Raw genomic sequence first — 72,089 nt, 5'->3', positions numbered from 1 at the left:
TTGACTTATGGCTCGTTGAACCCACCATCAATCGACTGCACAATATAATAGCCGGAGTTATCAGCTCACATTGGCGATTACGGACCAAAACAAATATAATGTAATTCAGTTCACTTTGTGGCGTTCAATGTTGTCAGTACAATCCACATGAAAAACAAAATATTATAATAAAACGATGAAGTTATAAATAGTATATGAAAAAGATAATGTATCAAATCCATAATCAAGTACTACAACTCAGGAACACGTTTAATTCCCATGGAATTAACATGCCCTACATGCTTATCATAATTCAACGGTTTAGTGAGAGGATCCGCGATGTTATCATCCGTCGCAATCTTGTCTATCACTATCTCCTCTTGCTCCACGTAATCACGGATCAGGTGAGCTTTCCGATGTACATGTCTAGATTTGTTGCTAGACTTTGGCTCCTTAGCCTGGAAGATGCCACCTCTGTTGTCACAATAGATGGTGATCGGGTCATTCGAACTCGGAACTATCGTAAGTCCTTGTAAGAATTGACGCATCCATATCGCTTCCTTTGCTGCCTCCGAAGCGGCATAGTACTCGGATTCAGTAGTAGAATCTGTTACAACACTCTATTTGGAACTCTTCCAGCTGACCGCAGCACCATTAAGAGTGAAGACGAACCCGGACTGAGATTTTGAATCATTTCGATCCGTTTGGAAGCTAGCATCTGCGTATCCGATTGCGCATAGCTTAGTATCGCCTCCATAAGTCAATACCCAATCCTTAGTCCTCCGTAGGTACTTGGGGATGTTTTAACAGCTATCCAGTGTGTTTCACCTGGAGTCTTTTGGTACCGACTCGTCATACTCAATGCATATGCCACGTCTGGACGTGTGCATATCATGGCATACATGATCGATCCTATTGCGGATGCATAAGGAACACGACTCATGCGCTCAATCCCTTCAGGCGTCGTGGGTGATCGAGACTTGCTCAATCGCATCCCGATCGTCATTGGAAGGTTCCCTTCTTGGAGTTGGTCATGCTGAACTTCTCAAGAATATTATCCAAATAAGACTCCTGACTAAGTGATAACGTCCGTCGTGATCTATCTCGGTAGATACGGATTCCCAAAATGCGTTGTGCCTCACCCAAATCTTTCATCTGGAAATGGTTCTTCAACCATTCTTTAACCGAAGATAGGAGAGGAATGTCATTCCCAATCAAGAGTATGTCATCGACATACAATATCAAGAATAAAATCTTGCTCCCACTCGACTTGATATATAAGCATGGTTCCTCAACCGATCGAGTGAAACCATACTCTTTTATCACCTGGTCGAAACGATGATTCCAACTCCGAGAAGCTTGCTTAAGTCCATAAATGGAACGCTTAAGCTTGCATACTTTCTTAGGATGTTCAGGTTCTATGAAACCTTCGGGTTGCACCATGTACAAATCTTCCTCCAAATAACCGTTTAAGAAGGCGGTTTTTACATCCAATTGCCAAATCTCATAATCATGAAATGCGGCAATCGCTAAGATTATCTGAATGGAACGTAGCATGACTACAGGTGCAAAACTTTCATCATAATGCAATCCGTGCACTTGAGTGAAACCTTTTGCCACAAGTCGTGCCTTATAGGTATCTGGTTGCGCGTCTACAGAACGCTTTATTTTGTAAAGCCATTTGCACTGTAGAGGTTTTACCTTATTAGGTAAATCAACTAGATCTCATACGTCATTCTCATACATAGAGTCCATCTCGGATTGCATGGCTTCGAGCCATAGCTTTGAGTCGGAACAGGTCATAGCACCTTTATAGGTAACGGGTTCATTACTCTCTAGGAGTAAAACGTCATTCTCCTCGACCATACCAATGTATCTGTCCGGAGGATGAGAGACTCTACCCGACCTCCTAGGTTCCTCAGGAATATTAACCGTATCATCAGTTGGAGGAACAACTTCCTCCATCTGTTCTTCGGTTGTTGGTTCTGGAATCTCCGACAGCTCGAAGGTTCTATTACTCGTCTTGTTCTCGAGAAATTATTTCTCTAAGAACATCGCACTAGCCGCAACAAAAACTCGATGTTCGGTAGGCGAATAGAAGTAATGACCAAATGTTCCTTTTGGATAACCTATAAAGTATGTCTTGACCGATCGCGGGCCGAGCTTATCCTCGTGTCTCCACTTGACATAAGCCTCGTAGCCCCAAACCCGAATAAAGGACAAGTTAGGGACCGTTCCCTTCCACATTTCATATGGAGTCTTGTCGACAGCTTTAGACGGACTTCGGTTAAGTATAAGAGCAGCTGACAAAAGAGCAAAACCCCATAATGAATCAGGCACTACCGTGTGACTCATCATGGATCGAACCATATCAAGTAAGGTTCGATTTCTCCATTCGGACACACCATTTAATTGAGGTGTTCCAGGTGGAGTTAACTGTAGAACGATTCCAAAGTCTTTAAGGTGTTGATCAAACTCATTTGAAAGATATTCGCCACCCCGATCTGAACGGAGTGCTTTAACCTTTCTACCCAGTTGGTTCTGTACCCTGTTCTGGTATTCCTTGAATTTCTCAAAGGACTCACTTTTATGCTTCATTAAGTAGACATATCCGTATCTACTTAAATCGTCCGTGAAAGTGATAAAATATCTATAGCCATCTCTAGCGGTAATTGACATAGATCCACATACGTCCATATGTATGAGTCCTAATAGGTCACTAGCGCGCATTCCAACACCTTTGAAGGAAATTCGAGTCATTTTGCCAATGAGACATGATTCACACGTGCCATACGGGAATGGTCCCATTATCGACTAGTTTCTTCACGTGTTTCTCATTTATGTGTCCCATTCGACAATGCCATAGATAGGTTTGATCTTTGTCACCAACCTTTATTTTCTTATTATTCACGTGTAATACTTTTGTGGTTTGGTCTAAGATATAAATTCCATTCATGAAAACTGCTTTGCCATAAATCATTTCATTGAAAGAGAAAATACAGCTATTATCCTTTATTGAAAATGCAAAACCGTCTTTAGTAAGTACGGAAACAGAAATAATGTTCTTAGACAAACTGGGTACATAGTAACAGTTATTTAAAAATAACTCAAAACCACTAGGGAGTTGGATTACATATTTTCCCATCGAGACAGCAGCAACTCGTGCTCCATTCCCGACACGCAGGTCCACATCACCTTTTTCGAGAGGTATGATGTTATTTAGGCCCTGCAAATGATTACACAGATGAGAACCACAACCAGTATCTAGTACCCAAGTTCCGAAACTTGCATGGTTAATCTCAATCATATGAATATAAGATGACATACCAACAGGAACGACGCGGCCTTCTTTGATGTCCTTACGGTAGACGGGACAGTTCCTCCTCCAATGTCCGGTCTTGTGACAATGGTGGCACTCTATGTCACCGCCCTTGCTCTTTGACTTGCCCTGTGAGCCACTAGTCTCACCAGGCGCACTCTTACCGTTTCCTGGCTTCTTAAACTTTGGCTTACCTATAGCTAGGTCGCCATGAGCCTTGCCCTTACCTTTACCCTTGTTGGAAATCGTGAGAACATCCTGCTTCATGCTCCCACTCAATTTCATATCCTTCTCGGTCTGTACGAGAAGAGAGTGTAGCTCATGAGGACTCTTTTTCAAGTCATTCATGTAGTAGTTCGCCCTGAAAAGGGCAAAACCATCGTGAAGAGAATGAAGCATTCGGTTAATGACAATGCTCTCGCTGATTTTACAATTCAGTGCCTCCAGCTTCTCGACATTCTCAATCATGTGAAGAATGTGTGGGCTAACCGGTTGGCCCTTCTGGAGTTTCGCATAAAAGAAGCGACAGGTATGCTCATATGTAACGATTCTCGGTGCTTTTGAGAACTCGTTAGTGAGCGTAGTGAAAATCTTGTTTGCACTTTGGGCAATGAAGCGTCTCTGCAAATTGGTTTCCATTGCAAAGATAAGTACGTTCTTTATCGCACCCGCTTCCATAACGAAGTCACTATAAGCGAGTGACTCGTTGACTCTTACATTGGGGCCTGGGTTGACCGGTATTGGCTCAGTTAAGTACTTGAGCTTACCGTCAGCAATGGCGAAGATTCCGTAGTGCCGCCTCCCGATCCATAAAAGTTGAACCCGTCGTTTTTCAGACGTGTGAACTGATTCATCTGGTCCATGAAAATTTTAAGCCAGGACGCGCGATCAAGTGTGGCACTAGGCATTGGGATTGCGTTATTTCCAGCCATTTCGTTGTAACAGTATTATGAAAATAAACGTGTTCTACACTGCGAGAAGAAGAATAAAATAATAAGCATGTGCATCGTTTATATTTGAAGTCTAATGAACTACTGTCACAACGCGAAGACTCAAAACATTTATACAATTGACCTCCCTCAAGAATTATATAAATTATCCCAAGACTCAATTCTCTGTAAATTGATAAGCTAACCTTTTAGCTAATTCTACCGTTAGAATTCTTGGTCGATAAATTTCTGTAAATTCTATCTTTAGTCCATCATAATCACGAGAAACTCTTCGGACTATGATGTTGAGGTAAACTAAGTCAACACAACTACTTACCCAACATAGAAGGGGTCATATTATGCCTACCGACGAAGAAGGGATTCATAGTTGTTTGCCCTTATAAAGACTAATCTCAATTTCCGTTTTAGAGGAAGATCCCATCAATTTTATTTTAATTCATTTTAAGTGAACTAATATCTAGCATGCGAGAATGAATAAACTAAGGTGATGGCTTAAAGACTGTGACATCTGCATGTCCATGAAAACTAACATACAACCTATATGAGTCAATTTTCATGCATTTTATTAGTAGGTGGTTTGGTTTTAGGCGGAATATGATGCATAAACTAACATGTGAATGAAAAGTAATAAGAATGAAAACGTAAAAACAGTACAAGTCCTAGTGTGGCCTATCCTATCAAAATGAACAATAAATACAAGTTTGGAATCCTCCTTGGACCCGAGAAGCTTGTCTTGATGTTCCATCTTGATCCATGTAGCGGGAGTGAGCTCCAATCTCCATCTTTAGTCTTCTTTTAAAAATTACAATAAATAAAATTACATAATAAACCTATTTATTACAATCTAATTTCAAAACCCAAAACTAAAAATAAAGGAGATTCGAGATCTCATAATTACATAAAAAATCATGTTTCCTTCATTACGAAAACATAATTTGACTAAGGCCACACTAAGTATTATAATTTACAACCGATTGCAAAAATAAATACGTAAATAAAATTCATTCATTCGATTCATTCAACAAAATTAGAAAACATCAACTAAAAATAAATTAAACATACATGACACAATTCCTTAATTATGTTGATTAATTTTTCCAAACCACCTATTTAAATCAAATTAAGTGACAATTCCTCAATTAATCACATTAATTTCAATCTTAATTCATATTAAACTTGTAATATGAATTCAATCCGTCAAAATTTTAAACTGCTTTAAAATGATTCGGTATCTTTTAATTGTGAACCATTTCACAATAACTAATTGGCCAAAATAAAAAATAAAAAACCCTTTTTTTTGTTTGGTCTCGGCTGAACCAAATTAAACAAAATTTTTTTTTTTTTTTTAAATTCCCAGCTCATGGCTGGAATAATAAAAAAACAGCCCAAATTTTTTTTATTCGGCATTTAGGCAAAAACAAAAAACTTCCCCTTTTTTTTCTGATTCGGCATTTCAAAAAAAACAAAAAAACAGTTTTTTTTTTATTTTCTCACGGCAAACCCTAAAAAAAATGAGCCGTCAATTTTTTTTTCTTTTGCGGCAAAAAGCCCTAACACAAAAAATTCGATGAAGAAAAATGTTTACAGTTGCTAATAGAACATGATTTAGCAAATGAATTAATAAACATGATTAATCGTATATGCTAAAAACTATATAGCAAAAACAAGTTCTTATATCATCGACATGACGATTATATTTGCATTTTAACTTAATCTGCATTAAATCAAAATCTACCAATTCTTCATATGATAATTTTAACTGATTAAAACAATGATATGAAAAAAAAACGAAATTGGAAATAAATCATCAAACAAGAAAAAAAACAGGCCGAAAAAAAAATCTCTCGGCATAAAAAAATTTCAGCCGAAAACCCTAATTTTTTTTTTCAAAATTCCCATTGTTTACATACAATTTTTTTTTTTTGCAAGAAAGATATTTCTCATATATATCAAAAAGTATACATGAGTGAGAGATTTTCTTACAAAGCATATCCTCTAAAGGGACTAAGTAACAAAAAGACTACCTATTGAAAGCCTCTATAATTGCATCCTGTACAAAAGATCTTTGAGATTTGTTAAGAAGTATAAAACAAGTGAGAACTTGAATCTCTCTAGTAATGCTGCAAGCCTCTTGCTCACGGTTATCAAAAACTCTTCTATTTCGTTCCTTCCACAACCTGTTTACATACAATTTTATGATAATCATCAAAATTAAAATTCGTAACCTGGTTCTGATACCACTTGTGGGAAATAATCTGTATACTTCCCTTAAAATTGAAGGATTATAACGAATTTAATTAAGACGATCACTAGTCATAAATAAAATACATAAACAAAATAAAGGATTCAGAAATAACCTTCGGTCCTAGCAAATATGCCCTAAGAACAATATCAAAATTGATATTCGCCTATTAGTTGCACCCAAGACGATATGAGATATGCCCTTTGATAATGCTAGAATTGATCCAAATTTTCTGTAAAAATTTTGGTTGTTTTGTGTTTTTTTTACTGATGAGAGGAGGCAAAAATTGCTTAGGAAAAATTAGGTCAGAATGATAATCTCCCTCACTCCCTATATACCGTGTATAAGGAGTTAATTAGGGTAGATTATCTCCTTTTAATTTTCGGCCCATTTGACCGAAATAAGGAGTATATTTCCTTATTTTCGGTTAATCCAAAAATGTATAAAATGTGTTAAATTGTCATCTAGTGAGGATCGAACCCATGACCTCTTGGTTTGTGTACCCTCACTATTACCACTATGACACATTCATCTTGTTGATATTAAATATAACCGATTACATTTAATTACGAATTAACAGATTAATTCGTCCAAGCTAACATTACATACATTTAATTAAATATAACTTGTTATATTCAATTTACGAATTGACAGTTAATTCGTCTCAACTAATATTATTTAATCTTCATTAAATAATTGTCTCATCAACACATTGACTAATTGTTTAGTCATATTAGGCATCAATGTGATCATATTTCTATAACCACATCTCTCAAACACATCCTATAGGTGTGACCTTTAGGGACCAGTTGATCACCGCCATCTGTATGATAATAACGTCAAACTTTCTAGCAAGCCAATCGTTATTAGCTAAACGTTAATCAACTGATTAAATATACGAAATATACCCTTGTGAACCTGTAAGAGATTTACAAATGTTATCACACTAATTTGTGGAGGACACAAACTCCAACACAAAGATCAACACATTTTTCATTGCGGTGGACTCCTTGTGGTAAGCCTCATATGCTTCCCTAGTAGCGGCGGTCAACCTAGCATTAGGTTCGGGTGGAGAGGCCTCGGTGAGGTAACGAAGCTTGTCGTCACCTTGGGCAGCTAATTTGAGTTGGGCATCCCAATCGGAGAAATTTGATCCATTCTTTTCAAGTTTACAACGATCTATGAAGGATCGGAGCCATGAAGTATTAGTGAGAGGTGTGGCGTTGGTGTTTGGATTGGCCATTTAATATGAGAAATAAAAGTGGTCTACAAAACAAAATATAGAAGGAATAAAACATATGTCGTTTCAAAATAATAATAATACTCGTAAAAATATTAATTTAAACAAGTTTTATTGCATTTATCTAGTGACCTCTACCCAACTTAGATAAATGATTCCGAGATCCAAATTCATATTAACTTGGGCACGGGATAGCCGATGAAACCCTTATCAATATAACTCGGTGGACTAACTCTTTAATCGATTCTACTTTTAGAATTCTCGGTCGATAAAATTACTCTAATATTTATCTATAGCCCGGAACACATGCGACTACGGTAACGAATACTTCCGTTGAGGTCAATCCAAATTTCAAATGAATGTGTCCATGATCCAAATTCACATCAACTTGGGCACGGGATAGCCGATGAAACCCTCATCAACACGAATTCGGTGGATAGACATTTATCACCCACTTCCCCTACGTAACAAGGTTTGTACCCCGGGATGGCCGAGTGCACTCCCTCGCGAAATAGGTTTTCATGGTTTCTACTTTTTGGTAAGGCTATGTCTCAATTGATTATTTTAGCGAGAGGTCATGTCAATTTATTATCTATCACTTTTAAGTGAACTAAAGCGGTGAACTACGATAATTCTAATTGACACGGTCGATAAACTCGATTAAAATGACAATGCATGTTTTACTTATGGTGATTTAGCGATGCATGCAACATATAAATAAAATGCAAAACATAAATTAAATCCTAGTATGACCTTCCTAAAAAAGAAAATCTAATTAACTATTACATATTCGGAAACCAACTCCATTGGTCCCTTGAACTTCGGTTATAGCACGCATCTCGAGGTAACACCGTCTTTATGTATCGCCTTCTTGAGTGACACCGTCTTCAAGGAACTCCGGAATAAATAAATTACATAACAAATTACATAATTTCCTATTATACATTTGTAATTAAAATAAAATAAATCTATTAAATTACAAAACGGTGATACGAGATCACAATAAATTACAACCGAATCGATATTCTCATACATTTCGGGTAATACCAATTAAAAACTAAGGCCATACTAAGTAAAAATTACATAAAATAAAATTATGACAATCATAAATAAAATGCAGCATTATAATATGTATGAACATGCCCAATTTTATGCTAAATCGTCTTTAAGGAGCCAATATCGTATATTAAATGGTTTTTACGGATTTGCGTGATTCAACCTTTTAAAATCACAATAAATTACATAAAATCATATTTATGCACAAGTTAATTACCCTAACCTTCTTAGGACTCAAAATTAGTCTCCACTAACCATTTGACTATAATTAACTTATATTTCTTAAAATTGTTCATTAATGGACTCAAAATTTCAATAAAATGCTATAAACTCCAAATAAATCATAAAAATTTCAAATAAATTCAAAATTTGAAATTTAAACTCATGAACATTCTGGAAAAATACCATGACACTCATAATGTTCAAAAAACTTAGGTTAAAAATTTCGAAATTTATCGGGAAAAACAATGTTGCGGTTTATCGGATTTATCAATTATAATCATAAAAACATGAGAAAAATTATATTCATCAACTTTTCAATTTTAGATCTGAAAAAGATAATAAAATGCAACATGTGACGTTTTTATTTAGTCATGAAGTATATTTTAGCAATTATTCACTAATTAAGTCACTATTTATGCTATTTTTCATCAAAAATTCATAAATCATGCATAAAGACTTCAATATAGCCTATTATTTTACATACATCTTTTAAAATTGCATGTGACAACATACTAAATTTCTATGACCAGATTCGAAATTTATCTCATATTAACCTATTTTTCATTTAAATTCGATTTTTATCATGAAAAATCCATATTTCGAGCATAAAAACTCCAAAAATTCTGAAAATTTACAGGTCATCTAAAAATAATATATGTGAAAACATATCCAAAAACCACTAGAAAATTCGAAGTTTAGCTAATTTTAGTCCGAAAATGACATTTTAATCATAAAATCACATTTTTAATGCCATTATTATATATGATGAACAATAAAAATCCATAAATTAACCAAAATATCCTAAATACATTTTAGGATCAGAAACTTTAACATGCATAATTTATTTTGTGATATATCATAATAACACAAATTTACAAGTTTTATATGTTAATCGTATAACTCGGAAAAACTATAACCGATTTGCATGCAAACAACCAAGGCTCTTGATACCGCTTGTTAGAAATCTATATCTCATTACTAGACATATTCATATTGTTAGGCTCTTGATACCGCTTACACCCACATCAGACGCAGAAGGACATCAGAGGAGCAGGGCTGCAGCTGCGGTCCCAATAACCAGGATGCCAGTTACGAATCAAGTTGAATATACCTGGGGCGGCACCCCGGCGGCAGCGGCGTCGCAGATGCGCCAGACAGCAGCCTTAGAACAGCAAAACTTCGTACGAGGAGCAGAACATCAGTCACAGGAGCATCTGCGACCCACCGGGAGAGAGACATACATAGAACAGCAGTACCAGGAACTACGGAGCCTCTTCCCGAGGGTCCCAGGAATGCCTCTGCCTATGGAGATGACTGCACCATAAAGCTACGCTGACTCACCGTTTACTGACGATATAGCTACGGTGGCCTTACCAAAAGGATTTAGCGTCCCAACGATGACCCTCTTCGATGGAACCACAGACCCCTGCGATCACATTAGTCAATTCAAACAGAAAATGATGGTTACCACTGCCACGGGAACCTCAAAAGAGGCATGTATGTGTAAAGTATTCGGTTCAACCCTAACCGGAGCAGCATTACAGTGGTTCGTCGGCCTGCCTAATGGGACCATATCTTCATTCGCCGATTTGGTCAACGCGTTCAATCAGCAGTTCTCCAGCAGCCGGAGAACACCCAAACAGCTAAGTGATCTATACAGGATCGTTCAGGAAATAGGTGAATCAATCAAAGATTACGTCACCAGGTTCAATGCAGAAAAAGTCTCCATACGAGGCTGCGATACGTCCACTGCCATCAACGCCTTCAGGTAAGGCTTGGATAAGGAATCAAACCTCTACAAAGAATTAACGATGTACCCTTGTGAGAGATTCGAAGAAGTCCAGCAGAGAGCTACAGCGGCATTAAGGTTAGAAGAAGACATACAGGCTCGAAAGGGAATAGTAAACCTCGACAAATCAAGCAGGAAATTCACAACAGAAAAGAAAGACGAAAGAACTAAGCCATACAGTTGCGGACCCATATCGCGAGAATAGCGAGAAAAACTCAAAGAAATTGACGACTCTCAGCATCCTCCCAAGCTATCAGAATACGGATTCAACACGGGAATGGAGGGGCTGTTGAAGGCACTTAGAAGCCTAGGTGATCAAGTGAGGTGGCCAAAGCCTCCTACTCAGGATCGACCCAACGACGACAGAGATAGCAGCAAAAGGTGTGAGTGGCACCAGGACATAGGTCACAGGATAGAAGATTGCTACAGGTTGCGAAAGGAGGTGAAGTTCCAGGTACGCAAGGGAAACTTGGACCACCTGTTATCACGTGGGGGCAAGCAGGATAGAAAAGAAGCAGCAAATCAGGTGCTCCCTTCTGCTCCACCCATATGCACGAAAATTATTAACGTGATAACAGGCGGATCTGAGCTATCAGGTTTGACATATTCCGCTGCCAAGAGGAAAGCCACTGGAAGTAAAGGGGATCATCCAGAAAATTCATACAGAGTAAGCCAGAGCAATTTACCCCCGGTAACTTTCGACGAGACTAACATGGAAAGCGGTGCAGAGCAACACGATGATGCCCTAACTATAACGTTATCCATTGGCAATTGCACCGTACGAAAAGCATTAGTGGATACAGGGAGTTATGTGAACCTTATCATGCTCGAAACCCTCAAAACCATGGGTTTTGATAAAGAGAACCTGATAAAGAAATATGTGCCCCTGGTGGGATTCAGTGGTGAGACCGCGCATTCAGTAGGTGAGATAACCATCCCAACATATATTGAAGGAGTGAATAAACTAGTGAGATACCTAATCATTGAGGGTCCAACCACCTACAACGTGATACTAGGAAGGTCGTGGCTACATCAGATGAAGGCAGTGCCCTCAACGTATCATCAGTGCCTCAAGTTCCCAACGCCATGGGGTACGGTTACAGTAAAAGGAGATCGAGAGGAATCCAGGAACTGCTACGCTCAAGCCCTCAAGACAACAACCAAGCTCCCCTCATAGCAGTTACAGAACCGGGGCACCTCAACAGAATATAAGGAGCCTTCCTCAGAGGAACTGGACCAGATACACCTGGACGAGGAACACCCGGATAGGACAGTATTGATTGGGGCAACTTGCAGTGAAGAGCTGCGCAACCAGCTGATTCAATTTCTCAAAAACAACATGGATTGCTTCGCTTAGTCCCACAATGATATGGTGGGTATAGACCCATCCGTTATTTCGCATAAATTAAGCGTGAACCCAAGCTGCACTCCGGTACAGCAGAAGAGAAAAAAATTTGCGGCATAACGAAATGAGGTCATTAACAAAGAAGTAGACAGTCTCTTGGCAGCAGATAAAATTAGGGAAGTTAGCTACCCTGAGTGGCTCTCTAATGTAGTAGTGGTGCCCAAGAAGAACGGCAAATGGAGGGTGTGTGTAGACTTCACAGATCTAAACAAAGCTTGTCCCAAGGACCCCTTTCCACTGCCACATATCGATGCAATGGTGGACGCTACTGCAGGACACGAGGTACTCACTTTCCTCGATGTCTGGAACGGTTATAATCAGATCAAGATGCATCCATAAGATCAAGAGAAAACAACATTCATGTCAGAAAGAGGCATATATTGTTACAAGGTCATGCCCTTTGGCCTAAAGAACGCCGGGTCCACTTACCAACGGTTGGTAAATAAAATGTTCAAGCAGCAAATAGGAAAGACTATGGAAGTATACATAGACGATATGGTGGTGAAGTCCAAAAAAGCAGAAATGCACATGGAGCACTTGGCACACACCTTCCAGACGTTAAAGGGAGTTTAAAATGAAACTTAATCCGTCTAAGTGCTCGTTTGGGGTATCCTCGGGAAAATTCTTAGGATATATGGTGACCTAGAGGGGAATTGAAGCAAGCAAAGAACAGATAAAAGCAATACTCCAGCTGGAATCACCCCAGAAGCCAAAGGATGTGCAAAGACTGGCAGGGAAGGTGGCGGCCCTAAACAGGTTCATATCAAGGGCCTCGGATAGGTGCAAACTGTTCTATGATATATTGAGGAAGAGTCAGAAATTCGAATGGACTGAGGAACATGAAAAGGCATTCGCAGAACTCAAAAGCTACCTAAGCACGCCACCGTTACTCGCAAAACCGGAGCAAGGGGAGCCATTATTCCTGTACCTGTCAGTCACAGAAGCAGCTGTAAGCGCGGTCTTGGTCAAAGAACAGGAAGAAGTGCAGCATCCCGTATATTACATTAGCAAGTCTCTGCTTCCTGCAGAGACCGGGTACACTTCCTTTGAAAAACTAGCATTGGCTTTGGTTACTGCTTCCTATAAACTGCGGCCGTACTTTGAATCTCACACCATCCATGTAATAACCAACTACCCGCTAAATACTATTATGAGGAAGCCTGAACTTTCGGGCAAAATGACTAAATGGTCAGTACATCTTAGTGGGTATGACTTGCAATTCAAACCCAGAACGGCGATAAAATCCCAAGCCCTAGCAGATTTCGTCTCTGACTTCTGCCCTGCTACCCGTGGGGAGGCAGAAGAAGGAATGCTGACAATGATGGGGAGTCAGGATAGCGAGATATGGACTCTGTACATTGACAGAGCCTCAAATGCAAGGGGAGCCGGTGTGGGTTTGGTCCTTCAATCACCCAAGGATGACCTGATAGTACAAGTTATTAGTTGCGAGTTCAAGGCAACCAACAACGAAGCCGAGTATGAAGCCCTTATACTTGGAATGCAGATGGCATTGGGGCTTAAGGTAAGGAACCTGAGGGTGTATAGTGACTCCTTACTTGTGGTAAATCATGTAAACAACGAATATGTGGCACGAGATTCAAAGATGATAGCCTACTTCAAGATAGCCACAGAGCAAAAATCAAAGTTTAGAACATTCAAGATAACTCAGGTGCCGCGAGATCAGAACGTGGAGGCAGACGCCCTGGCAACATTGGGAGCAACCTTCCAGCCCGCAAAACTATCAAACATACCTATCACCCATGTGTTGACCCCAGCAATCCAGAAGGAGCCGGATCACAATTCGGTGGAAGAGGATGTACACATACAGCATACACAGGGAGCCAGGACGCTGGTTTCCACAGTAGGACAGCAGGATGCAGATTGGAGAGTACCATACATAAATTGGCTAAGGGATGGGACACTCCCTAAAGACAGGAAGGAAGCACAAAGTTTCAGGATAAAAGCCTCCAGATATATCATAATTGATAACATTCTCTTCAGAAAGTCGTTGGCAGGACCATGCCTCAGGTGCTTGAGCAAAGAGGAAGTAGAAACAGTACTGCAGGATGTGCACGGCGGAGAATATGGGAACCATGCTGGAGGACGAAGTCTGTCAAACAAAATTTTGAGACAGGGGTATTTCTGGCCCACCATGCGCGCAGATGCCGTGAATCATGCCAAACGCTGTGAGTCATGTCAAAAGGCGGCTCCAGCAATCCACCAGCCAGCAGAACCAATGCATCCGATTATCTCTCCATGGCCATTCATGATGTGGGGCATGGACATAGTGGGTAAGCTGCCTAGGGCTCCAGGAAACAGAGTGTATATGCTAGTCATGACTGATTACTTCTCAAAGTGGATTAAAGCAGAGACAATGACGGAGGTAAAAGAACGGCAGGTGATCTCCTTTATCAAGCGCAACATCATAAGCAGATTTGGGATACCATCCGAAATCATATGCGACAATGGATCCCAGTTCATATCAGATAACACCGAAGGCTTCTGTGCACGATGGAACATAACACTGAGAAAGTCAGCCCCCAGATATCCGCAAACCAACGGCCAAGCCGAGTCCAGCAACAAAATCATTGTGGAGAACCTCAGAAAACGGCTGGAGGAGTTGGGGGGAAAATGGGTAGATGAACTACCATTGGTACTCTGGTCAGACAGAACAACACCGAGAATGGCAACAGGCCAAACTCCATTTAGCCTCGTATACGGAGCAGAGGCAGTGATACCCTCAGAAGTTCTGGTGCCCACGCACAGGTACGGCTGTCAGACGGCAGAACAGAACAAAGCCGAAATGGCTAGGAGCCTGGATACAGTTGATGAGCTGCGAGAAAGTGCTTACATACATATGGCATCGTATAAACAATCTGTAGCAAGAACGTATAACAAGAATGTCAAGATCAGGACCCTCGAAGTAGGGGACCTCGTACTCAGAAGGGTATTCGAAAATACCAATAATCACAAGGCAGGCAAGTTTGCCTACAAATGGGAAGGGTCATATCAGGTTGAGAGCATTATCAAGAATGGGGCATACAGGTTGATGACCATGCACGGTCAAATCCTGGATAAACCCTGGAACATCCGTCACTTGAAACGGTACTTTGTCTGACAAAGTGCCAAAACTTTAGTGTACAAAGGACCTTTCGAAAGTCCGTGAAGCAAAAAAAAAAAAAAAAAAAAAAAAAAAAAGGGGTGGGGGTTAGTATATGCTTTAGGTATTGGTGTGTTTCCAAAAACTTTTTTCTTTTGTCTTCCTTAGTTTTTCTTTAAGCAAATAGAGTCGTTTTTAAACCAAGTAGTCCAGGCCGTGGCTTCCTGGATCCAGGTGTTGCCCTGGAACACCATGAGATAGCACCAGGTAATTTGCACTACTTTGGACTTTGTAATGCTTCTACGAAGAAAGGCTTTGATACTAATGTTGGTTACTTGTCAGATAAGGAACACTTTGAGGTCCACCCACCCATGTGAGGTCACGAAGACGCTTATCTTAAGTCAAGCCACATGGAGAGCATACGCCGAGGTAGCACGCAGGGTACGGCATACTAAGACCACACGTACCTTAACGTTAACTCAGTAATCCCATAGCTATGTCGTAGATCAAAGGGCGCACGCACGGATTTCAAACGTCTGGAACCACAAGGAACGCAACATTCCTTGTTAGTCAGAAACATTCAATGAAGGTACACTCTAATCAGCTAACCCTAGTGATAAGATATTTTAAGTCATGGGTAAAATATGTTATCAAAAGTCTGTCACCAGGAACAGGAGCTGTACCCTTAGAGCCAGGTCAGCTTTCTGGGTATACCTATGTGGAATCAAAACTCCAGAAATCAATGGCAAAAACGAAAGTATAACAAAAGCAGGGCCTAAAAACTTGGGCCCAGAGTTACTTTAAGTTAAGGCGCCCGCTACCTTTAGTAGGCACCATCAGAAGTTTAAAAGCCTGCATACCAGGAGGCACAAAACGAGCCGAAACAGAAAAAAAATGAAAAAGAGTTTTTTATAAACTTGCGCCACGTAGGGCCAAGTCCCCAGATAATTTGAATTAAAATTTAAGAGAGGTCAATCCTCTCGACAACTGCATCCTGACCAGTGCTCTGCTCCCCGTGCTCCAATTGCTTCTCTGCTGCAGGTGCCTAAACAGCCTCAGGAGTTGCAGTGGCGCCATCACCAGTCTCCCCCGCCAGGATCTCCTCTACAGTCCCAGAGATAGCCCAAGAGATATCCATGGCTGCAAAATCAGGCTCCGGGTTAGCAGCTTCAGCTTCAGGAGAAAACAGGGCACTCAGATCCATGCCATTGGGAAATGCGCAGGTAAACTCGGCCAGCTCCTCCTCCAGGTTCCAGGACGTGTGCCTCCCCTCAGTATAAGCACGGATGCAGTCAATCCGCCCCTCAAAAGCAGTGTAGGCTCCCACATTTTTGGCTAGCTCAGCCATCTCTTCAGCACGGGCCTCCGCCTTTGTCAGCCCAGAAGTCAGAACGCAGTTAGCTTCATGCGTCCTCGCCAGCTGATCTTTAGCTGCCTCCTTCTCTTTTAAAGCCGCATGGAGCTGCTCCCTCAATTTGGCACAGGTAGCTGTGAGCTCCTTATTCTTCCCCACGGAAGCCAGGCACTCAGTTTTGGCCCTCTGCAGCATCTTGCGAAGATAGAGAGATGATTGGAGAGCCTGAAATAAAATAAAATCATTAGTCAAGGAAGCACAGGGGCAGAAAAAGAGGGGGGCCAGTAAAGGAAAACTCACAAGGAAGCAGTGTTCAGCAGCCAAGTCAGTCATCTCCTGGGGGGCAGTCGAATCAAATGCCCTGGGGCAAGCCGGAGTCAGGAGCCTCTCCAATGCAGGCCAGTAGCTGGCGTGGTCAGCATCCCCAAACTTAGCAGGGAGACGCAGTAGCAGCTCGTCAGCGTGGACAGGGGACCCAGGGGCACGAGATATGGGAGTCACTTCGATGGGTTCTGGGGCAGCAGGCCTTGAATTGGACCTCTTCCTTGAGGAGGCAGGAGAGGTAAAGGAGTCAGCAGTTCTTTTTCTGGCATGGCGCATCAGGATCTCAGAAGCGGAGGGTCTAGTATTTCCTGCGGAGGCACCAGAACGCAAGGGATCAGAATGAAGAACCAATGGGTAAAGAGGTTTCTAAAGATTGAAAAAAGGTTGTTTACCAGAAGACATGGTTTCTTCAGTGGCGGGATCGTCTAAACCAGAGAGCAGGAGGGGAAACAGTCTACGGTCTTCAGGGATGGAAAAGAGCTTGGCAACAGAAGTGTCCTCGTCCTCGGATTTCTCAGGATTCTTAAGTTCTGCATCAGATCAAAGAGTAAGAACAGTGAACGACAAGGGCAATCAAGAACAGACATGCAAAATATACTTACTCTTAGCAAAAACCCAGTTCTCGAACAAGTAATCAGCGTGAATGGGAAGAGAATCAAGCTTGACATAGAAGAAATCCTCATACCACCCATCATCCTTCCCTTTAGCAGCCGACTGAAGAAAATTTTAACTCTTCTCCACAGCTCTGAAAGTGTATTGGTCATGCCCCAGTGACCGACACTCAAACCTATGGGCCAGATCTGACAATCCAATTTCGGCGCCCATACTGTTGTTCAGAGCAACAGTAGACAAGATAATACTCCATGCGTAGGGGGCAATTTGGGCCATGGGGAGGGAGTTCAGGCAGATGAACTCTTGAATCATTGAGGGGAAAGGAAATTTAAGACCAAGGACGAAAGGGTAAGTGTATAAGCAGATTCACCCCACACGAAAGGCGTCTGCTTTCTGACCGGGTTTGGGGATGAGGATCACCACATCATCACCCAATCCAAGCAAGGCTCTAATCCTAGAGATATCCTCTTGGGTTAGGTGAGAGTCGCCAGAATGCGGTTTTTTGAGGACTCCCTGTGAAGGTAAGTCGTCGTTTTCAAGGTCGATGGTGGTGGAGGAGGATGATGTGAAACGGGTTTTTGCCATGATAAACGGGGAGGGAGAAGCAGAAGTACCTGAGAAGACGGGAGAAGGCGGCGCTGGCAGTGAAAGGACGTTGAAGAAAAGGGATTTGGGGAGACGGAAATTTGAAGATTTTGAGAAAGTGAAATGATGATGAAAGAGAAAAAGGCGGACGGGTGAGATTAAATAGGAGAGGGTAGTTGGGGTTTTGAAAAATGTGAATTGAAATGGAGTATGCGAGAAGTCACTCAACGATACATTGCAATTTTTCGCTCAAATAATTAGGGTTGCACTTTCGCGGAAAATTGGGGGCAAACTGTTAGGCCCAAAATCTGGATATGGGCTAGTCTGGGGCAGCAGGTCTGGGAGCGTTGAGGGACGCAGGGTATCAGGGAGCCAGGGTGACAGAATCAGCGTAATAGCGTAGGGCGTGGGCTTTGATCTGCGCGGAAGAAGCATGTGAGAGTCCAACCTCTTACCATATCCAAAGAAGGAAAGTCCTACTCGGTGTCAAATTCGGAATAACTTGGAGGAAAAGCAAGAAACCCTAGCTCATCGAGCTCCCCTATATAAAGAGCCTCAATGCAAAGAAGAGAGATCATCAGAAAACACGAGAATTACGCCCTAGCATTCATAGCATACGTACGAACTGTATTTCCTCCCGAATTATAGTGAAAATATTGGTGGGATTCCGCCTCCCCCCGCGATTGTTTCCCACATCGGGTTTTCCGCGTCACCAAAATCGCTTGTGTTCTCTATTTTACGTTGCGCATACAGGTTAACATACAACAATTGATCGAATCATAATACAGACCTAACGCTAAGACCACTTTAACCCTAAATTGGTAGAAATTTACCAAAACACATATATGTGATGATATAATTTAGTCATAAAATTAAATGATGATCTTATGCATGCAAACAATAAAAGAATAAGAAATAAATCATCATCTTACATTGAAGATTTCGGATTATATAGGCACAAGTGAGTTCTCCTACTCACTTGTTCTTGAGCTTCCTTAAATGGATGAACAAGGATTCAAGTAGAGAATCCCTCCCAAGGAATAATATCCAAAGTAACAACTTAATAAAATTAATATTATTATTACTAGAACAATATTAATTTTGTATAAAATTGACCAAAATATTATTTTGTTCTCTCAATATTTCGGTTAAGAGAAAGGGAGAATAAGGAAGAATTTATCTCTCTAAAAACTCTTATTTTTAGATGAATAGAATGAATAATACACTAATGTTTTTGGTAGTGTATATTAGGTAAAATTAAGGAGAAAAACCCATGGTTTTCTCCTCTTAAAACCGGGTGGAAGGGGGAGGTAGTGATGCCCAATGCATGATCAAAGTGCTCTTCACAATAACCACTAGGTATGCATGGCTAGGTATTAGGCAAATGATTATGTTTACCACTTACTTAATCAACATAATATTTTCCTAATATCACCCCTAATTTCGGTCCATATAGTGTAAAACGGAAAATCCATTTTACACATTATTTTGTCAATTTGTCACATGTAACATGTCATGTAAAATTGTTATGTATTTTTAACATATTAAAAATCAACGCATTAATAAAAATACGTTATATACAAAATTGACTTAGTAATTCATAATTACTTGTACCAAAATATTTTACCAATTATAAATCACAACATCTTGTATTTATAATAAATTATTCATTCAAATGCAATTGTTTCTTTAAATAATAATTTCATCTAAGTAATAAAACAATTCGATCACTTAGACCGTATCTTATTTGATCAATTATAATGAGATACGTAAATATTACTTCCAAAATCGTCCGTCAATTTTAAGTAATTTAATCAACCCGTATCGTCATACGATCAATTAAATATTCAATTAAGAGTGTTACCCTTTAGGTATAACCTAAGAGGATCAACTGATCACCACCGTCGCACGACAATAATGTCAAACTCTAGTCAGCCAATCATTACCGATATGTGTGGACCAGTTGACAGTAAAATATTACTTCCCAATTGTATTCTTTAGAATGAGACTTAAACATGTGATCATCATGATCAACAGTTGTGATCGCATTATTGTCGGAGGACACATATTCCAACACCAACCACCGATCGCAGCAATTTCTTCGGGAAATGGGCAAATGTCGCCTCCGGGGAAAGCAAATACGTGATAATTCGGGTCCCAATAATCAAGACAAGCATCTAGGAATGGTTTGACTACCTTGATCATCTTCAAACTCAATAGCGATCCAAAATTATAAGCACCCATGTCGTATTTCTCCACACTAGAAAACTCTCTTTTAGACGAATTTCGAGAGTATTCATGATGTATGCTTATTTTGAGAGCTTTATAAGACGAAGAAAAGAAGGAAGAATTATGTGAATAAAACCTTCCTCGATGTCTCTATTTATACTAAAAGCTGTTTCCTAAAATTCGTCAGGACGGATGCATCAGAACACAGGCAGACTGCTTTGCGCCTCTTCGAAGGGACGCAGCTCTTGCTGCGCCTCTTCCTCAGCCTTCTCTCTGTGATTTTCCGCGTTGGATCTTTCCTAAATTCCTCAACGAATAATTTCCTATTCCTACGGGTTATTATTTTGGTAAATACGTCAAGTTGCCATATTTCGTGTTTCCTAATTCCACGGGCACGCATTTCGAGGCGATATCGACATTTTCGTCATTTTAGCACACTTATACATTTCTTTTTTTATTTTTTCTTTTTTAGAGAATCATTTCACCAATTTAAGTTAATTTATTCGTTTTTTTTTTCAAACTTATACATTTCTTTTTTATTTTTTCTTTTAGGGAATCATTTCACTCCCGTCCCACATTAACTTTCAAACTTATATGTTTCTATTTTTGTTTTTTTTAGGGAGTAGCCCTCCCTACCGTCCGGTCATTTCCGGCAAAATTTTTGCATTTTTTGCATTTCCGAGTCGTTGTTTTGCGTTAATGTAGGCCATATGTACAAATGTATGTTTTATGTGAATTTCTATGTAAATTTCGGCAGCATGACGGCATAAACCGTCACCCACCAAACCTGTTCAAAGCTAACCTGCAGATACAAACAGAACAACCCAGCAGCAAAGGCACTCAGGCCATCATATATACAACCAAAAGGAGATATGTACACCAAACTGGGGGATCGAGCCCCAAACAAAGTCCGAATGTCCAAAATATGGGTCCTAAAAATGTACAAATGTGCAAAATACAGCCGACAACAAACAAAAAACAACAAGAAAACTACTGCTGGTCGCCGCCTAGCTCCGCAACTCTCGCCTCGAGGGCGGCAATCTCGGCGTCACGAACCTCGAGCTCCCTCAGCAGGCGAGCTGTCTCCTCCTGAGACTGGGCTAGCTCTCGCTCCAGGTCACTCTCCCCCTGCAAACACAACAATTGGCTCATGTCAATCATTTCAAGCAGTTAAACGATAAAGAAAGTTAGAAAATTCAAAAATGAAGTAAACGGAAGGTTCATACCTGACGTCCTCCCGGTCGCGTCAGTGTACTCGAGGGTCTCGGGGTACTCTGGGGGCTCGATGCCCACCGCCTCAACCTCCTGCAGATTCAAAGGATTTCTATTTAAACCGATGATCATTCATCGTGTTTTCAAAATAATCAAAAGGAGAGTAAATACTCACCACGACCGGCCAGTATGCCAACCTCCCGTAGAGGAAAGTCGAGTAGTCCTCGCCCGGAAGAAGGAGGGCGTCACCACCAACACCTGCCAAGTCGACCTCCCTCTCAGCCTCAGAAGGCTCCCTGAACATCGTCCTAGGAGGATCGATGGGAACCGTCAAGACATCCCGAGAGCACTGACAAGCCAAGCACTCACCCAAGTACCACACGGGACCCATCGACGTCCTCAGCAGCAATCGGCTCGAGCTCCTAGGTCGAAGGACCTCAGTCACGAAGGGAGGAGCGTCAGCGTATTCCACCCAAGGCCTGGGCACCTACTGGGAAAAACAAACAAGAAGTCATTCTTATGATCAATTCTGAAAAAGGTAATGAAGAAACGAACAAAGGTGAAGTACTCACGCCGTCCAACTGAAGAGCGTTCACCTCCCGTCGACACACGTCGTGAAAGGAATGCCAGCTCCTCGTACGGCACATCACAAAATCCCTCACAACGGGATATACCTTCTCCACCGGCTCCGTCCTCTTGGGAACGAGGCTCGAAAAGTAGGAGTACACCCACGCCTGTGAAGCAAGATAATCAATAACGATCTTTCGTGATTTGATAAGAAAAGGAAATGATCTTTCATGAATCGAAATGAAGGTTCATACCTCCAACAGCAGTCCAGGGTCGACAGCAGCAGGAGAAGTCCTCTTCTCCATCAACTCCGGACGAACCATGGCCCTCATGAAGCGGATGAGGACCGCAAAACCAGCAGTGACCCAGTCCCAATGGCCTAGGGAGCTCAGGTCAGAAAGGAAGGGAAGAAGCTTCGTCGACAGCCTCTCCCCCTTGTCTCCGAGGTAGATCGAAGACAAGAACCACCAGAGCCACAAACGGACTCTCTGATCTGCAGTGCAGGGAGGAGGAGCCGTCTCCCTCCCATCAATCACCACCGACGTCGGGGTCTTCCCCGCAAAGTAGTCCCGAACGTAAGAACTAGGCACCAAACCAGGTACCGCAGAAGCCTTCGGCGCCAAGTTCCAGCCGATTAACCTCCTAGCCTCGGCCGAGTCAACCCTCATGGCAGTCTCCGGCCACTCCACCGCCTCAATCCCACACGGTAGACCAGAAATCATGCCGTAATCCTCCAACGTGACCCCCACCTCACCAAAAGGCATGTGAAAGGTGGAGGTCGTGTCCCAGAACCGATCCAAGAAAGCTCGGACCAGGCTAAGGTTGGCCCGAAGCTTCCTCTTCGCGATATCCCTCCAAGCCTGCACCAAGGCACCGAACGCTCCTCGCTCCATCATGGCTCGCTCCTCAGCCGACAGCCTCTCGTAGCACCTCATCGCCGTCGTGTAGCCCGAGAACAATCTGATGTTCCCGACCTCCTATTTTGATTTGAAACAAAAGTTATCTTTAGTTTGAATGAAGCAGAAAAGGAATAACAAAATGAAGAAGATGAGTGAAGAGTGATGAATTCGAGTTACCAAGCTCTTCACCGTCCTGTAGGACAGGTGACTCTCCGCAGCCCAAAGCAGGTGCCTATTGTCCTAGGTCTCAGCCCACGCAGGTGCTCCTCTCATCCAGCGACCACCCCGTCCAACGTTGGCCCGTCTCGGGGTCTCCTCCTCCTCAAGAACCTCCTCCTCGAAGACCTCGTCCTCAGCAACCTCAGCAGCCGTCACCGCAGCGGTGGAAGCCTCCTCTAACGCCTCCTCAAGCATCTGAGAAGGGTTAAGAGCCGTGTCCACGTCCATGGGACCTCTCCCAGACATAGAAGCCTCGTCACCTGCAAAATTGAAGTGAATTTAGGCCGCGTCAAATGACGACAAGCCTTGATTAGGGGATTTTCGAGTTTTCAAAGCTCTGAAATCGCTCTTTTCTCGCCATCTTTGGCCATTTTCCCACAAACCCAACCGCTCATGTGGAAATTTGGGTCAAGTCAAGCCTAAGTTGAAGCCTAGTCATGGGTTCGAGTCGGAATTTCGACAGCATTTCGTTATAACGGCGATTATGCCCTAGAAAAGTGTCCTGAAAAAGCCGTCATAAATCAAAATTCCGAGATGGTAGGAAGTTTACCCATAATATAAGGATTCTAAATATCAAGTTTCGTCACAAATGGGCAATCGTAAGGCTATTTTCAAAGCGATTTACGGTTTAGCTGTGAGACCGTCACAATTTCATTCAAATACTCAAAACTCAACGAAAATTCAAAACAAATACATGGTTATGATCCTTATACTACCAATTAGCCATTTACAAGATCAATTTTGCAAGGCAAAATCATTTGGGGGAAAAGCCCCAAATTTTCGACATTTTAGGGTTGGAAACCCTAATTTTGTCGATCCAATTTGGTCCATTATAGAAGATTAATACAATAATAATACACATACCTCAATTAGTCATGGCAAATGCAGGCTTTTGGATCAAATTTTGATGAAAATGGTTGGAATTTGAGAGAGAAATTGAGAGTTTGTATTTCGAAATAATGAAATAAACCCCTCTGTTTCATCGGGTTTTTACGCAGGAAAGACACGCTCAGGAATAGACACAGCAAGTGCTGCGCCTCTTCCAAGGGATGCAGCTCTTGCTGCGCCTCTTCCTCAGCTTCCCTTCATACGAATTTTCAAAAATTCGTTATAAGTTCGTTATTTGTGGGTCCATCTTTGGTGCGCCTCTTCCTTGATACCATATTACATATTTGGTCCGTTTGACATTTATTCTTCGCCCGGACCCGCATTTCCAAGCCAACTGCAAACTGTCGTCATATTATTCTTATCCAAGACCTTGATTGTCACAGCGAGCGAGCGAGCATTCTCTGACAGGTGTTTTGACACACCTTTATTATATTTCCCCCAGCGAGAGTTCACGACAGACAATCGTCCTTCTCGAGACATGGAGATAAGTTCCCGATTATGTTCCCCCAGCGAGCGTTCACGATAGACAATCGTTCCTCTCGAGACATGGAGATCAACATCGACCCCAAGCTCTTCTGAAGTTTGTTTGAAGCCGATCCAAGCAGATTTCTCCCAGCAGTTCCTGACTACGTCCTGCTGTCTTCTCCCAATGTCGCGTTTTGTTTCCCCTGGAGTTTCGAAGAATTTCAGCTATGGTTTCTTCTTATGGCTGGCGAGCCTCCTTACGTAGTCTAATGGACTTTAAACGACCCTCCCCTATAGTCGACAGACTCTAAAATGTTCCCGACGACAGGTCCTTGGTTCAGACCCCTTGAACCGCCTCGCGTCGCCATAGTCGTCAGGTTGTAATCTTCGATTGACCTGATGGCTATACTTTGACTTTCGCCTTGTCCAAGCCTCAGTCAAAGTGGGGGCTCTGTAGATACCTCATTTTTGCACCTCCCGTAAACCACCCGGTGATGATTGGGCCGCATGTTTGGTACGCGGAACGATTTATGACAGTTCATAAGTTTATCGTCAAGTGATCGCTCAAACACTTGTGTCTACCTCTTAAATGTCATCTACGCGCCGATACGGTCGTTTTGGCAGTAATTAGAGTACATTTGGAGTCCGGACCTAAACCTGTCTTCATTTTCTGATAACCGTTAAAATGCCGAGTCAAAATGTTCTGGAATGTTCCGGATATTTCTATTCCATATCTTGCAATATTTTAATCTTTGGTAAAGTATTTCCCGTAATATTCACACAAAATATTAAGGAAAACAAGATTAATCCGTTATTCCATAAACAAAACACGGAAATCTTTCTTCCGCAGGAGGAAACCACTTGGGAAAGGACGCAACAAGTGTTGCGCCTCTTCCAAGAGACGCAGTGCCTGCTGCGCCTCTTCCCAAGTCCTTTTCTGCGTATTTTTCGTATCTTTTCATATCTTTTCGAGATTCACTTCCAAAGTTTCTCCGAAAAACCCTACTTCCTTCGTGTGATTAGTATAAATAGAGACCTTCGGTCTCACATATTTCTCACGCGAGTGTCCGCCCTTCTCTTCTCCCTTTGCATTCTAGACCACGTTCTTACTTTTTGGCGTCTACGTGCTTGAACATTTGACCACGTAAGCTCGGATCTTTCTGAGTACCAGCCTCATTTTGCATGATCGACCAATTTGACCAACTCCACATCAATCAACCTTAATCAATTTTGTTCGTTTTCCTCTTAGAGGGCACTTTCGTCGTACATTCGAGTCGAGCATCACTAAACGTTAACTTAGTCAATCTCGTTTCGTCAAACATGTAAGTCTGAGGGTGTAAAATACTTCTTTTATTTATTGTTCTTTATTTATTTTAATCATCATTGTAAGGTTTATGTCGAAAGTATTCTTAAAACCGATTTGTAAACTCTTGTTTTAAACCCTTTTTTATGAATTATAAGAAGACAAACGTCGAGAAAGGACGCAGCAACTGCTGCGCCTGTTCGAAGGGACGCAGCACCTGCTGCGCCTCTTTCTGAGGCTGCCGCAGTTCCTGCTTCCTTTCTTCTTCCTTCGTCTTTTGTTCGTCTGTTTCTTTTTGTTTTGTTTTTCAATCGTTCATTGTTCTTTGACATAATAATTTAAACACAATAATTTTTAACATGTAAATAGTTCATCTTTGTTAATTAATTCGTCATTAAATCCCGACTTAAATCCCAAGTAATTCATATTTGCGGGTTTTCGTCATTAAAATCAAATTCGGGTTTTAGAGGTTCGATTCATTCATACTGAATCTCTGGATTCGTCGTTGATATATTTTTATCTGTTTATTATTGTCACCATCATTAATTCGTCATTAGTAGTTTGTTTAACCTAATTAATTTTGTTTAGTATGTTTTAACTCATTAATATTGTAAATAATTAGTTCTAATTAACTTTGTTCATGCTTTGTCACCTTAGTCATATGTAAATAATCTGCTAATCACTTTTATCCGAGTCAATTATTCATAATCAATCATTAAATTAACCAACGAATATTAACGATTTGCAATTCCGGCTTCACAGCCAGAACTGAGCCAAGGAACAGACGCAGCAACTGATGCGCCTCTTCCAGAGGGCGCAGCTCTGCTGCGCCTGTTCCTGGTTGATTTCTGTCTCTGAACTCCTGTTTTGCCTTGACCTAGTTTATTAATTACGTATTAATTAACTATTACTTGTATCACCCTAATTTCAGTTCGTTAATCTATTTGTTTATTCTTTCTCAAATTATCCGTTTTAAAGGTATTTTCGACATAAATCATTAAATCCGATGTAATTATTGTAATTTTCTTTATTGTATTTCTTTTATCGTATTGCTTGTATGCCTTTACATGTAATCAATTTAAATCCCAATTCGACCCAATTGTATGCTAAATTACGTGTTTACCGACTTAGTCTAATTCTCACATGCTAGGATTAAAACGATGGATGTTACATTGCATGCATATAAATTGACAATATATCGAGTATAGACGATTTTCCCTAATCATTAGTAGAGGCCGCTATCGAGGCGGGCGGGATTAGGTGTTCGATCAAAAGAGCTTCCTAATACGTACCCTCACCCCTTACTCCAGATCTCTATGAACATCCGTTTTCATTGACATCCACGAGAGTCATGCTAGACATAGAATGCTAAGGGTAATGAGTGCTTAGTGTTTATGTCATTACTTTGTGTCTTGACATGGCACGAGGTATTCGAACGGTTTCCAATTTTCCACAATAAATTGGTGGCGACTCCACAAATGCAAACGCTTGTCCCAAGCGCCCCCGTGGCCCGCGTCCACAATATGTTACTAACAATTTTCTGAAGTGCAGATAAGTGAAAGCCAAAGTCTGCTAGGGAAGAAATGAAGGTGCTGAAAGAGATGGAAAAAACGAAGAAGATGGAAGAGATGAAGAAGCTGGATTATTGGAAAAAAATGGAAGAGAAGAAGTGAGTCAGTGAGTCAGTGTTGTTGTGTTTGTATGAAATGTTGTAAAACAATTATTGTAGAGTACTTATTTTAGGGGGGAACATTTATGAGTATTTGAATTTCCCCCTCATTTGTATTTTGGTGGAAAATCACACTCCAACAACTTGGTACCAAAAATTAAGATTAACATAATCCTACCTTTAATCATTTCAGTTCTCTATGTTAATGCAAGCCAACTAGCAAGCTTACCATTACTTTTCCATTCTTTATTACCTTCCCTTAATTCTTGTGCAAAAAGTTTTGGGAAGAAATTAGATAAATGGAGGGAGTATGTGAAATTAGTTTATGGTCAAGAAGTACCATAGCGATTGGAAAATAATGTAATCAAACTCTACAATGAAAATGTCAATCCATACATATGTAGTTTAACAAAGAAAATCGCTCAAAGATATTGGATGATTTATTCAATAATTATCGGATTGATTATTCTTAAGACAAGAAATTAAGGAATGATAGCTAAACTCTTTGAAAATAATGTAATTGTCGGATTGACTCATTAATATTGTATCACCATTCTATATGAGAAGAATAACAAAATATTTTTAATAAGCACAAACTACTATAAAACAAACCTCCGTTATGAAGTATGAAATGATAACGGAGATTTGATGAATTTGAGCTACATTTGTATACTGGTTGGTGGGTTTTTGGTAATTTGGCGAACTAATAAGTAAATGAGTAGGTTATCGAGTAATTGGAATGATAAATAGACGATTTAATAGAACTATTAAAAAATTAAGTTAACAAAGATAATAAATAAGGCCATAATCAATATATCTATCTATATTAATAAAGGAAGCTTTTTTCGAGCGATTACAGAGACTCCAACTTTTACAAATCACGTATGAGAATAATAATAATAACATAACATACAATAAAAGATTGTTGAAATAAAAAAAAAATCTATAAAATATAAAATTTAATCTAAAAGAATCTTAATCAATTATATTATGAACGTCGTAGATCTTAGCTCACGTATTCCTTATACACTGTGTTTTACTTTGAAGCAATCTCAAACTGCAAAGTCAAACTAAGGATTAGTTACCTCAATGATAAATTTTAATTATAGTAGGATTCATACTATATGTGTATATATATTGGTTTTTAGCTACCAAAACTCAAAATACCAAATTTTCAAACCTGAGATTGTCATGGTTTCCCCTTCCCTTTACAATTTTTTTTTATATTGTGAACGCAACTTTATATAGGGTAGATTTAAGATTTTTAATATCTCTCTCTTATTTTTTGTGATTTTTACTTGCTAACAAATACTCTTTCCCCTTTTGTCATTTTGTGCAGTACAATATAGTCCGATACGGTAATATTTGGCATGCTTAAGGTACTCATACTTTTTCCTCCTTCGATATGGCATATTTATTGACGTTATTTGCAACTCTCATGTTCCCACCATTTATCCTTATACAAAAAAACTGCTTATTATGTTTTATTGTACACAAATACTACCGTCTCTCAATAACTTATTAAGAGATCTATTATTTATTATTTGTTTGCGAGATATTATAATTGTGGATCAAGATGAAGATTGATCGCGATGAAACAACACATAAACACTTTGGGCTACCATTAAGGAACCAGTATATAAATACCATATATTTATGTCCATTTAATTATATTAGATTTATGTCATACGGATTATTGTTTTAATGGTATTACATGTAGCCAATATTTTTGTTCGATGGTGCTTTAGACGAGGAATACGGCATTTTTTTTTTTTTGCATATTTATTCATAATTACGAGTATAATAATAATAATAATAATAATAATAATAATAATAATAATAATAATAATAATAATAATAATAATGTTCTTTGTTTTGGGAGTTGGGACAATGTAGCTTAATACTATAATTGACTAATAGGGCAAGTGAAGGTCTAGGACTCTAGGAGGATATGAAACTAATAGGATTTTTAACGCATGCTTCCTTCAACTTAGATCTATCTCGACACTTCCCTAAGTTAATAAACCGTTTTATATGATGAAAAATTGAGAATTGGTAAATGAATTGGGCACATGTTAACTTAACTAAAAAACAAAGTTTAAAGAGAATATCATAGAAAGTGCATACAAAATCACATTTTCAAATTCGTATGAGATATCTATTGTCGATTTTCCTTTTTAAGTTACTAAGTTAATAAACATGTACCACAAGGCCAAATGTTGGAAAAATCGCTAATCTATAACCAATTTATTTATCTCTTTTACGAGGGATAATCTAACTTATCTATGCTTTTATTAGATTGAATAATGAATAACTGAATAAAGTAATTCAAATAATACTTCTCATTATAAAAAAAATTAAACGTAATACATAGTACTCATGTTTTTAAAGCATCACCAAAGTTGTAAACCTTATAATTTGGTTACGGTGGGCAGAAAAATAATGCACAAACTCAAAAGTTTTAGAATCGTGGTTAGTGTGTCAAACAAATATTGAGAACTGGTAAGAATTTTAGTACTTTAGTTAAACCAATTGTTACATTTGTCACTATAAGTTGTTGATATTTTTAGGAAAAAAAATATAAAATTTCAAAGAAAAGAAGGGAGAATATATCTATTTAAGAAAAAAGTTTATAATAAATAGATTTTTACAAGAATTTTAGATAATACATAATACACTTTATTATTTCTTTAGTCTTCATGCATGTTTGTTGTTCTTTCTATTCTTATTTTTGTTCTTTCATTACGTAACAATCCCTACATATACATAACTAAGAGATGTAAATTAAATGCATATATATAGACCCAAGATATGCAGTTAGTCTCCCTAAGATGAAAGTATTTGTCTTAATATTAAACTGGTAATATATTATCCCCCTTGAGCATCTAAGATCATTTTTTTTTTTTGCATTTTCTTATATATACATTAGGTATTTTCAGGATGGATGAACATATTGATTTAACATTCCCAATATTTGTATTACACGAATGTTTAGAAGAAAAAACCCCTACCAACTTTACGAAAAAGAGGAATAAAACTAATCTGTGCATACAACTATACAAGGTTTGATCTCTCTAAATCATGTCATCATAAGTATAACCAAATCATATATCACATGAGAGCAATAAGCGTTAATATTTGATTTTTGGTAACAGAACATAACCAAATCATATATCATATGAAAGCAATAAGCGTTAATATTCGATTTTGATAACAGAACATGGCCTACTTGCAATAGACGTGTACTATTAAGTTATTGCAAATGAAAGTTTAGTATAGTACGAAGTTATACGTAGGCTACTATCAAGTTATTGCAAATGTGTAGGATGAGTAACTTAGTCAGTTTGAAGTTGAAGTTGAAGTTTTGTTAGGATATGTCGAATCGGCATACCCTAACAAGTTTGCATCGAGTTGAGCCTCTTTGTAAACGAGAGTTGACAGTTGTTGGGGTTATTTTATAACTTCACATTCAATTATAGTTCAAGAGAGATAAGGAGTATATTGGGTATATTGTATAGGGGATATATTCTTTGTAAGAACCTCATGTAATCCTCTTTTTTGGAAATATATGAGAAATAACATTCTTATTAAAAAAAAAAAAAAAAAGTTCAAGAGACAGAATATTACAAGTGGCCCGTGCATCGCACGGGCATTAAATCTAGTATATATATAAAAGAGGCTTTTTTCAGGCAATTCTAGAGACTCCAAGTTTTTTAAAACACCCTAATTATAATAATAATATTAATCTAAAAAAATAACAGACTATTTAAATATTAATCTAAAGAGATAACTTTTTTTCATGGAAACTTTATCTCATAAATTAAAAAATATTAATGATAAAATTTAAATAATATAGAGATTAAAACATAAATTAAAAAAAAAAAGTAGTAATGTTGTGTTTACCACCGTAGGATTCTTGACAAATAGTGTTTAAGGTTGATTATAATTCTTATTAAACATAATTACTTAATTGTATATATAGGTTAGGCTTGGCATCAGCGTCATTAGGCGGCGGAGAAGCGTTGATATCAAACAAACGAAAGGCGGCATCCTGGACAGTTCGGCCCAAGCGCCAGATCCTGCTGGAAATGCGGAAGCTGATGCAGGCGTAACACAACCAGTCATCGGAGAGAGCGGCATCACCAACAGCGCAAGCAAAATGAAAGGCACGGTCAAGAGACGTTGTCATCAATCCAAATACTTCACATCAATAGTTTTAAATTTTGATTTGCGACGATATGAACACAAGTCAGCTCCCACAAATGGATATAAAACCCATATTATTTCCTCCTAAAAGAGACGCGATAACGGACCAATAATCTTGAGCACTTCATTCAGCTGCAAGTGAATCCATGGCACATGCTGTGGAAGTCAAGAAGGCTGATGGACATTGTTTCAGCGATTGCAGCAAGGTTGAACTGGGATTATGATGTTGTTCATGTCGTGAGAGGCGAGAAGGCAATGAACAAAGAAATGTGGCCTAATCTTGACCGAGACACTTCCCCCAATGCCCTTTTGACCACTCTTAAGGACAAGATCGAAGAAGGGAGAAACCTGTATATTGCCACAGACGAGCATGACACGTCATTCTTCGACCCCGGATTACTAGAGACGGAATTTATTGTTATTGTTGTAGGAGAGTGATTTCGGCTTCAGAGTTCCAAAGTCATAGAAAGAACTATACAGGGGACGAGCCTTATGAGAATGTAAGGACTGGGAGTTTCGTTGTTGAGCTGTCAGATTGAGGCATGGAACAGGCACTCAGTGCCTGCAAGAAATGGATATTATCATGTTGTGAAAAGGCCTAGAGTACGCGACCACCATGATGGTTCTTGCTTGATCTGTGCTGATAGTGGTGATCTTATGTGTTGTGACAAATGCCCTTCGACTTATCATCCTAGATGTTTGGGCTTCGAGGTTTGTTGTTTCTAAGTGAACAACATGGTCTTTTTAGTTATTGTGTATCAGACATTGTATCATGCGCCCGTCTCATCCAAGCATGTAGTCGCGTCTGAGTAACATCGGTTAATATTAACATGTACCTTGAACTGCAGGGTGTGCCTCAAGATGACTGGCACTGTCCATATTGCCATTGCAAATACTGTGAACGTGGTTCCTCTCGTGAACTGTTGTTAACTTGTTATCAATGCTTGAAGAAATGTACGCACTTATCACCTCGCTATCTTTTCTCCTGCATTAACTTTCTTATTCTAGCTTAGCATCTCTACCTACAGTACTGCATTTTATGACAGCTTATAGTTCCATAATTAATTAATTTCACTTGGGAATGCATTTAATGAATAGATCACTGGCAGTGCTCTGAGTAGTACGATAGCATACCTTCGTCGCTTCAGCCATCAAGTATTCCTTTCTGTAGCAAGAGCTGCTGGGAGGTACGTTTTCTTTGCAACTATGCCGTCCTCCTCTGCATATAATTTAGTACGGAATACGGAGTAATAATTGTCACATGTTTATTTCTAAATAAAGGTTTTTCGGAATTTGGAAAGCATAATGGGCAGAAGCATGCCAATTATCCCTGGAGTACTATCATGGGTATTGGTGCGGAGAATGGATGTGGACCCAGTTGGACAACACAGCGATGAATTGCATAAAAGGGTAACCTGCAACTCCATGGTTGCATTGGCAGCACGGCTGATGGAAGATTGTTTCAATGTTATAGTAGATAGGCAAACAAGAACAAACATGATTCAAAGTGTTGTCTATAGTTGTGGGTATAGTCTCTAATCCCATTTGTAAATCATAATGTTGTTGTGAAGCTAACAATTGAACCGACATCTTGTTCTCGCTACTGTGCAGATCCAACTTTACTCGGACCAACTTTAGCCGATTCTACACTGCTGTTCTACAGTTGGATGGGAACATCGTTTCTATAGCATCAGTCAGGTACTCTGGTCCTGATCCTCTAATGCATTGGTCATAATTTAAAAAGACAGATTTAGATTAACTTATTGTGTCTTAAACTTGATGTTTGTTGCATAATGATTAGAGTTCCTGCACCAGACCTAGCAGAGATTTCGTTCATAGCAACAGCTGAGAACTGGCGGAATTATGGGTTATGTAAGCTAATTATGGGCCGAAAACAGTGAGTGGAACTCGGATACCACCAAGCTTAATAATGGGGCTCCGGTTGAGTTTGATGGGTACATGAAGATGTCGGTTGACACAGAAGTTTTCTTGAGACGTTAATTGTGGACTCTTATCTTTTAACTCATAAATTCTAATTTTAGAGAAATAGATAGATTCTAAATACACTATATAAAGAATTTAATTTCAATGTTAAACTTAGCTGTGGAAATTTCACAAATTTTGTTGATAATAATATAGTTGGTATCTTTAAATTAAAGTATGATTCATTTTTTAATGGCATGTTAATAATTATAATTAGACAAAACGCATGAAATTCAAGGCTAAATAAAATTGGATTTAATATGTATTTTAGGTACGATGTGGACTCTCTCTATATATAAAGAAAATAATTATTGCTAATGCAATTATTAATTATCTGGATAAGTTAGTTTTGATTAGATAATTACAATTATTTAAAATAAAAATTATAAAATTAAAATAAAATAATAATTAGAGGTGAACCAATATTATAACCCGTGCAACGCACGGGCACAAAATCTAATAACTTATAATATAGACTAATGTATAAAATTTAGAATATTTTATTTTAAAGATTATGCTTTTTCACATACCGAGCATAAGTGAACCCTCGAAAAAATACACAACAGAATATCCATTTTATTTTTTTGGTTTTTGAGGAGTCCTTGACATTCGTAAACACCGCCATTTAATTCGTTCCCTTCTTCAGTCGCTTCCCCCGTTTCTCCACCCCACCCTCTTCAATTGATTCCCAAATGTCCAATCTACGCCCCTAATTTCTCAAAACCCTAACCCTAATTTCTCCCCCAAAAATACCCTCCACATTCAAATCCCACACACATATCTGACGATGCCGACGTTCATCTCCGACGACGAATTCGCCGTCATTCTCTCCACCGGCGACGTCACGGCAGCGTCGGAGAAGGCCGACGCTTTCATCAACCGCCTCTTCGCCGAAATTGAGACGCTGAAAGCAAAAGCCGATGCCGCCTCCATCACCGCTGAGCAAACGTGCTCGATTCTCGAGCACAAGTATCTTTCTCTCACCTCTGAGTTTTCCGCGCTTGAGTCGCGTAACTCGGAGCTTGATTCCAGCCTTCAACAACAGTCTTCTGAGCTTGCGCTTGTTCAATCTGAGAAACACCAGCTTCATCTCAAATTTGTATGTTTTGGATTATTGATTATTGTTTATGATTTATGCTTCATCTTAATATTAATTGTTCTGGGAGTGACAGCCTCGAAAGCCTCCCATTGCGCTACCTGTTCTGAAACTGAAAACCTTGTATAGGGAGTAGTTTCATTGGTTGGATTAGTCTTAGAAATGTTATACCTTTTATAGGACGGTTATCACAGCCGAAAACGTAATTTGAGGTTGAGAGGAGAGAAATTGAAACTTTGCAACATGGTAACCTTAAGACAGTCACTACTAGCCTCCTTTGCTCTGTATTGTTTATGAAAGTAAAAATGTTGTGGAAGGAGTAGTGTTCTTGGCTATCCATGAACTTCATCAAAGTTTGACACTTTGACTAACATGCTTAGCTTCTAATAGTGGAAGTTTTTAAAGCTTTATTAGCTAATACTCCCTCCGTCCCGGTCAATTGTTGTCCTTTGGTTTTAGCACAAAGACTAAGGAAAGAAGGGAACCAATTACTAAATGACAAGTGGAACAAATTGAGTGTGAATGATCAAATTGCTCATCAAGTTCATTCTTGAAATAGAAAGGACAACAATTGACCGAGACACGCAAAATTGGAAAAGGACAACAAATGACGGGACAGAGGGAGTAATGTAATAACAAGGTATCTGTATAGTCCGAGAAGTAGAGTATGTGTTTAGTTTATTGTTGTGAATTCGAAAGTTGAAATGTCGTAGGATTAGTAGTTTTGTTCTAAGATGCTCAAACTCTTCACTTTACCCTGCTGTACCCTTGTCGACTGGGATATGAGTTGGATCCTGCTGAGTGAAAACGGACTCGGGTACCGATAAATGCTATGGAATCCATGGATGATATGAGATGAGCATGTGTATATGTTGGCCTTTCTGTTGTAGAAAATAGCTTCTCTGTTTCATTGTTTTTATCAAAGGCTCTTTGTTTTGATAGACGGCAAAGAAGGAGAAACAGCAGTCAAAAACTATGGGGAACAGGAGAAAAGTTATCTTCTCTCTTTTTATAGGGGGGAGTGCACTGAGTTGGGTATAGTAAATAGGTACTCGTATTTTTTTCTTCTGTAATGAAGATGTGTGGACCTGGTGTGTAGGGACAGCGACATGGTAAATTGGATTAGATATTTATTTACTAGCCTTTATTTTCATGAAAGGCATCTGTAGAGTCACTAGAGTGAGCATTATGTGTGGGATAGCCACATTTTCTTATGGATTGAAAATTTTAAAATTTCTAGACTTTCCCAACTCTTCCACAATATTGTAGAAACAAAGTATTTCAGTTTTATTTACTCGTATGAAACAATAGGCCGGGCAGATGAGAAAGTTTATTTAGATAGCTGAGTCCAAATTCAACTTCCGGATCCTTCAAAACGTGTCCCTGAGTTCTTGATTTTGAGATTTCAAGGATTTGACCCTCGGATCCAGCTATCTTTGTGGGATCCTCGTATCCGAGTCCAAGCAACATAGGTTTCATTAGGTTCTAATCTAGGTTGCACGGACACTCCTCCTAATCAGCGTTCCCGTGTCGGACACCCGTGTCGGACACCCGTGTCAGACACGACACTCGTCGGACACACGTCAAAACGTGTCGGACACTTGTAAAGCCGTGTCTAACTTTCATCTTTTATTTGGGCACGTGTCCATGTATTTTGAGCCGTGTCCATGGTATTTGGACACACTTCCAAACGGAATCAACTTGAATTTAAGGTAAATGGCGAGAGTTGTTATATGGTTGAATTTGGTGGGGAAATAAGCTGAATTGGAGACAAATGATGTTCTTTAGACTAGTAATGAAATGTCGAAATAGATTGATTATAAGTTGGTTTTTGGTTTTGGAAATGATAATGAGTTATAATTAATGTAAGTTTTACTTTCACTTATTTAAATTTAATATTCAATACTTTTTCAAAAATAAAATCACACATATATAACTATAAAATATATATTTTATTAAATTTAAATGACGTGTCCCGTGTCCTAAATTTCATGGGATGCCGTGTCACGTGTCCGTGTCCGTTTTGGTGCAACCTAGGTTCTAATTGACTTGCAGAAGTTGAATATAAACTGGGATCACTGATTACTAATTACTATATACCATGTAAGGAGCAATTGTGCTAATTCTGCATTGCTACAATCTTACATTTGTAAATGTAATACTCTGTGGGATGCTTGTGAACTAGCCATAGTATTTCAAAGAACGAGGCTTGAGTGAGCACTACTAATATGGTTTGGTGCTCCTTGTAGATAAAGCGGAACTAGCGAAGCGTACCACTATGAATTTCTACATGTTTCTTCTACCTCATTTATCATGCACTTCTATTCACCACTTTATCCCTTACAATTACTCTTTATATGTTAGCCCTTTTTAAGATCCCAAAAAAAAAAATTGTTACACTGAAATTTGTTTTGAAAATACACATTTGTTCGCAAAAAAAGTGCTCGTCGCGTCTTTGAGGCATGTGCTGGCCTCGCACTTTGTCGCTATAGGCCCTCACCTCCTTGATGCGCCACACACCTTTTAAAACTACCCCTACCTTGTGATAGACGGGAACTTGTGAGCCACTTCGTTAATATATTTTGTTATGTTGTTTTTATCAATTAATTAACTAATAATGGCTAGAGAAGTGTCTGAGCAAGGTTGTTCATTTTTGTATCTATGGGTTTTCTTCTCAAAAATAATAATGGACCCATTTCTCATTAAAAATAAATAAATAATGTTGTGCTGCGAGGCTTGAGTAGGAAGGACGTGTGATGTTTCTTTCACTTGTGTTAATGCGAGTGAAAAATTTGCTTTGAGGTCTTTATGTTCAGTGGGTGATGCATCCTCTAATAGTATGATGGTCTTTGGTGGCCATTTGTTGCCTGCACACGTTGATGGCTTTTGTAGCTCAGTAAATGACAGATAACAAAAGGCATCTTTTGATCATTTACATGTGCGTTGTTAGTCCCGATCCATTTTTAATGAATTGTTTCAGGTTTGTGCTTTTTGGAATATAGTGTCACACTAAAAAGTACTCTAGCCATGTCTAAAAATATCAGCCAATGTGTATCTTAACGCCCAAAATGTGTCGGTATCATAAAAAATCGATACAAGATATCACGAAACGACAAGGCTGTAATTAGGACAAAAACTAAACCCGAGGTGGCTGAGTCTGGTACAACTTGCAAAGAGCCCGGATGTTCCACTGTGGGAGTGTGCGTGGCCTAAATTCTGTGATTGAAAGGATTAGTTAATAGCTATATGTAATAAGTTCAAGGTTGAGTTGGTAACACAGTGTGTTAGCCTATCCTCTACACCACCATTGGTTGATCACCCGAGTAAGGCGTATAGTATGTAGGTAGGAGCTTTTTTCCATTATATACCAAAGCTTAAAGAAGAGTGAATTTTTGCGTCATTGAGACAGTTGGGGCAACATTGACCAGCTGGTGGTTCCATGAGCAATCCTGGAGCTGCGTGTTGTGTGAATTTGAAACATGCTCTTCAATGCTTAGGATTTCTTTGTATGAACCATATTGTTACAAGTAGTTAGCTTTTGCTCTTGACACTTTAAGACAAAGGTTTCTGTAAGTTTTTAGGTATTAGATTAGAAATCATAGTTGATTATTCACTTTGTTAAGGACCAATCTCAACAATATCCACACACACCCGTCCGGGAAAGAGTGACTGAGGTGTCGTTTTATGCCCCATGTGATACTTGGCGTCTTGGCATAATGACTGCGTTTCTGCTGCACCTTTTGTCATAGTTTTTGTTAAAATTTTCTTGTGTTGCTGAACTTTTCAGATTGAAAGAGATGGAGAGATTGAACGGTTGAAGATGGAGGTTACAGAGCTTCAGAAGTCAAAAAGGCAACTGGTGGAATTGGTAGGAGTGAAAGATACCGAGATCAGTGAGAAAAATTCTACCATCAATAGTTATCTTGATAAAATTTCGGAGTTGACTGGACGTGCTACTCAAAGAGAAGCGAGGGTGAGTGAGATTGAGTCAGAGTTACTGCGCTCTAGGGCTCATTGTGAGAAATTATTACAGGAGAAAGAACTTATTGAAAAACATAATGTCTGGCTTAATGATGAATTGACCACAAAAGCCGACAGTTTCCTGGAGCAGCGTAGGAGAAGTGCAGAAATTGAGGCTGACTTGTCAGCAAAGTTGGCTGATACTGAGAAGCAGTACAATGAGTGTTCCAATTCTTTGAATTGGCACAAGGAGAGGGCTAGAGAGCTGGAATCAAAGTTGGAATCTTTGCAGCGTGAGCTATGTTCAGCAAGAGACGATGCTTCAGCTGCTGAACAGCGGTATGCAGCAGAAATTTCAACAGTTTCCAAACTTGTTGATCTATACAAGGAGAGTTCAGAAGAGTGGTCCAAAAAGGCTGGAGAGCTTGAGGGTGTAATCAAGGCATTAGAAACCCATCTAAGTCAAGTTGAATGTGATTACAAAGACAAGGTCGAGAAAGAAGTTGCTGCGAGAAAGGAAGCAGAAAAGGAGGCTTTAGAGTTGACAGAAAAGATTTCAAAATTAGAGGCTGAACTTGAATCTACCAGGAGAGCCAGTGAGCTGGATATTCTTCCTCTTAGCAGTTTCACAACTGATGCTTTGACATTTACAGCTAGCTCTAATGATAACGCAATTGTTCCTCATGTCCCAGCAGGTATTCCTTGGTTCCTTTGTCATTGATTGACTTTGAGTTGGTTTTTTGAACTTCAACTCCAAAAACCTCTTGTGTTATTTTTGGTTAACTACTAACCAATTCCAGATTCTGGATTCCTAGTATCTCATTCTGTGTTCAAAGAAATTCAAAATTGACCTCATGCTACCTTACGACAGGGTGCAAGGCATAAGCTGCAGGTCTTTTCCTCATGGAAATGAGATGCATAAACCTACACATGTTTGTATTGCTTGCCAATTTTTTGTCTGCGGTAAACTGATAAGCATATTTTAGGTATATGAAAGTCTTATGTGAATATATTTAGGTATAAACATGACGAACACTCCCAATTCTTAAAAGTACTGCATTTTCAAATTATTAATTGAACTGATGACTGACGAAGTGCATATATTACACAGTTTACTCTTTAAGTATCAGATCCATTAATACATTTAACTCAATTTTTTTCCTTAGATAAAGTCAACAATGTAGGGGTTATCATAGGTATAAAAATGAAGTAACATGTCAAGTACTTCATTTTCAAATTTGTAACTAAGCAACAAACCACATGCATTAAACAATTTACTCAAGTATCAAATCTTTCATTAAATTTAACAGTGTTTCCCCAAAAACATAATTAACAATGGTGGGGTTGTGGAGTATGGTAAAAAAGGAAGTGGATATATTTCTTATTTTGTAGAAGAAAAAAAAGAAATATTAGAATGTTGAACAAGGAAATCAGTTGGGGGAAATGTTCCACGTGGTGCAGAGTCTATGGAGCTGTGTTGGAAGTTGAGTGAGATAGACAAGATGGTCTTCTTCACATGTATTGGTAAAGGGCTACTGTTTCATGACCTAAAGATGCCATACTATACAGTTCATGCACAAAGCTTGACAAATGAACAAGGGATTTAGTTACACGAGTGTTTCTCCTACGTCTTTGCTAACAACCATTTTTATAGGGAATGGAAGGATAAACAAAGTGCTCCTACTGCTCAATTTTCACCTTTCTCATCATTAGAGGGGTGTGTGTTACACTGTTGTGTGTATTGATTGGTTGCCTAAGTAGTTGAAGACTATGTTTTATGCTTTGTTATGCCACCACCTCATACACCTGTATGACAAACAGTGTGTCAGTGTGTAATGATGTTCAGATTTGTGAAATAGGATAACACACCTGATAATGCAAATAAATTATACATCCAGGCATCCAGCTTCTGTATCAAATTGAGTTGAATTTGAATCATATCCTATCATATATATTCATTATTTTCATGCTTGTGGCTTTTCATATTAAAATTAGTGTTGACGATTGGAGAATCGTATGTTGAGGTTATATCAAAGAACAACTTTGCATTGATGGTTTCAAATGACAATACATGTTACCCTTAGCCAACTCGAATTCATTTTGGGACTACAGCTTTGTCGGTGCTATTCATTATGAGACTACAACCCCTTTGCCAACCCTAATTCATATCATATCATATATCTTCACTATCATGTTTTAATTTCTTCTCTTCTGCAGGTGTTTCTGGAACAGCGCTTGCTGCATCCTTACTTCGAGAAGGGTGGAGTCTGACTAAAATGTATGCCAAATACCAGGAGGCTGCAGATGCATTCCGACACGAGCAGATGGGTAGAAAGCAAACAGAAGCGATTTTGGAGCGAGTACTTTTTGAAGTTGAAGAAAAAGCTTCTGTTCTCTTCGACGAAAGAGCGGAACATGATCGAATGGCTGACGCCTATGCCTTGATGAATCAAAAGTTGCAGCTATCGCTGTCTGAACAGGCTAATTTAGAGAAGGTCATTCGACAATTAAAGGCTGAGGTAAAGAAGTGTGAGCGTGAGTATAATTATGCACAGAAGGAGATTACAGATCTTCAGAAGCAGGTCACCATCCTTCTAAAAGAATGTCGTGATGTTCAATTACGTTGTGGATCAGTGAACCCAGAGTCCATGGATGATGATGTTACTACTCCTTTGACTGAGATGGATGATGAATCTGAAATTCAGAAGGTTATTTCTGAACATTTGCTTTCGGTAAAGGATATAAAGGGATTAGTTGAGCAGAATGCTAAGCTTCGAAGTTTGGTACGAAGCCTTTCCGATGAGGTTGAATACCGAGAATTACAGGCAAAGGAACAATTTAAGGAGGAGTTGCAAAAACACAATGAGGAAGCTGCTTCCAGAGTTGCAGCAGTGCTGCAGAGAGCAGAAGAACAAGGGCAAATGATTGAATCTCTTCATTCCTCTGTGTCAATGTATAAGAGATTGTATGAGGAGGAACATCGACTCCGGTCTTCCCAATCTCAAACTACTGTTACACCCTCGGCCGATGGGAGGAAGGACTTCATGCTGCTTCTAGAAGGCTCCCAAGAAGCCACAAAAAGGGCCCAAGAGCAGGCCAGTGAGCGTATGCGATGCCTGGAAGATGAGCTGACTAGCCAGAAGGCTGAGGTAATATCATTGCGGTCTGAGAGAGATAAGCTGGCACTGGAAGCAAACTTTACCCGAGAAAAACTTGAGAGATTTGTGAAGGAATTGGATCATCAAAGGGACGAGTCGAACAAAATTTTAGTAAGGAACATAGAGTTTTCTCAGTTGATAGTTGACTATCAAAAGAAACTGCGTGAAAGTTCCGAGTCTGTCCATACTGCTGAAGAGCTTTCACGGAAACTTAATATGGAAATATCTGTATTAAGGCGTGAAAAAGAGTTGCTTTTGACTTCTGAGAAAAGAGCTCACGATGAAGTACAAGATTTGTCTCAGAGAGTATACCGTCTTCAGGCCACTTTAGATACTGTACAAAGTGCAGAAGAAGTTCGAGAGGAAGCCAGAGGTGCAGAAAGAAAGAAGCAAGAAGAATATATCAAGCAAATTGAGAGGGAATGGGCTGAGGCTAAAAAAGAGGTTCAGGAGGAACGGAACAATGTTCGCACTCTTTCACTCGACCGTGAGCACACCATAAAAGATGCAATGAGACAAGTTGAAGAGATGGGCAAGAGATTAGAAGCTGCATTGCAGGCTGTTTCAGCTGCTGACGGCAGAGCTGCTTTAGCTGAGGCTCGGTATTCCGATCTTGAAAAAAAATTGAAATTAGCCGAAGATAAGGTTGATGGGAATGATGTTGGATTGAAATTACCATCTTCTGTAAATGAGGTTATGGGGGACTTAAGTACGGCAAACCAAGAGATTGAACGACTGAAATCAGAAGCCTTAGCCAATAAGGACCACATGCTACAATACAAGAGCATTGCAGAAGTCAATGAAGCTGCATTAAAACAGATGGAAGCTGCTCATGAAAGCTTCAGAATTGAGGCAGAGGAATTGAAAAAGTCTCTTGAAGCCGAAATCCAGACTCTCAGAGATCGAATTCATGAACTTGAAAAGGAGTTTTGTTTGAAGTCAAATGATGCAGCCACTGAAGCCTCCCAGAAAGATGAAGCCATTGCATCTGCGTTGTCCGAAATTGCGATTTTGAAGGAAGAAACGTCACATAAAGGTTCTCAGCTCTTGGCTATGGAAGTCAAGGTTTCTGGTCTGAAAGAAGATTTGGAGATGGCTCAGCAGCAAGCACGTGCAGTGCAAGCCAATTATGAAAGACAGGTTATCTTGCAGTCAGAAACTATTCAGGAGCTGACAAAGACATCACAAGCTTTGGCTTCAGTTCAGGAAGAAGCATCTGCACTTCGAAGAGCTGTCGATGCCTTGAAATGTGAAAATAATGAACTCAGGGCTAAGTGGGGGTCTGAGAAATCTGAGCTAGATAAGTCAAAGAATGAAGCCGAGAGGAAATATGATGAACTCAATGAGCAAAATAAAATTTTGCATAGTCAGCTTGAGGCATTGCACATAAAACTAGCTGAGAGAGACAGCAGCGCTGCAGGTGTCACTTCTGCAACTACCATTGACGATTCCCAGGGTTCATCTGGCTTGCAAAGTGTGGTTAGTTATCTCCGTCGTTCAAGGGAAATAGCGGAAACGGAGATCTCTTTGTTGAAGCAGGTTTGACTCTTGATTGTACTCCATTCTATAGATATTGAACCCATTTGGTTTTGATATTAGCTATGTTGACATTGACTGATTTACCATTAGTTTCTCACCCAATATTTCTACAGATTATACAATTCGTACACCTTTTTACAATCAGATAATGAAAACATGGCAGTTTCGATGAATCAAACATGACAACTTATACATTTACCTACATATATGCGGAAAAATTAATGGTACAACGAAAATGAGATGGGGACACTAGCTTTGTGATTAAGGTGGCAATTATTTACTGCATGTGGTTTTTCATTTATAATTTCTTCTGCAAGGATTGCATATTTGAGAGGGGGAGGGGGATTGTTTATCATTTATCCGCTGTTGCTGATAACTGTTGCTTCGTGCTTGAAACAGGAGAAACTGCGTCTGCAGTCACAGCTTGAGAGAGCTATGAAGGCATCTGAAGAAGCCGAAGCATCACTTAGCACAGAGCGTGCAAATTCGAGAAATTTGTTGTTCACGGAAGATGAATTCAAAGCCCTGAAACTTCAGGTGAGTGAAATGAATTTGTTGCGGGAGAGCAATATGCAACTCAGGGAGGAAAATAGGCATAATTTTGAGGAGTGCCACAAATTGCGGGAAGTTGCTCAATCTGCGAAAATTGAGGCCGAGAAGTTGCAGAACATTTTGAATGAGAAAGAGCTCGAGATCGAGGGTCTCAGGAAAGAAGTTGAATTGTGCAAGAAAGAGAAAGATAACTTGGAAGCGCAAATGTTTGACATGTGTGAGGCTTCTAAAAACGTGAATGTAGGGGAATATAGCCGCTTGAAGAGTGAAGTTGAGGAGCTCCAGGCAAGTGTGAGGGCAAAAGAAGCTATAATTGTAGAAGCACAAAACCAAATATCTCAGAAGCAAGAACTGATAGCGAAACTTGACCAGGAGTTAACAAGCACCAGATTACAGCTAACTGAGAGAGATAGTCACCTTGCACAAATTGAGCGTTTGAAATTGGATATTGATAAGCAGAAGAAGATCAACAGTAATTATAAGCGGAAAGTCGAGTCTCTGTCTAGAGAGAAGGATTCTCTGTTGAAGGAGAAGGAATCCCTTATGCATGAGAAGGAGGTTTTGGGAAAGGATAAGGATGCTTTGGGTAAGGAGAAGGAGTCCGTGTCGAAAGAGAAGGAAGTACTTTTAAAGGAGAAAGAGGAATTGACCAAAGAGAAGCAGGCAATCTCAAAACAGTTGGAGGATCTTCGTCGGGATAAAAAAGCTACAGAAGATAAGTCGGTTGATGCTGCGATGAGAGACACTAGGATAAAGACATTGGAGAATACGTTGACAAAGTTCAGAAGAGATCGTCAGGGCATAGAAAAATCAATCTTGGCCAAAGTCGAACATGTTGATTCGGAGAGAAAGAAGTTCGAAGATCAACTTGAAAAGCAAAAAGAGGCTGTAGGGAAGATTTCAAATGAGCTTGAGAAGCTTAAACATGCAAAAGACAGCCTTCCTGAGGGAACCTCAGTCATTCAGCTTCTTTCTGAAAATAACTTGGATGACCTGGCAGCAGCATATGTGTTGGCTATTGAAAACTTTGAAAGAGAAGCCCACTTAGTTTTAAATGATGTTGGCAACCAGAACAACCAGGGTTCTACAAATAGTATTTCTGCTGTGGATGCTACTCCAGTTGTAGCTAGTGCCAGTACCATTCAGTCGTTGCCTGTTGAAGTCCCAGTGACAACACCGTTGACCGCTGCTCCAATTATCACACCTGCAAAATCGACGGATGAAAGAGAGAAGAAAGTCTCGCTGCCTAAATCCAGGAAGTTGGTTCGACCTCGACTTATCAAGTCAGAGACGCCTCATCGTAATGTTGAGAGTTCAGACTTGGATGGTTTTAAGAATTCTGGAAATCCCACTTCAGAGCAGGAAACAGAAAAACAGTCCTTGGTTGCTCTTTCCTCGGAAACTCTCTTACGGAAGCGCCCTGCTTCTCCTTCTCCATCCGAGAAACAGGATGATCATATTCACCCTGGAGATTCTAGCACTGATTTTCCGGAACCTTCTTTAAAGAAGTCAAAGGGTTTAGAGTCTTTGCAGCAGGATGTTCCCGCACCTGCTGTTAGTTTGGAAAATGTCGAAGAATTACTTGATGCTGTCAGTGATGTGCGTCAAGGTTTGACTTATGAGTCTTCTGATTCTAAACAGGATGTTGAAACTGTTGAAGGACAAGGAAATGAGGCTGAAGAATTCTACGAACCAAACGACACAAAGACATTAGATATGGAGAGCGAGAATATAATTAACGATGAGTATGCTGGTAAGGGTAATGAGATGGAATTGATGGTTGAGGAATTATCTGATTTGCATGCCGAGCAAGATGTTGGAGACAAAGAAGAGGGAGAAATGCTTCCAGAAAGTTCATATTTGGATGTTGGCGACGATACAACTATCACTGGAAGCGAAGATGCAACTGAGGTTCAGCCTGAGCATTCTACTGCAGCATCCATGCCTTCTCCTTCTCGAGTTGATGATGACGCTCTAGCCATGGATGCCAATGAGGTGACTTCTCCTGAGATTTTAAATGCCAATGAGCAGATGGAAGAAGGTGAACTAGCTGAAGATGCTGCTGAGGATTTGGATAAATCCAATAATGGTGATGAACAAACTGTTGGGGATGCTGACCATACTATGGAATCGGTTGTTTCTAGGGAAAGTAGTCAGGACCTGCAACAGCCATCACATGCCTCAAGGACCATTCATATATCTGACAGGGCTAAGGAAAGGGCAGCGAAAAGACTTGGACTATCATCTTCTGCTTCTGCCTCTGATTCTACAACGACTTCCAATTATATGCCTACCACAAGACGAGGTAGAGGAGGCCCGTTGCTGCGTAGCCGTGGTAGACGTGGTGGACGTTGACTAGCATTTCAATGATTTAAGGCTAAAATATTCGGTTCGTTTGTTTCTTCCATGCTTATCCTTTCCTCTCTTCTAGTACCATGTAGATTTTTCATGCTCGGATCTACACAATTCTATACTAGTCGTGGCTTATAGATATACTAGATAGAAATGGTTTTGATTTAACTGGCTAACCGCATTACATGCAAAATATATTCTTATACATAGTTGACCGATGTTTTATATTCACTTTCCAACTCTGCCGTAGCCCCTAGGACGATAATATATTGATATATTGATATGTTTACGTTTGCACATTGTATGATTGTTTGGGGTGCACTCAATGTAATGTGTGGAAAGTAGAAGCAAAATCAAAACACCATGTTCACTCGTGGAACAAGAATGGGTAAATTGGAACATTTACTTGGTTTCGCATTTCAAAATTGTGTGAAAATTATGATCTTTCTCTGGTTTTGCTGACAAATTATATTTCTTAACAGGATGCATGCTGGAAGTGATTGAAAGACGGGAATTGGCTATACTGGATTAGTTTCTTATTACGTCGGTGAACTTGTAGGCAGTGCTACTGGTGGTAACATAGTTCCTCTCTTTGGTTGTCACCAATATAGATGGTCTTTTGCGTATTACGTAATCTTAGTTTCAGGGGTTTACTTATATTTGCATTTTTATTTGCTTTCTGAATGATGCCTCGGACTTGGCAGTACTGAAATTCTGGAAAATTATGTTCTCATGTTGATCTGTGGCCTACCTACAAGCAGTATAGCGGTTTTGGGCAGTTCAATGGGTCACACTTATGTAAATCCTTGAACAATATTACCGTATGTATCGGGTTGCGTTCTATATATAGCTAGTGCACTTTGGATGTCGTGGCTTTATGCTAGAGAACTCCAATTCTTCAAATTGGAGTGTTGATTTCTTCTTTGAAACCACAACCTCCTTTCAACTTACGAGCATGAAGCGGTCCATTGAAAATTTTGAATTGGACAGTTTGCATTCCTCATGCTTGTGTTATCAGTAATCCATTGTCAATGACCTATTTTTATGTTTGTGACCAGAAATACTACAGACTACGGAGTATATAACTGTGTAGCCACACTGCCATGCATACCCGGTATCTCATTTACTGGTAAACATACAGTTTACAAATACCTCTAAAACACATTCTGCAATTCAATAAACCATGATCTGGGAGGATAATAAGTGGAGGAAAACGAAAATATGCGAGTGGAATCACGATTCACAAGTCATAAGAACTATAAATGATAGACGAAAAACAACGGCATTAATTTCCTTGTAAATTGTCATTTAAGAAATGTGAGATTAGAACCTCACTTAGAAATGTGGGTTTATTAATTTCTCTGGGCTTGACGTCGTGAGATTAGAACCTCACTTAGAAATGTTTATTAATTTCTCTGGGCTTGACGTCGTCCGCTTCGCCGCCAAGATAACAACGGTGATTATTCTTGTTAGTGTACTCCACCGCCAAGCCCCATGGTAAATTTCGGGCTTGACGTCATCCGCTTCGCCGCCAAGATTCTTAAAACACCCTAAATGAGTCATAAATGTGGAAATTATAAAAAAAAAAAATCTCGAAATTCATTTTTCATCTGTGGCGTCTTTTAGTCATCAATTCTTCGACAAAAGGGCAAAATGTTTGACTTGCTGCACAAGGTTATGATACCCAACTGTTAATGTTAATGTTGCTTCTGCTTTTTATGGAAAATACAATCTTGAGATAATACCCAACTGTTTTTGATACCTTATTTATGTCCTTTATCTGTATTATCATTGGATATAAAAAACGAATTAACTAAATTTCGCTTATTCATTTTGCAATAAATTTAGGTGAATCAGAAAATTATCAGAAATATATGAGGCACATTAACACCAAAAGTTCACCAATGAGAAGTCGTCCGTAGCCAAAAATCGTTGAAAAAGCTACCAGCTCACTATTAACGCCAAAATATTTTCTTAAACAAATTTGAACAGTAATCGACAATTGTCTATAATTCAGCAAAGAAGCTACTTGAAGCTTGGCCATTACCTTTTCCTACATTCTTCGTCTTTGTACCTGGCAAAACACAAACACAGAAAGTACCCATCATCAGCCACCATCTCAATTAAACGGGGCATACAAATACTCAGATGAAGAGCAAAATATCGACAAAAGAGTGACAAATACTTGCTTCAAACAATTAATTATGCTTCCACCAAAAAAATTCAACAGGAGCACCGAGACACTTCAGTACATCAAGTCACTTCCTAAAGGCGGTGTAAAACCAATTTACCAAGAACTAATGTCACTCTTGATATATTATCAATGACAAATTTAATACGATTGATGATCTTACTTACTGTGATCATTCTATTACTGGCAACAATTTTATCAACAGTGATGATCAAATCTTAGTTTGTAATTTTATCAATAGTTAACTCTTGACCACAGTAACTCCGTAAGTGACCCTTCTACCTAATAATCATGTTTTACAACACATTATTATAAGAGCGTTTATCGAAGATCCAGTTAATACAGTAACAAATACATTCAAATTTCACAGTTTTCATAGTCGAACATACCTCGAGAAGCATTTGGAACACTCGAGTCTACATCCATCCCATCACTGTCTCCATCACTATCAGAAGGAGCAGCATCATTTCTCATCACACTGCTTGAACCGTTCAACAACTCATCCATATCCCACAACTACAAGAAAGCAATTGGCTTACGTGAGAATCACAAACAAAAAGTGTGCAAACACGCTCAAAAGAGACCGCCCCACACCTTTAACGTCTGATCATGAGATATACTGCCCAGGAACTTCTTATCGTGTGAAAAAGCTACAAAATCAAACAGAACATATTTCTTAGTTAACAAAAGATTAGTCAATATCTGATAATACAATGAAATCCACAAGACAGGAAGCGAATAGCAAAACATTGCAACTTTGAACTAAACAAACAGTTAGTAATGTAGTAAAATTATCGAAGATATGAATCTAGCATAATTTCAAAAAATCCTTACCCAGGCGTTCAACGGGATAATCTGAATGCTCTGCAATCGGTTGGATTACTTTATTGGGTAATATGCTCACCAAACTACGATAAAACCGAGACTATATTAAAAACATATGTTGGCAATAATTAACTTACAGAGTACTATACTAGGAAAAAGAGGCTAACATTAATACAACAGCCTGTCATGTACCTAATGAGTCCGTTAGAGGATCCAGTAACAACTCTATCTTCATCCAACTAAAATCCAGGGTGAAATAAATGAAAGTTAGAATGTCATTACACAAAATGCAAGACTCAAAAGTGTGGCTTCACAATTTACCTTCAAGAGAGCGTCTACTGGATTAGGGCGCAAATCAACAAATCGATCACTGAGAACATGCAAAAGAAAGTCCAGAGAAGATTCTTCAATTAAAGTACATAAAGAGCTAGGCACAAACAACAAAGACCGTAGATGGGGCCCACAGTCGTCGTAGTTTCTTGGAAATTTACAGTATCGATAAAGCATCAAGAATAATCAGATCAAACCTGCAATCACTGAAGAATCCCCATGAATAAAGTAGCAAGGTCCCAGTTTGTGTCCCACAAATCACTTTCCGGCCATTCTAAAAAAACAACAAACTAATAATCAGAGCCACATGTGGAGTATGTAAATCGTGGATAAAATAATCTAAACAGGATTCTTGACGATGTAACTTGAGATATAATACGAGAGACATAAGCATCAGAATATTGCCATAATATACCTTCATTATGACTATAGAGAGCGGTTCATCCTCACAAAACTCAGATTGTGCTACAACCTTCAGTTCAGACGAGGAAAAAAAATCAAGTTTAGCATTTTAATGGACAATACAACCAGATTATGCCTATTCATAGAGTGCATTGGAAACTGCACAACCAGATGAGTATAAGAACCTTGTTATTCCGCAGACTTGAGACAGACAGAGTCCCATCTCCACTTCAAAAAACAAAAATAAAACAAAGTCAGTCAATTGAATACTACCAATTTTTCTTTTAGGCAAACATCTTACTAAGCTAATATGTAGCACACTTATTTATTATTCCTGCATCTACGTCTTGCATGTCTAGTTGCTTTTGTTTCTTCAACATGCCTTCTCTCAAGCAAAAAAAATATATAGTTTGAGACCTGAATTCCGGCCACTTTCTGATATTGAAGTCTATAGTTAACAGTTAACTCCACTCTATCTAATACTATATCAAATAAAGCAAGAATACCTCTACAATATAATAGCTTCTGGAGAGAAGAGGCTGACATCTGAAAACAATTTGAGAGGATGCAATGAAAGAGAGGGAGAGGGGGTAAACCATAGTCATTTATTTGATTCACCATACTCTAAGCCTCTTTAAATCAGCTTTAGGTTTGACCCCTCATATTTTTTTAAAAAAAAAGGGTGTGCCTAGGTGCAATGCTTTTTTAGGCACTCTTTGTACATAATGACCTGCTATCCCCATCTTTAGTTGATTAAATGTCAGACCTCTGTAAAATCCAGACAAGGTACTGTCACACAATTTTATTCTGGAAATACTAATTTATTTATAGTAGAAGTGTGCCTTGAGTGCATGAGGCAAACGGATTCGCCTCATTGCTTTGATTTGCCTCACACATTTTTAAACTTCAAGGATTGACAACAAATCTGCAGAAGACAGAAGTGCTGCTATCCTAAACAAAAGTAACCACATCCTAATCAAATCCTACAACTTTCCTATTGACAAGCACAACACGAGGGAGAAAATACTGGAAGCGTCACGCCAAGGTAGTTAATTTACCTAGTCACTAATAATCTCATCGAATCAGGTGCAAAAGTAATGTCTGATATGTATTCCTCATGAACTTGAAAAGTATTGCAACATGACTGCTGCCTGGTATCCCAAACCTTTAAAAAACAAAGTACAAGAAAAAAGAAGAAAAGCAAATTAGTTATTAGAAAAACAAGTGTGGATATGCAAGCATGGTAACTTATATGCTGTTCTATATCTCCGTGAATCTAGGAACTTTTGCTTGCATTGTATTATTTGGTCTTAATTGATAACATTCGAGATTATGCAGGATTATACACAAAAGATCCTGTTACTCTTTTACGCAGTTGCATTATACTAAGAAGAGACTAGAGATTAGAGGCCCAGGAGAGGAGGTACGGCCAAGCCTTTTGCTGAACCAGTTATTATTCTTACTCAGAAGTCATAACTTCAAGTAAAGAAAATTTATGAATGACTAACAGAGGGGCTTCCAAAATTCATTTACCTTTAACAATTAAGACTTTCCCAGATCAATGTTCTCAGGACATAGCCGATCCAAGGTTTAAAGCAAGGCAAATACAGGGCATAGGTCAAAGTAGTGAGTGACTCACGAAGGAGATTTGGCCAAAACATACAATATTTCCATCAAAGAGATGAAAGTGGCGAGTAACCTAGTCTATAGTCCCTTAAAGAAAGACCAGCACAACTTTTTAACAAAGTAGATAAGCAAACAAAATGAGCTGCCACTTATTAAACGATAAAAGAGATTGCATACAAAACTACAAAAGTACAATCGTACCTTTACACATCCTGCATCATCACCCGAGGCAATGGTAGCTTCTGTCAGGTTGATTATTCGGTTAACAGGAGCTCTGCAACATGTTTGATTATTATGAAATTAGTAGTAGACCACCCATTAAAGGAAAAGCGAAAATATTGTGAAAAAAATAGAACTCACGAGTGAGCATTCTCAAGATGAGCAACTTTTGCTCCGGTTTCAACATCAGTAGCAAGAATTGAGCAATCGGGAGATCCTGTCACAATTGCTGATACCACAAAAAAACAGACATTGTGAAAAAAAAGCAGTCGATTTTCATGTTATAACAAACACATAAATTAATTCAGCTACGGTTGTACAACACAAATACTCAAATAAAACCGTTAATTAAGAAAACCATTAAACGATAGCATCAGCAATGGTATCAAGTGTTTAAACAAAGGATGTTGATAATTACCGCGTCCCTGGCTAATAAAACGAGCTGCTCTACACGACTTCTTGTGAGCACGAACTTTCAATAACCTGCAAAAATATCATTTACGGTTTTCGAAACGAAAAATACATGGGTTCCTACAGTTCTAGTCTTAATTTAACACTAACTACCACTAATTGAGCAAAAAGAAAAAACCAGTAAGTAATTACCTCTGAGGTTGGGAATCAGCAGTATAACGATAGCTGCATACACCCAATTAAAACCCAGAAAAATCAGATATATAGCACAGAAACTAGAATTATACTGTAATTCCGAAAAAAAAAAATGAAATGAAATGAAAGGGGGGAAAATACATACAGAAGGAGATATCCATTGATTAAACCAGTGGCAACAAGTGAATCGGAAGGATGGAAATCAATGTCGAAAGGAAGAGCCTTTAAATTAATCTCCATTGATTAATTAGTTTTAAAACAGCACAAAATTGGGAGAATAAGGTTTGATGAAGCTGAATTAAGGGTTTAGGGTTCTACGCCAAATTATTATTCTCTTTTCCTTTTACTTTCTTGATTCTTTCTCCTACTTGGGCTTAGCCCACTTTATTGCCAAAATTGCACATTTAATCAGACCTAATAAACAGGTCAATCGAGTCGGGTTGGATCATGTCACTTTCGGACATGTAAGGATTTGGGTTAAGTTATTTTGAAGCTATAGATATTATTATCAATTTATTTCGAGATAATGATTAGTACCCCTATTTAATAATTGAATAGGCGAAACTCCATTTTCCACCTAAAACATATTTCCCAAAATAGTGTTTGGTATTTTTAGCATATACTATAGGTGTGTAAATGATAATTTATTTATTTCTCTAATAAAAAAATTCAAAAAAAATATTCATTTCATTACTTCTTACGATTTAAACTTTTATTTACTTCTCTAATCAAAATACATTAAGATCCTGATATAAACCACCGAAATTCTTCATGCTCTACTCCCCTCAAGAAAAATACAAAATCCATTTTGAAAGGTAAAAGGAAAAAACCCATTATAGTACGGAGCACTAGTTTTAATTAAGAAAACGGTAAACATTGGGAGTTTGTAACCTCTATTTATATCATCTTTTAGTACTCCTTTAGACCTTTATTTTTACGACGAAATGCCTATAATAAAAAAAAATAATATGCGACAATTCCAATTTTTAAAGTTTCCTTACAAAGTTTATTTTAAAAATTGATGTAAATTTGGGGTATTACACTAAGATTATACTGACTTAGAATAGAGCCTAAGACTAATAAAACAATAAAACTCACTCAAGACCTAACTTGATTAAGACCCTATTCTTTTGTTCTGAATTGAGCTGAGCTGAATGAACTGAAGTGAGCTGAATGAAACTGAACTGAATTGATGTAATTAGTAAGGTGAATAGAGTTAAAATGAACTAAAGTAAGCTGAAATTAAGTCAAAAAGAATAGAGCCTAAACTATTTTAAAAGTCTAGTAAGGAAATACTCCCTCCATTCCATTTTTATGGTCTAATCTACTTGTCTTTTAGAAAAAGGATTTGAGAAATACAATTACTCTCACTATAGACGGATATATCATATTTATAGGGCGAGTAGGTTAGATTACTACACTATCATATTTATAGTCTTATGCTTGTCTTATGCTTAAAGTCGGTTAGATTACTAGACTACCCCTATTATAAAAAGTAAAAAAGTTATAGGGCGATTGGTAGTTAAAAACTTAGAGGTAATAGTGGTAGTCTATTATTTTTGCATACTAAATTTAGTAAGAGGACAATAAAAAATTAGATATTTTGAAAAAAAAGGACTGTAAAAGTGGATAAATAGGAACATACATCAGATGTACTACCTCAGACCTCATTTGTTTGTGAGCTTATGTGTATTTTTTCTGAGCTTTTTAAAAATTATAAGTTACATTTTAATTTTTGCCGTCAAAACTCAAATTTAATTGAGCTTATATATATATGTAATGTTTTTGAATTATATTATAATTTTTGAGCTTAATGTCTCATTGAATGAACTCAGAAATTTTATAATAAAACTCAAAAACTTTAAAACAAAACTTGAAAAATTTAATTATAATGCTCAAAAACTAAACAATTTGTGGTAATATATCGGATATATAATCCACTTACTAATAAAAGTGGGATGGATATAATAAAATTACTTGGTAATTTAATACGGAGTAGTACATAGTTTTGATTCACAATTATATCCGCCTTAGGAAAATAAATCAAGTTGAATCAAATTAGCATGACAAAATATTTTTTGACATTGTGAAAAACTAGAATTTAAAATTTTGTACATTTTATGATAATCTGTTAACGAAGTTTTTAGTACAAATACAAATAGAGTAAAGGGTAATATAAGGACCTATACTATACATTTTTTTTCCAGGTAAGAACCTAAACGTTCAAACTTTACAGTTAAGGGACTCGTAAGTAGAATTCCGTTAACTTAGACGACAATCTCCAACATTTGTAATCTACAAGTGGGGCCATCTAACATGCACACAGTTATTTCCTAATTCTATTACAACATCCAATTCGATGACCACCTTCTGTCATGTATTTCTTTCACTTTCATTATCTCTTCTTCACCAAAAAAATATTGCTAGGTCTCTGTTTATTTGGTTCTCATTTTCTCCTTTAATTCCTTCAATTTTGCTTCATGGTCAAATCTACGTCATTCAATATCTTATTTGAACTCTTAATTCATGTTAAGATTTACTTATCGATCACCATTCTTCGAAATCCCAACGTAGGAGTTGGAAACCTTAATCACCAATCATCTAATCAATCATGGCAAATTTACATCTCAAATTCCCCATCACATTTTAAACCCAACATCACATTACAATAAGGCTTGTAAGGCAATCCAACGACCGACTCAACCACGTATACATCACAGAACATTTGTTATAGTATACACCATAGCAATCAGACATCGTTATTTTGAATTTCATTAATCATGGGCCAAATTTGGTTGAACAATAATATATAATCAATCCGGAGTATTACCGCACCTCCCTCCCCTATTCCTGCGAGCTTGCCGCCGGATGCCACTCTAGCATACCGTCTGAACAATTCATCATCCACGCGAGTGATACATTTGGCGGATTTGACCGACTTATATTAGGATAATTGGTGCAAAAGAAGAAAAAAGATAACTCATATAATTGTATTTATTTCACTTCTTTGAGAGTTATCCAAATTCTGAGTTATCCTACCTTCCAAAAAAAATTCCGAGTTATCAATATAGCTACTGAGTTGTGCCTAACATAATACTGTTCTTGTGTTTTTTTGTTAATTAATGTCAAATATGTTAAATCTATTTTTTCAATAGTAAGATTTTTAACGGAGTTAAGGGTAGAGTCCTTAACTGGAATTTTTGAAAGTATAGGTCCTTGATGGAAAAAAAATGTTGAAATGAGGTCCTTATCATGACCTTAACTCAATACAAATATGGTAAATTTATGGTAATTAAAAATCATGATTATTAAGGCGGGCTCTATTCACGAAAATTTCTATAAATCGCCCTCTTGCCATGTTTTTAACCAGCTGGCATCTACAAATCCACGATTGTGACTGAATACGATTAGGGCATTTATTCCTAAATTCCAACGAAACTCATACTACAAACCGACCTACTATATTTTGTCTATAAATACAAACCCACACCCCCCTCTTTATTATTTCAAATCCACTTTCCCTCTTTCTTCGTACCCTAACTGATTTTTTTTAATACAAAAATGATAATTTGCCCTAGAAAATCATCATAGCATTGTTTTTCAACCATATGGGTGTCCTGTAAGGAAAGTTTCCATAATCAGGCACCCCTTTCCTTATTTAATTCAAATCCATGATTGGAATCCAACAAAACACATACCCTTCGCCGACTCAGATAAACCGACCTATATTTTGTGTATAAATACAAACCCACACCCCTCTCTTTATTATTTCAATCCACTTTCCCTCTTTCTTGGTACCCTAACTAATACAATAATACTCTCTCAATATAATCCATCCATCCAAAATTTATCAAGAATATCATATTATCATGGATATTATTTGTGGTGATTGCAATCGACCTACTGAAGTGGTTTTGGACCACGGTACCGGAGATACCATCTGTTCCGAGTGCGGTCTCGTTCTTGACTCCCACGCGATAGATGAATCCTCCGAGTGGCGTACATTCGCCAATGACGACAACAACAACGACGACCCCAATCGTGTCGGTTTCGCACATAACCCCTTATTCGACGACTTTGCCATCCTTAAAACCGATATCATTAACTCTAAGGAAACTAAATCAACCAATATGATGAACACCCGTACTATCTATCGAGCCACTGTTGCTGCTAACAAGTCAATTCACCATCTCTCCGACGCGTACGACCGCCTCGCTGTCATTTCCGACAGGTTAGGAATAATATCCCGTCCTATAATTGACCGCGGTTGCGAGATATTCAAGAATGTGTTTTACGATGACAATGCCAAAACTTGTCGAGCAAGAAACCTCGACGCGGTGGTCAGCGCGTGCGTGTTAGTCGCTTGTCAACAAGAGAATTATCCAAGAACGTTAAAGGAGGTTTGCGCGGTGGTGAAAGACTGCAATGTCTCGAAAAAGGAGGTGATGAAGGCAAAGAACTTGATTACGAAGCAGTTGAACGATCAAGGAGGCGATGCTATGGCTGGGTTAGGGAAGACGATTCGAGCGTGCGACTTAGTAAAGCGGTTTTGTTATAATTTGAATCTTAACGATGGTATGGTTACTAAGGCAGCGCTTGAGATTGCGGAAAAGTGTGAGGACCAAGTTGATGTAAGAAGGAGTCCAGTTTCGGTTGCAGCAGCGGTGATTTACGTAATTGTTCAGTTATCCGGTGGTGGTGCGGGTCTTAAAAGTGTTGCGAATGCGACGGAAGTAGCGGAGGGGACAATTAAGAATACTTACAGGGATATGTACCCTCATCTTAGCAAGATTGTTCCCACTTGGTACGCTGCTCAGAGTGCCATTAACACCTTGTGTGTTCCTTGATTTCCAAGAATTTTGTATGTTAGTTAATGCTTGTAGTTGTAGTTATTCTTATTTTAGCAGAGGATAATTGTTTGTATTTTATAAATCGGTTTTATACATTATTATGTAAGACTGTCTTACATGACAATAACAATAACAATTATTGGAACAATTGTGTGGCAATCTATTTTTTTGTTATACCGTATAACTGTATATGATATGAGTATTTTTTTATGGAGACTGGAGAGTGATCTTTCTTTTACTGTCTGGTCAACTTGTTTAAGTACTCATAAATTGAAAATATTTGTAGCACTTATATCAGTTGTGTAAAATAAATTGTTCTTGGAAGGGCATGGATTATAACCTTCAGAGAAATTCTTGGGTACACCGCGTGTATCATCTCATCGCACCTTACCCAATGAAAATATTAGAATTGAAAAAATTATCTATAAATAATAGAACATAATTTTAATAAGATAAAAACAAAGGCATTTCATTGGCTAAGGTGTACGAGATTCTTGTACACCCGGTGGACCTTAGAATTTTTGATAATGGCTCTGTTTGGTAAACAGCGGATTAATTTCAGCACGAGCATATTGCAAAAGCAGATTATATGGCAGATTTTATCAGAAGGTTTGACTAGCATATTATAATTAACAGAATTAATTTGAGTGTTTGGTAATTAATAGATTGTTAGTTTTATTTGTAAAATATAGAAAAATTTCCAATTTTACAATATGCTAACCAATCTGCTGGGGTATGCAGCATATTGTAAAACAACATATTGACCCCAATATGTTGTTTCAATGTGCTGTTTACCAAACACCGCCCACCTGTTTGGTAAACAGTGGATTAATTTCAGCATAAGCAGATTGCAAAAGCAGATTATAAATGACAGATTTTATCAGAAGGTTTGACTAGCATATTATAATTAGCAGAATTAATTTGAGTGTTTGGTAATTGACAGATTACGATTAGTAGATTGTTTACTTTTCTTTGTAAAATGGAGAAAAATTTCCTATTTTACAATATGCTAACCAATATGCTGGGATAAGTAGCATATTGTAAAACAACATATTGACCCCAAATATGTTATTTCAATATGCTGTTTACCAAACATTAAAAAGCATATTGATCGGTTAAACATGCTAAAACCCTTGAATATTCTAAAAATTGACCAATATGCCATTTACCAAACAGCGCTGACTGTAACATTTAATAAGACCGAAATCTTCAATTAGAGATTAATACGATTTTTTTTGGTTGATGAGTGTTCATTACCAAGCTAATTAGGGAATTAGTGTTAGTTTCAAACTATTTTGGTCCATACTGTCCACGTCACCACTTTTTATTTTATTTTCATTTTTTATACAAAACGCTAAGAAACCTAGCGTCTTTACTGTAATAACCCGTAAAATTATCTTTTTTATTACATAAATTTTATTTTTATAGATAATTATTAAAAAAAAAATCTATACAAACTACACGTGGGGTTGGGGATGACTCACCTAGGCAAACACTAAGTATCCTTATAAAGTGAGATTACAAAGGGAATGGGACTGACTACGCATAAGAAAACCGTAAAACAGAGACTGGGAGCATATCAATAAGCTAGCTAAGTACTCCGTAGTTCTCAACCTTTCCCAATATAATTTCAGCCCATAAAATAAGTAAGGTATGATTTCAGGACCCTTCGTCGATATAAGTAATTGTTTTACCTTGAAATAAGAGATTAGAAACAATTGGTTATAATAGTTTTATTGTTAATTTCATCTTATAATTGTTATACTGCTCACATGTTATATTAGTTACCGTTTTATAAATATATGATTGTGATAAGGTTGCTGTTGTCATATTGCATAATTGGCCAAGTGTAACATTCGAGATACGATTATATGATTGGGATGACATTATTATATAAACTGTGTACACATAAGGGGCGTTGGCCCCAGGGGCGGTAGCTCCAGGAGCGTTGGTTCCACATATAAATTGAGGGGTGTTGGCTCCAGAGGCGTTGGCTCCACGATTATTTGATTGGGATGACATTATTATCCTGTGTACATGGAGGTGGGTCTTAGACCTGGTGGGAATTTCTATACGTAATGTCTATTCTCTTCAGTAATGGTATACCGGCATTAGTGTCATATGAATATTGGCATGGTAGTCATATATTGTTTTTGGGGTATCGGGTTGGTCCATGACAGGGAATACTGTATTCTGGTAAGTTATTCTATTGGGTGATACGGTGATGAAATTTTGATCTAATAAAGGAAATGACATAAGGCCGGTGGAGGGAACTGGAGTCATACTCAGCCTGTAGTTGGCTGATTCCATTACGTGCACTCTTTTTCAGGTAAAAGTTTTTCGAGAAGGTCAAGTGTGAGGAATTTCACCTAAAAGATAAAACGTATAAGATGTAAAATTATAAAGTTAGAGTTTTAGTTTTATAAGTGTTTTTATTTTAATTGTATAAGCTTTGTATTCTCCGAAGGGGGAATACGACGGTGACTCCCAGTTTTCCGCTGCTGCCTATTGTTTATAAAAAGAGCTGTTTTGAGCTACCTGCTTGTCTGTTTTTCGGGGCGTTACATTTACAAAATGTCATCGTCCAAATATTTGTAGTTGTTTTATTAAAAAAAATGAAAACCAATGCCGCTGAGAACTTCAGCGGCTTATTCCAACAATTTCCAACAACTTGTAATAGGTACTGTAGATACCCAGTATCTGCATCTGCTGAGACTCCAACAAACACCCGATGATTATCGGACTATAACATGCTTTGGAATCGCGGCGTTTGATCGACAGTTTGTGTACAACTTTACGTCGGAAAACTTAAAACGATTTCGAAAATAAAACATTTCAAAACTTTTCAAAAGTACCTGGAGTGTTTAATGCACGACGACGGGGTCGCAATGACACTAACTAGAGTCAGAACCGACACCGGACCAAAAACCGACTCAAAAATTCAAATCCCGACTCCAACTAACGAGTCAAACCGAGTCAACCACAAAAAACAAACCATTTTAAACCTTCTATATTAAGATTTCCCGGATTCATGAATGGTCAGGTACCAAACATGTGACTACAAATCCTAGGATAGAACAAATCATGATTGCATTTGTGTGAAAGTGACAGGACAACTCGAAGACCCGCGACGTGGCTCGCGCCTCTTTGAGCAGCCCAGGTGGCCACGTCGCTCAAAACTCACACAACCACTCATTTTCCTATAAGTACTCCTCAAATGCCCCCATTTGAGAAGTTACGCGAGTGTCCGCCCCCTCTTTTCTCCCTTAAAATTCTCGACTCGACTTCTTAAGTCACAATCCGACGCGTATTTACGACCTACCGAGCGTAAATACAAGCCTTACACATTGTTTGGTACCGTCATCGTGCATTAAATCACTTGACCGACCACTACACCGTCATTAATCTTAATAAAACACTCTTTTTACTTACCAAAACGGTTTTAAATCGAGTCTTTTTCCGACCAAACGAGTTGTTCCACTTACGTCGGTTTCTCGCCATAACCAAACATGTAAGTATGAGGGTGTAAAAATCCTTCTTTTATCATGTCTTTACTTGTTTTATGACCATAACATGCTAAAACATGCATAACACGATCCACAACATAGGATAGACGAGCCAAAATTGAGTTTTGGCCTGAGGCAGAAGCCCCTTGTTCTGCACAGAGGCCCGCGCCTCAATGGGGTGCCCAGGTCATAACTCAACCGTGTTTGTTCTCGTCCTTACTCATTAATTCATTTTCATAGTTGTAATCGGTTTTTACCATTTCGAATATTTTCAAACCCTTTTTATTTTATTTTATTTTATTTATTTTTAACCATAAAACATTTGTCACCCTTGGTTCCTAATACCATGACGGTTTAATCTGTGTTTCGGTGACCATATTTGGTTAATTACATTTAAAAGGTATTTCAAAGCCTTTTATTTCATTTCTTTACATTTTGGAAGGTATTTTAAAGCCTTTCATCATTTCTTTACATTTTCAAGATAAATGTATTAGTCACCAACACAAAATCATCCTTGGTTCTAAATACCATGCCGGATTTTAACCCGGGTATGATGATGAGTATCGACTAATTATATTCAAATGAACTTAAAACAATTAGTTCATGATCATTCTCAAAACTATCCATGTCAAGTCGAACCCGGCACCGAATATCATCAAAATAATGATGATTATTCGAGTCTCGTTTCTCAAATCAACAAATACGGTCTAAACGACCCTTTCAAACCAAAACGGCCGGGTTCAAATACCCACTCTTCAACACATTTCATAAACATTTTTCAAATGGTCAGAGTGTTGGAATAAGTGTCCTACGACAATAATGCGATCACAACTGTCGATCATGATGATCACATGTTTAAATCTCATTTTAAGAATACATGTGGGATGTAATATTTTACAGTCAACTGGTCCACACATATCGGTAATGATTGGCTGACTAGAGTTTGACATTACTGTCGTGCGACGGTGGTGATCAGTTGATCCCCTTAGGTCATACCTATAGGAAAATACTCTTAATTGATTATTTAATTAATCGTATGCCGATACGAGTTAATTAAATTGCTTAAAATTGACGGATGATCTTGTGAGTAAAATTAATGTGTCTTACTGTAATTCGATTATATTAGATACGGTCTAAGTAATTAAATTGTTGTATTACTTGGATAAAGTTATTGTTTATGAAATAATTGAAATAGAAATTGAATGAATAATTTATTATAAATACAAGACATCGTAATTTATAATTTGATAAACCGTTTTGGTACAAGTAATTACGAATTACTAGTCAATTTTATAAATGACATATTTTATGAGTATGTTGATTTTTAATATGTTAAAAATACATTAAATTGTGACATGTCATGTAACATGTTACATGTGACAAAATTGACAAATGACAAAATAAAATGGACTACCCATTTTATTTTAAGTATGCCGAAATAATGGAGGGAGTGTAAGATTTATATTGTGTTTTTATCTTAAGTGGAAAACACAATGATTATATCTAACTAGTAGCCATGCAAACCTAGCTTTTGAGAAGAGCAAAAATAAAAGGCATTGGGCATGCTACCCAAGGCCAATTATTTCGGCCACCATAGGTAAAAAGAAAAGAGTTTTTCTTTTCAATTTATTCATTCATCATTTTATAAAAAAATTTCTAGTGTAAGAAATGATACTCTCTCTATCTTTTGTGAAAATCCTAGAGAAATAAAAACTCACTCATCTACTCTCTCTCAACCAAAAACAAGAGAGAACAAGTAAATATTTTGTGTCAAAATTTTAAGTAAGACTAATCCTAATACTAGATCATATTATTTTAGTCTTTAAGAGTATTCCTTGGGTATTCACTTTTGGGAGAGATTCTATACTTGAATCTTTGTTCATCCATTATTTGGAATGCTCAAGAACTAACAAGAAGAAGATCTTGTTGGTGCCCATAAAACCGAAATCACATAGTAAGGAACATGATTTCTTCTTTACTTCTATTTATGTTTGCATGCATAAGATTTGTAATTATTTTATGACTAAATAATTTCTCGCATATATGAATATGTAAATTAATGAGATTAATAATTTCTATCAAGTGGAATCAGAGCCTTAGGTTGTTTGCATGCAAATCGGTTATTGTTTTTCCGAGTTATACGATTAACAAACAAAACTTATAAATTTGTGTTTATTACGATACATCAAGAAATTTATTATGCATGTTAAAGTTTATGGTCCTAAAATGTATTTAGGATATTTTGGTTAATTTATGGATTTTTAGTGTTCATTTTGTATAATAATGGCATTAAAATGTGATTTTATGATAAAAATGTCATTTTTGGACTAACATTAGCTAAACTTCGTTTTTCCAGTGGTTTTTGGATATGTTTTCACATATATTATATTTTGATGACCTGTAATATTCAATAATTTTATGAGTTCTTTTGCTCGAAATATGGATTTTTCAAGATAAAATCGAATTTAAATGGAAAAAATAGGTTAATATGAGTTATATTTTGAATCTGGTCATAGACATTTAGTATGTTGTCACATGAAATTTTACAAAATGTGTATAAAATAATTGGCTATAATGAAGTCTTTATGCATGATTTATGAATTTTTGATGAAAAATCACATAAATAGTGACTTTAATTAGTAAAAATTGCTAAAACATACTTCATGACTAAGAAAAAACGTCACATATTGCATTTTATCATTTATTTCAGATCTAAAAGTGAAAAGTTAATGAAAATATTTTTTCTCATATTTTTATGGTTATAATTGATAAATCCGATAACCGCAACATTGTTTTTCTCGATAAATTTTTGAAATTTTAACCTATGTTTTTGAGCATTATGAGTGTCATGGTATTTTTCCAGAATGTTCATGAGTTTTAAATTTCAAATTTTGAAATTATTTGAAATTTTTATGATTTAATTTGAAGTTTATGACATAATTTTGTATTTTGAGTCCATTTATGAACAATATTAAGAAATATAAGTTAATTATTGTCAATATGTTAGTGGAGACTAATTTTGAGTCCTAAGTTGGTTAGGGTAATTAACTTGACATAAATATGAATTTATGTAATTATTGTGATTATAAAAGGTTAAATCACGCATATCCGTAAAAACCGATAAATATACGATATTGACTCCTTAAAGGCGATTTAACATAAAATTGAGCATGTTCATACATATTATAATGCTGCCTTCACGCTTCCCAACGAAGTATCTCACTCTGGAAAATCCCGTATCCTCTAAATGCATGCAAAAAGGACGAAAAAAGGTACGATTCCACTACTTTCGCGTTCAATTCTACAAAACAGACAAAACGAACCAAAGTAGCCAATTCGGGGCAAAATACTACATAAACAGTATAAAAATGCATGGAAATACGTGCTGAAATAGGCTAAAAAGACTATACAATATGCACGTATCAACGAGCCACAAACTCGTTGTGCTCGTGATTATAATAAGGATAAATGAGCATTTGTTTCTTTTGAAAACTTACAAACATGGTACCCTACCATTTCATATCTTATATGACTTATTTTAGATTTAGTGGAAAAATAATTTAGACAAAATGATAAAATCCTCAAGAGGATCAAGTAACTCAAAGTAACTTGATTGAAGTCCAAACCATATCGAATAGCGTTTGATTTCTTATCCAACCACACATTATTCCATAATGCGTGCTGAGAGAGATTAACTTGTGATACTATATCACATTTCATTTGGCTTATATCAAAGTCTTCACTTTGATAATCCCATCACGACTAAATCGCGATTCCTTGAACTCTTTGAACTTCTTCAAAGATTTCTCTATTTACCTTATTAAGTGAACACATTAGCGTCAACTTAAATCGTTGGTAAAAGAAAATGATCAACCTATTTTGGATCAATGATTTACAACCTCGATCTCCTTTTCAACCAAAAGGCACGAGCTATCTTGCTTTGAATACAAGATACGCATATACCATAAGATTAACAATCTAATGGTTTTAAGAGTGCTCGATAACTGGCTCACCCAACGAGGTACAAGGACTAATAAACAAGGACAAATGGTTTACACAATGAATAACATGGACTAAGAAACAAGGAAAAATGGGACAAATGGTTCACACAACGAGTCACTTGAACTAAAGAACAAGGAATAATGGTTCACACAACAAGTCACATGGACAAAAGTGAAAGTAAAAATGGTTCACACACAGAGTCACAAGGACTAAAGAACAAGGACAAATGGTTCACACAACGAGTCACACCGACTAAAGAACAAGGACAAATGGTTTACACAACGAGTCACATAGACTAAAGAACAAGTAAAAATGATTCACACAATGACTCACAAGGACTAATGAACAAGGACAAATGGTTCACTACGAGTCACAAGGACTAAAGAACAAGGACAAATGGTTCACACAACAAGTCACAAGGACTAATGAACAAGGACAAATGGTTCACACAAGGAATCACAAGGACTAAAGAACAAGGAGAAATGGTTCACACAACAAGTCACAAGGACTAATGAACAAGGACAAATGGTTCACACAAGGAGTCACAAGGACTAAAGAACAAGGACAAATGGTTCACACAACAACTCACAAGGACTAATGAACAAGGACAAATGGTTAACACAACGAGGCATAAGGACTAATGAACAAGGAAAATGGTTCACACAACGAGTCACAAGGACTAAAGAAAAAGGACAAATGGTTCACACAACAAGTCACAAGGACAAATGGTTTATCATAACGAGTCACAAGTACAAATGAAAAAGGACAAATAGTTCACACAACGAGTCACAAGGACTAATGAACAAGAACAAATGGTTCACTACGAGTCACAAGGACAAAAGAACAAGGACAAATGGTTCACACAACGACTCACAAGGACTAATGAATATGGACAAATGGTTTACACAACGATCCACATGGATTAAAGAACAAGGAAAAATGGGACAAATGGTTTACACAACGAGTCACATGGATTAAAAAACAAGGAAAAATAGTTCACACAACAAGTCACAAGGACTAATGAACAAGGACAAATAGTTCACACAACGAGTCACAAGGACTAATGAACAAGAACAAATGGTTCACTACGACTCACAAGGACTAAAGAACAAGGAGAAATTGTTCACACAACGACTCACAAGGACTAATGAGAAAGGACAAATGGTTCACCCAACGAGGCACAAGGACTAATAAACAAGGACAAATGGTTTACACAACGAATCACATGGACTAAAGAACAAGTAAAAATGGGACAAATGGTTTACACAACGAGTCACATGAACTAAAGAACAACGAAAAATGGTTCGCACAACAAGTCACATGGACTAAAGTGAAAGTAAAAGTGGTTCACACAAAGAGTCATAAGGACTAAATAACAAGGACATATGGTTCACACAACGAGTCACACGGACTAAAGAACAAGAACAAATGGTTTACACAACGAGTCAGATGGACTAAAGAACAAGTAAAAATGGTTCATACAACGACTCACAAGGACTAATGAACAAGGAGAAATGGTTCACTATGAGTCATAAGGACTAAATAAAAAGGACAAATGGTTCACACAAGGAGTCACAAGGACAAATGAACAAGGACAAATGGTTCACACAAGGAGTCACAAGGACTAAAGAACAAGGACAAATGGTTCACACAACAAGTCACAAGGACTAATGAACAAGGACAAATGGTTTATCACAACGAGTCACAAGGACTAATAAACAAGGGCAAATGGTTCTTACAATGACTCATAAGTACTAATGAACAAGGACAAATGGTTCACACAACGAGTCACAAGGACGAAAGAACAAGGACAAATGGTTTACGCAACAAGTCGCAAGGACGAAAGAACAAGGACAAATGGTTTACACAACGAGTCACATGGATTAAAGAACAAGGACAAATGGTTCACACAACGAGTCACAAGGACTAAAGAACAAGGACAAATGGTTCACACAACAAGTCACAAGGACTAATGAACAAGGACAAATGGTTAACTCAACGAGGCACAAGGACTAATGAACAAGGACAAATGGTTCACACAACGAGTCACAAGGACTAAAGAAAAACGATAAATGGTTCACACAACAAGTCACAAGGACTAATAAACAAGGACTAATAAACAAAGGCAAATGGTTCTCACAACGACTCACAAGTACTAATGAACAAGGACAAATGGTTCACACAACGAGTCACAAGGACGAAAGAACAAGGACAAATGGTATACACAACGAGTCACATGGATTAAAAAATAAGGAAAAATGGTTCACACAACGAGTCACAAGGACTAATGAACAAGGACAAATAGTTCACACAACGAGTCACAAGTACTAAAGAACAAGGACAAATGATTCACACAAGAAGTCACAAGGACTAATAAACAAGGACAAATGGTTAACCCAACGAGTTACAAGGACTAATGAACAAGGACAAATGGTTCACACAACAAGTCACAAGGACTAATGAACAAGGACAAATGGTTTATCACAACGAGTCACAAGGAGTAATAAACAAGGGTAAATGGTTCTCACAACGACTAATAAACAAGGATAAATGGTTCACCCAACGAGTCACGAGGACTAATAAACAAGGACAAAGGGTTTACACAAGAAGTCATGGACTAAAAAACAAGGAAAAATGGGACAAATGATTTACACAACGATTCACATGGACTAAAGAACAAGGAAAATCGTTCACACAACAAGTCACATGGACTAAAGTGAAAGTAAAAATGGTTCACACAAAGTGTCACAAGGACTAAAGAACAAGCACAAATGGTTCACACAACGAGTCACACAGACTAAAGAATAAGGACAAATGGTTTACACAACGAGTCTCATGGACTAAACAACAAGTAAAAATGGTTCACACAATGACTAACAAGGACTAATGAACAAGGACAAATGGTTCACACAATGAGTCACAAGGACGAAAGAACAAGGACAAATTACTCACACAACGAGTCACATGCACTAAACAAGGGCAAATGGTTCTGACATCAACTCAACGATAGATGATCTGTTTGACCAGATGAGTGGGGCAGGAGTCTTTTCAAATATTGAGCTGAGATTAGACTACCATTGTGGGATTTATCTGTATGCATCCCTTTAACTTTAAGGATTATAACGAATATATTGTGATGATAACTGGTCATAAAATAAATTGCATAAACAAAATCATAGATGAATAAGAAATAACCTTCGGTCCTAGCAAAATCGGCCTAAGAACAATATCGAAATGATATTCACCTATCAGTTGCACCCAAGATGATATGAGATATGCTCTTGCTGCTTGCTAGAATCGATCCCTAAATTTTCTGTAAAAATCCTTAGGGTTTTCGGTTTTTATGTTTTAGATGAGAGGCAAGAATAGGTTAGAAAATTAGGGTAAAAATGAGCTCCCTACTCCTCTTATTCTAACCGAAAAAGAGAAGTGAATGGGGAGATTTTTACTCTCCAAATTTGCGGCCCAAATACCGAAATTAGAAGAGATTATATTCTTTTTTTTTTCGGTTTTTCTATCTACTCAAAAATAATGAGATTATATCTACTTATTTTGGTAGTATGCAAAATGTATAAAATGTATTAAATATAAATTGTCATTTATATTATTCCGTATTAACAAGTCTACACACAACAGCTTGCGGTTGATTTATTAATACGAGTCAATAATAATTTATAATGACAATATCGTATAATTATCATTCCCTGATTAAATATAACCGATTACATTTAATTACGATTAACATATTAATTCGTACAAGCTAACATTATATATATTAATTAAATATAACTTATTATATTCAATTTACGAATTGACAGTTAATTCGTCTCAACTAATATTATTTAATCGGCATTAAATAATTGTCTCATCAACACATTGACTAACTGTTTAGTCATATAAGGCATCAATGTGATTATATTTTTATACAATCACATCTCTCAAACACATCCTTTAGGTGTGACTTTTAGGGACCAGTTGATCACCGTCATCTGTATGATAATAACGTCAAACTTTCTAGCAAGTCAACCGTTATTAGGTAATCGTTAATCAACTGATAAAATACGAAGTATACCCTTGTGAACCTGTGAGAGATTTACAAATGTTATGATACTAATTTTTAGAGGACACAAGCTCCAACAAACTCCCACTTGTCCTCACAAGTGTATGTGCGATAACCGATTTTCATATCCTAAAATTTCTCCCACTCAATGTAAAACAATTTGGAAAATCCGTATTCACAAAGGTCGTATTTTACAAGTGATCTGTATCAAGAGTGGTTTCCCCGACTAGAGAGTAACTTAACTGATAAACGAATCAACATTCGAGCATGGCCATGCATTTCAGTTACAACTCCTCGAGTGGCCCTGAGAAATAACTATACCTGATAAAGGTTGGATATTTTTCTCAACTCGAATCCTGCAGATGTAAGCATAGTATGAAATGACTCAGAAAAAATCTACTTAGCCTCCAGTTATGGCAGACCGTGAGAAAGAAACCAAAGTCACCCAAAAACTGCCTTAATCTCAAGAGGCAGTTGATAGTCAAAAGAATCGACTTTAGGAACACAATGGATGTCCTATCCACGATCTGGCACCGAATGTTTTTAAACATTTAGGACTCCATTACGTTGTCACAAAAATTTGTCCTACGAGGTATCGTTATAATCTCGCATCTGTGATCGATCAGTCAACCGTTTGACTTATGGCTCGTTGAACCCACCATCAATCGACTTCACAATATAATAGCCAGAGTTATCAGCTCATATGGGCGATTACAGGCCAAAACAAAATATAATGTAATTCAGTTCACTTTGTGGCGTTCAATGTTGTCAGTACAATCCATATGAAAAACAAAATATTATATTAAAACGATGAAGTTATAAATAGTATATGAAAAAGATAATGTATCAAATTCATAATCAACTACTACAACTCAGGAACACGTTTAATTACCATGGAAATAACGTGCCCTTCATGCTTATCAAAATTCAACGGTTTAGTGAGAGGGTCCGCGATGTTATCATCTGAAGCTATCTTGTCAATCACTATCTCTTCTTACTCCACGTAATCACGGATTAGGTGAGCTTTCCGATGTACATGTCTAGATTTGTTGCTAGACTTTGGCTCCTTAGCCTGGAAGATGGCACCTCTATTGTCACAATAGATGGTGATCGGGTCATTCGAACTAGGAACTATCGTAAGTCCTTGTAAGAATTGACGCATCCATATCGCTTACTTAGCTGCTTCCGAAGCGGCATAGTACTCGGATTCAGTGATAGAATCTGCTACAACACTCTGTTTGGAACTCTTCCAGCTGACCGCAGCACCATTAAGAGTGAAGACGAACCCGGACTGAGATTTTGAGTCATCTCGATCCGTTTGGAAGCTAGCATCTGCGTAACCGATTGCGCATAGCTTAGTATCGCCTCCATAAGTCAATACCCTATCCTTAGTCCTTTGTAGGTACTTGAGGATATTTTTAATAGCTATCCAGTGTGTTTCACCTGGATTCTTTTGGTACCGACTCGTCATACTCAATGCATATGCCACGTCTGGACGTGTGCATATCATGGCATACATGATTGATCCTATTGCAGATGCATAAGAAACACGACTCATGCGCTCAATCCCTTTAGGCGTCGTGGGTGACTGAGACTTGCTCAACTGCATCCCAGACGTCATTGGAAGGTTCCCCTTCTTGGAGTTGGTAATGCTGAACTTCTCAAGAATCTTATCCAAATAAGACTCCTGACTAAGTGATAACGTCCGTCGTGATCTATCTCGGTAGATACGGATTCCCAAAATGAGTTGTGCCTCACCCAGATCTTTCATCTGGAAATGGTTCTTCAACCATTCTTTAACCGAAGATAGGAGAGGAATGTCATTCCCAATCAAGAGTATGTCATCGATATACAATATCAAGAATACAATCTTGCTCCCACTCGACTTGATATATAAGCATGGTTCCTCGACCGATCGAGTGAAACCATACGCTTTTATCACCTGGTCGAAACGATGATTCCAACTCCTAGAAGCTTGCTTAAGTCCATAAATGGACCGCTTAAGCTTGCATACTTTCTTAGGATGTTTAGGATCTATGAAACCTTCGGGTTGCACCATGTACAACTCTTCCTCCAAATAACCGTTTAAGAAGGCGGTTTTCACATCCATTTGCCAAATTTCATAGTTATGAAATGCGGCAATCACTAAGATTATCAGAATAGAACGTAACATGACTACAGGTGCAAAAATCTCATCATAATGCAATCCGTGCACTTGAGTGAAACCTTTTGCCACTAGTCGTGCCTTATAGGTTTCTGGTTGCGCGTCTACAAAACGCTTTATTTTGTAAAGCCATTTGCACTGTAGAGGTTTTACCTTATTAGGTAAATCAACAAGATCCCATACGTCATTCTCATACATGGAGTCCATCTCGGATTGCATGGCTTCGAGCCATAGCTTTGAGTCGGAACAGGTCATAGCACCTTTATAGGTAGCGGGTTCATTACTCTCTAGGAGCAAACGTCATTCTCCTCGACCGTACCAATGTATCTGTCCGGAGGATTAGAGACTCTACCCGACCTCCTAGGTTCCTCAGGAATATTAACTGTATCATCAGTTGGAGGAACTACTTCCTCCATCTGTTCCTCGGTTGTTAGTTCTGGAATCTCCGACAGCTCGAAGGTTCTATTACTTGTCTTGTTCTCGAGAAATTCTTTCTCTAAGAACGTCGCACTAGCCGCAACAAAAACTCGATGTTCGGTAGGCGAATAGAAGTAATGACCAAACGTTCCTTTTGGATAACCTATAAAGTATGTCTTGACCGATCGTGGGTTGAGCTTATCCTCGTGTCTCCACTTGACATAAGCCTCGCAGCCCCAAACTCGAATAAAGGACAAGTTATGGACCGTTCCCTTCCACATTTCATAAGGAGTCTTGTCGACAGCTTTAGTCGGACTTCGGTTAAGTATAAGAGCAGCTGACAAAAGAGCAAAACCCCATAATGAATCAGGCACTACCGTGTGACTCATCATGGATCGAACCATATCAAGTAAGGTT

The 72,089-nt window shown here is 38.2% G+C and overlaps 3 protein-coding genes and 1 pseudogene across 4 annotated transcripts; 3 read left to right on the top strand and 1 right to left on the bottom strand.

The window, feature by feature from the left end:
- The first annotated feature begins 31,510 nt into the window (after window positions 1–31,510).
- LOC141629416 (increased DNA methylation 1-like) lies at window positions 31,511–33,834 on the top strand. Its single transcript, XM_074442425.1, has 6 exons — window positions 31,511–32,545; window positions 32,683–32,788; window positions 32,933–33,021; window positions 33,116–33,360; window positions 33,446–33,532; window positions 33,636–33,834. The coding sequence occupies exons 4-6, from the start codon at window positions 33,140–33,142 to the stop codon at window positions 33,733–33,735; spliced, it is 408 nt and encodes a 135-aa protein (XP_074298526.1). The 5' UTR covers window positions 31,511–32,545; window positions 32,683–32,788; window positions 32,933–33,021; window positions 33,116–33,139; the 3' UTR covers window positions 33,736–33,834.
- Window positions 33,835–34,298: 464 nt separating this feature from the next.
- LOC141642649 (nuclear-pore anchor) lies at window positions 34,299–47,339 on the top strand. Of its 2 annotated transcripts, none has more exons than XR_012543376.1 (5): window positions 34,299–34,916; window positions 38,701–39,568; window positions 41,091–43,570; window positions 43,970–46,862; window positions 46,957–47,339. XR_012543376.1 is itself a non-coding variant. In XM_074451506.1 (5 exons), the coding sequence occupies exons 1-4, from the start codon at window positions 34,605–34,607 to the stop codon at window positions 46,475–46,477; spliced, it is 6,168 nt and encodes a 2,055-aa protein (XP_074307607.1). In that variant the 5' UTR covers window positions 34,299–34,604; the 3' UTR covers window positions 46,478–46,511; window positions 46,957–47,339. The 2 variants fall into 2 exon arrangements, 1 of the variants encoding a protein (XP_074307607.1); XM_074451506.1 differs by having other exon boundaries at window positions 43,970–46,511.
- Window positions 47,340–48,335: 996 nt separating this feature from the next.
- On the bottom strand, window positions 48,336–53,059 carry LOC141642650 (WD repeat-containing protein 55). Its single transcript, XM_074451507.1, has 15 exons — window positions 52,819–53,059; window positions 52,671–52,703; window positions 52,486–52,550; window positions 52,209–52,296; window positions 52,050–52,122; window positions 51,281–51,387; window positions 50,408–50,450; window positions 50,236–50,292; window positions 50,018–50,094; window positions 49,812–49,860; window positions 49,683–49,729; window positions 49,500–49,573; window positions 49,260–49,315; window positions 49,055–49,181; window positions 48,336–48,548 (listed from the first exon to the last, which is right to left on the bottom strand). The coding sequence occupies exons 1-15, from the start codon at window positions 52,911–52,913 to the stop codon at window positions 48,481–48,483; spliced, it is 1,059 nt and encodes a 352-aa protein (XP_074307608.1). The 5' UTR covers window positions 52,914–53,059; the 3' UTR covers window positions 48,336–48,480.
- A 3,282-nt stretch (window positions 53,060–56,341) lies between these two features.
- On the top strand, window positions 56,342–57,652 carry LOC141629412 (transcription initiation factor IIB pseudogene; annotated as a pseudogene).
- Window positions 57,653–72,089: the final 14,437 nt, after the last annotated feature.

Source organism: Silene latifolia, chromosome 2, assembly GCF_048544455.1.
Source record: "Silene latifolia isolate original U9 population chromosome 2, ASM4854445v1, whole genome shotgun sequence".
Taxonomy (NCBI): domain Eukaryota; kingdom Viridiplantae; phylum Streptophyta; class Magnoliopsida; order Caryophyllales; family Caryophyllaceae; genus Silene; species Silene latifolia.
This window is presented reverse-complemented; position numbering and strand designations above follow the sequence as displayed.

What these genes read in the sequence shown, in the direction of transcription:
- LOC141642650 (XM_074451507.1), bottom strand. Translation starts at nt 52,913, where the DNA reads ATGGAGATTAATTTAAAGGCTCTTCCTTTCGACATTGATTTCCATCCT. An exon ending in ATCAATGGATATCTCCTTCT is followed by an intron (nt 52,704 to 52,818) that starts GTATGTATTTTC and finishes GGGTGTATGCAG; the next exon opens with CTATCGTTATACTGCTGATT. An exon ending in TGTTCCAAATGCTTCTCGAG is followed by an intron (nt 48,549 to 49,054) that starts GTATGTTCGACT and finishes GTGTTTTGCCAG; the next exon opens with GTACAAAGACGAAGAATGTA.
- LOC141629416 (XM_074442425.1), top strand. Translation starts at nt 33,140, where the DNA reads ATGGGCAGAAGCATGCCAATTATCCCTGGAGTACTATCATGGGTATTG. An exon ending in AGTGTTGTCTATAGTTGTGG is followed by an intron (nt 33,361 to 33,445) that starts GTATAGTCTCTA and finishes GCTACTGTGCAG; the next exon opens with ATCCAACTTTACTCGGACCA. An exon ending in GTTTCTATAGCATCAGTCAG is followed by an intron (nt 33,533 to 33,635) that starts GTACTCTGGTCC and finishes CATAATGATTAG; the next exon opens with AGTTCCTGCACCAGACCTAG.
- LOC141642649 (XM_074451506.1), top strand. Translation starts at nt 34,605, where the DNA reads ATGCCGACGTTCATCTCCGACGACGAATTCGCCGTCATTCTCTCCACC. An exon ending in ACCAGCTTCATCTCAAATTT is followed by an intron (nt 34,917 to 38,700) that starts GTATGTTTTGGA and finishes TGAACTTTTCAG; the next exon opens with ATTGAAAGAGATGGAGAGAT. An exon ending in AGATCTCTTTGTTGAAGCAG is followed by an intron (nt 43,571 to 43,969) that starts GTTTGACTCTTG and finishes TGCTTGAAACAG; the next exon opens with GAGAAACTGCGTCTGCAGTC.